The sequence below is a fragment of the Rattus norvegicus genome, chromosome 11, assembly GCF_021556685.1.
Source record: "Rattus norvegicus strain SHRSP/BbbUtx chromosome 11, alternate assembly SHRSP_T2T, whole genome shotgun sequence".
Classification (NCBI taxonomy): Eukaryota; Metazoa; Chordata; class Mammalia; order Rodentia; family Muridae; genus Rattus; species Rattus norvegicus.
This window is the reverse complement of record NC_141544.1, coordinates 50672397-50743904: the sequence shown is the minus strand read 5'-3', so window position 1 is coordinate 50743904 and position 71508 is coordinate 50672397. Positions and strand designations below refer to the sequence as shown.

The 71508-nt window shown below is 46.5% G+C and overlaps 1 long non-coding RNA gene, 1 other non-coding gene and 1 pseudogene across 4 annotated transcripts; 1 reads left to right on the top strand and 2 right to left on the bottom strand.

Moving 5' to 3' along the window:
* On the top strand, positions 10978-11987 carry Oaz1-ps1 (ornithine decarboxylase antizyme 1, pseudogene 1; annotated as a pseudogene).
* On the bottom strand, positions 42595-42741 carry LOC120095741 (small nucleolar RNA SNORA48). The gene has a single exon (XR_015633796.1). It is a non-coding gene; the product is annotated as a small nucleolar RNA SNORA48 (small nucleolar RNA).
* A 245-nt stretch (positions 42742-42986) lies between these two features.
* On the bottom strand, positions 42987-68334 carry LOC148002564 (uncharacterized). 3 transcript variants are annotated; one of them, XR_015633034.1, is made up of 4 exons: positions 68107-68310; positions 47475-47615; positions 44049-44162; positions 42987-43807 (listed from the first exon to the last, which is right to left on the bottom strand). It is a non-coding gene; the product is annotated as an uncharacterized LOC148002564 (long non-coding RNA). The 3 variants fall into 3 exon arrangements; XR_015633032.1 differs by lacking the exons at positions 42987-43807; positions 44049-44162 and adding an exon at positions 44678-46589 and having other exon boundaries at positions 68107-68334; XR_015633033.1 differs by lacking the exons at positions 42987-43807; positions 44049-44162 and adding an exon at positions 44678-46545 and having other exon boundaries at positions 68107-68312.
* Between the last annotated feature and the right edge of the window lie 3174 nt (positions 68335-71508).

Genomic DNA, 71508 nt, shown 5'->3' with positions numbered 1-71508 from the left:
CAATTTGCTCTTCCTTCATCTCACATACCTGCCCCCCATTACTCTGCCCCTTGCAAGAACAGAATAAGCTAAAATGACCTTGCCTGGACATCTACTCACCCTCCTTGTCTGCTGGTGAGTGTTCTTCCTAGAAGTACCTTTCTTTCTTCTTTCATTAGTATTTTGATGTGTGTGTGTGTGTGTGTGTGTGTGTGTGTGTGTATTCATGCATGTTCCTGTGTGCATATAAGTGTGCATACTGAGACCAGAGGGCAACCTTGAGGTAGTTCCCTGGGAATGGTTTACCTGTTTTTCACACAGGCCGTCTCACTGGCCTGGAGCTTGCAAAGTAGCTAGGCTGACTGACTAACGAGCTCCAAGGTTCTGCCTGTCTCTACCCTCCCAGCCTGGAGACTACAAGCATGTACCAGCACATCCTGCATGTTTTACATGCATCCTGGATATTGAACTCAGGTCCTCATGCTTATTCAGCAAGCACTTGGCCTTCTGAGTCAGTTCCACAGCCCCTTGAAGACTCATTTTCTAAACCCAAGGTGTTCCTTTCCTCTGTGGGAAGCCTGCCTCCACTCAGTTGCACACTTCCCCTTCCCTGCTGCATTCCGATTCCAGCTACCATTTTCCACGTGCTCCCCTCACACCGTGCACTATGCTCCGGACTCCAGAAATAAGGTTTCCAACTTCCCAGCCATCCCACCGAGTAGCTGGCATCATCCATATTTAAAGAGGAGAACACAGTGATGGGAACTTTGGAGGCTGGACTGAATCAATCCAGCCAGGACAGGCGCGAGGTTATCACAACCTGTGCACATGCACAGCTAGTCTACTCCACAAGACCACGGGCCTCTTTCCAGCCCCAGAGAGGGATCTCCTGTCAGGTGGGGAAGACCTGAGGCTGAACTCATTTTAATCCGGGACCCTGGATACAGGCTACTGATTTAGCCTCCAGCTTCCACTTCTGGGGTAAAAGAAGGTCACACTCTTTCCTGTCCCACAGGTGGAAGTGAGGAATGTGTCTTGTGTGGTGATTTCTTGTGGGGTTTTGAGTATTGCTGTGCACACGTGCACTTGTGCTTCTAGGCATCAGTATGCAGCCTGGGAACCAATCACTTTTAGTTTCTACTGCATGAACCCTAAAGCAAGAACATGCAAGGTGCTTCTTTGGATTGGCAGTGCATGTGTGCATGTGTGTCCATGTGTGTTTGTATTGTATATGTGTGAATGTACATCCGTACCTAGGTATATTTACATGTCTGTATGTTTGTATGCATTTTTTGCATGTAGATATGAGTAGGTATTTATGTGTATGTATTTGTGGTGTGTGTGCTGTGGTGTTTGTGTAGGTATGCGCACACACACATATATTATATATATATATATATATATATATATATAAACTTGTGTGGTAAGAATTTTGATTTCTTGAAAAAAAAAAGAACAGAAATATAATGGGAATATGTTCTTACTTTAATCCCTGGTGTGGGATATGGGGCTGTTTCAGATTGTCCACAGTAGCTAAGATTTGCCTCATGCTCTAGCAGAAGCATGGGTTTGCCCATAGCAGATAGTTTCTGCATTGTGTGATATTTGGAATTCTGGAAACTTTTCAGAGGTATATAAATGTTAGGACCACTGAGAGGTGGTGTGCTTTGTTGGTTGATAATTGGTTGCCGTTGGTTGTGGTTTGTTAGGTAGTCATGCACAAAGAAAAAACAACAAGCGGAAGGAATTAGATATCCTTACAGCAAAGATCAGATTTTCCCTAAGGAACTCAACACCTTCAATCAGCAGGAAGCAGTCTAATGATAACATCATCCCCTTTCCCATCTATACGTTTTTCTTCTTCTATCTAGTGTTAGGGGGTTGAAAGGAAAAAAGGGTAGAAAAAAAAAACGAACCCAAAATGTACTAAAAAGACCAGCTACACATCTGTGCATGTTTGTTTATGTGTACATATGTATACTTGTGTTTGTGTATGCATGTATTCCCCTATTGTGTGTGCAGATCCCAGAACAGTTCTCAGTGCTAACCAGGCCCAACATTACTCAGTTTCTGAGAGGAGATTGGACATGTTCAGGGTGGTGTAACCATAGACCCCAATGCAATTCCAGTCCTTAAGATAGACAGAAATCTTCTGTGACAGCTCAGGTCAGTGCCAGTTAAGGGTTTTAACTGAATGTCTCCAGGTTTTCATGTAGTGCATTTCCAAGTATCAGGTGGTTTTGGAAGGCAGTGCACAGCCTGAACATGTGATTATGTGGGAGCCTCCTAACCTATCCTTGGCTACCAAGAAGAGAAAGGAGAGTCAATTGCCCAGAGAATATGAAAGACGAATCCCATGAGGGTCCAAGTATACAGCAGCCTCTGTATAGCCTGGAAGCTCACCTTCAGCCTGTGCGGAAGTATGGCAATACCAGGTCTTGGGTATTGACTTAGCTATGTGAAGGGTGTCTGGTTGGGTGGGCAGATCTAGATAATTCCAGAAGAGAAGACAGGAGGTGGTGTCTGAGAAAAGATTCAAGGTTTGGCATAGGAATAGTCAAAATGCTTCTGCTCTGAACAGCAGGGCCTCTCTGGCCTTTAGGCATAGTGGGCTCATGGCTAAGGCCTCTTTTCAGACAATTTCTGTTCATAGGCATTGTGGCCCATGCCACTACCTGGGGTCCCTGGCAGTTGTGTTCATCATTCTATTGACAGACTTTCTGCTGATGGCCCATTGTCCATGGGTGTGTCCATGCCAGACAAAGCAGGCTCGAATGTGGATCCCCAGCAGATTCTGAGTCAGAGGTTGGATCCGTTCTGCAAGTAAGGAGGCAGACCATCAGTAAGAGAAACAGTCTGGCCAGCTTCTGTGGCTCTGGAGACCAGGGCCTGCCTTAAGCCTGAGTCCCTCAAGTTGTGATGAGTTGAACTTTGAGCTGCCTACACCAGGAATAAGAGCTGCACTTTGGAACCACCAGTCCTGTTGTAAGAGCTCTGGGTCCAGTAGGGCAACAGGTGTGAAAACTGGTGATTCCTTAACTCGATAAGAATTTTGATTGCATAGCCTAGACAGTGGCTGTGATGGAAGCTAAGAGGTTCTCTTAGATCTTCCACCAAAGCTTCCCCTGAGGCGAGCACTTGCCAATGGTCATGTGACAAGGATCTTACTGGCAGAGAAAACAGGTGATGCTAGGACTCCAAGGTGGAGGAGCCCTCTGAAGACTGACAGTCCCAGCAGTGGGAAGTGGAGAGAGTGGTGCTTGACGGTATGCTAGATGAAATCCAGCAGATGGGAAGCCCAAGAGCCACCTGTGAGCACAGGGGACTGCAGGGAACAGTCCATGCCCCAGAGAGTTCTTAAGCTATCCTGGTGGGGTTTTTTTGGGGGGAGGCAATGAAGGGGATGTATGGAGGTCTCATGCTGCAGATGGAGAGATATACCCCGGTTAGGAAAGACCTTGAGTCCCAAAGGGAGTAATACAAGTGTTTCTAGGGGATGATGGCCTCCCTACTCTGCCCTGTACTTCCAGGGGACTATCAGCAGAGAACCCAGATTCCTAGGAAAGACTTGTTTAACCCTTTCCTGGCTGTTTTTGGATTGAGCCCATGATGCAGAAAAGCACAGGAGTCAGGTGCTGGCCTCTTCTGGAAGCAGAGCACCCCCTAGATTTCTTTCCAAGGCCACTTTCTCCTCCCCTTTCTAACCTTTCAAGTGAGCCAAGGAACTGGCTCTTCAGGTTTTGTGAGTTCAGATACCTGAGCTGGGACAAGGAGTCTAAATTTGACTGCCCTCTGCTTGTGTTAGGAAAACAAGGTTTTAGTGCAGGGTCCAGGCCAAGCTGCACTTAGCCAGGTGGGGGGAGGGGAAGAAAGATGGGGAGCACAGGGAAATGAAAGAGGGTCATTCTGTTCTTCACTGGCACTTCCTAATGGTTTACATAAAACTGATCTAGGTGTAGTGGTTTATACCTATAATCCTAGTATTTTGAAGGTCGAGGTAGGAAGATTGTCTTAAGTTTGGGAGACCAACCTGGGCTACATTGCAAGTTTTAGTCTAGCCTAAGCTACAAAGTAAGATCTGTCTAAACAAAACAAAACAAAACAAAACAAAACAAAACAAAACACACCAGCAATATTAAATCTTGATGTGGCCTTTGCCACGAGCATTCTAGCTCATTCTGTTTTACATAAGAGGAAGTTGAGACACAAGCTACCAATGGTCTTATGCCCAGCATGTGGTCACACAAGGCCATTGGACACTGGACATAGACTCTCATCATTCAAGTTGTTGCTTCTCAAAAAGATTGCTACCTACCTGAGACTAGGTGACCCCTTAGAATTTGGGTGGACTCAGCTGTCTTAGTCGTAAGGAGCCCACCTTGGGATTCTGATCCAGGCCCAGGAGGGCCTTCAAATAGTTGTCACCTTTGCTAGGCCTCTCTCTCCTATGTAAGTCACTCTACAGGATGGTGCTAAAGACACAGGTGACCAGAAAAAAAGGCAATCAGGTCTCTACTTTCTTTGAGCTTGAAATGAGACTCTAGAAGTCTGGAGCCAAACCACCTTTGGTCTCTGGGCTGTTTGAGTCAAAGAAGAAACTCTAACCAAGATCCCTGATCAGGCTTCCCAGTCTAGTGCCAAGAACCTTAAGTAGCCCAAGGAGCCTGAGGAGCCCAAGGAGCCACGAAGAGCTACAAGGAGTTCCCAGAATCAGTGGTTAAAGGGAGTGAGCAAGATCCAGAGAGAGAGAGAGAGGCCATGATTCTAGTTGGGATCTTGTGGTTAACTGACCAATCCTGCAGATACTTCTGTTTATGTTTTCCAGTATCTTCCTCAGATTTGAAGACTGACAGGGAACTGATCTAGAGACACATGTCTGTAATGCCAGGCTCTCCTTTGGAGGCTGAGATAGGAGCATTGAGACTTGAGTTGGAGACGGCACATTACAGTGAGATCCAGCATCTAGAGGAAAAGCTCACTGGGGACTAACAGGGACGTTTCTGAAGACTGCATGACTTGGGCTTCTGTTTCAGGAGATTAACAGGGACAGTTTTGAAAACTTTGTGCCTTGTGCCTTTGTTTTAGCCTTCCGGCTACTAATAGATATTTTGAAGGGTGTCCTTGAACTCTGGGGACTGAAAACGCAGACAAATGGAGGAGGCTGGAAAGCAAAACTACCCTCCTGATGGCCAATGTGGTGCCACTAGTTAGGGCAAGGGCCGTTTTTAGGTTTGTTCCACTTTCTCTTTCCCGTCCTCACAGTTTAGACAAAGTGACACAAGCCCCAAATCAAAGTGTAAACTATCACCTACGAGACAAAATATAACACAAAGGTGGAGTGCCATTTCCAGGAAGGGCACGATGTAAGAATAATCTATGGAAAAATATACAAGCTTCCCAGATTCACAGAGCCATTCAGAAGAGATCAAGCCAAGTCTACCCTGCCTTATTCCACCTTACCTCTCACTGGGTATCTTGGGTACACCAGAGTTCTGGTATCCAGCAAACTGAGGTGGGAGCTCTCTTACAAAGCTAACATATGGTCATACTGAGTAACCCCAGAACAGTTATGAAGCAAGGTATCTCCCACTGCCGGGATTGGTGTACCCTGGCCCCATTCTAGAAACTCTCCTATCTGAAAAGGGCATGGGAGTCTTAGGCCAGAACCAGGCCTTTGAACTAAGCTCCCAAGTCTCCCTGGGAACAGTAGTCTGTTCCTCGGGCACTGTTCTTTTACCCTCTTCTAAAGGACACTCTCATTCTCAGAAGTGGAGTGATGCTATGTGCATAGCATCTTAATGGCCACTAAGACCATAGACCTGCCTAGACTTCAGATCTGCCTCAGACTCCAAAGGAGAGGGATGTAAGGGCATGTAGGAAAGGGGCATGGTGGGTCTCCTGCCATCTATCTCAAGGGGACTGTAGCACTTAATCCTCACAGCAGCACCACCAAGGTTAGAGTTGGAAACCTGGGCACAGAAAAGTGAAGATCTTTGTTCTCACCAAGGCCTAGACACCCAGGATGGGGACCCCAAGCCACAAGCCCAGTGCTCAACTCTCAGTAGTTCAGAGACTGAAAATGGTGGCAGATGGAAAAAGCTCTTGGCTTGTATCCAGTTTGGCTGCCTCAAAGGAAAAAAATGACTTTCCTTCTGTTTGACTTGGAAATGAAGTTAGAGTCCTCAACACAACCTCCTCCCTACCACTAAAGCCCCACACTTTTATTAGGGCTTCAGGTTACAGGCAGTTCCCTTAGTGGCCTTTGTGGGAACTCTACCAGCGTGTGCGTTAGGCTCATGAATAATTTACCTTGGCACGGATCAGGGGGGCAGCCTAGAATCAGAGCTCCCAGCCCAGCAGGCTGCAGCAAGGAGGTAAGTGATGCTGCAGGCAGAGGCAGGAGGCAGGAGGCAGGAGGCAGGAGGCAGGAGGCAGGAGGCAGGAGGCAGGGGGCAGGGGGCAGGAGGCAGGGGGCAGGAGGCAGGAGGCAGGAGGCAGGAGGCAGGAGGCAGGAGGCAGGAGGCAGGAGGCAGGAGGCAGGAGGCAGGAGGCAGGAGGCAGGAATTTGGAGAGGGTACCAGCTCTGCAGAAAACTCTCTCATCATTGTCGGTCACTGGAAATGAGCTCAGACCTCACCAGTCTTGCAGAAGCTGCAAGTTTGGCCCTCAGGGACTCAGCATGACAACCAGAGACCAACTCAGTCACTATCCCCGAATTTGCTTGTCTTGGCTACTACTGTCCAGAAGAGTGAGACGTTGTATAGATCTGTCCTGGTCTCCACTGCCGTAAGAGAATTGTCTTGGTTAAACCTCAGCAGTCACCCATGACCTGAGGAAATGAGCCAGGTCTTGTTGGGATGCTTGCTGGCTCTGATGACGTGAAACTGGGACTCATCCCCAAGCTTCTCATAAAGGGAAAATGATTCCTACTTGTCTGAGGTATGTCACCCCAGTCTTGTCTGCTCAAGAGACGACATTACCTGGCAGGGGTCTGACCTGTCATGTCTACTTACTTGAACAAAGCAAAATATGAGGCTAATGTACATTTAATGTACATTTGCTTTCCAGAACATCAGGAAACTGCCTTAGTGGGTTTCTGTTCACTTCATTTTCTAGGCTGCTAGAATCTTCCATCTGGAAGTAGAGCAAGCTCCTTGTCATTGACCCATTGACCCATTGACCCTTGAGAAAAGTTGAAAGAAGCCAAATCTGTGAAGTGCTGCATCTCCTTGGAGGCCACACCTACAGCTGTCACTGGTAGTTCTCACTGGCGTCTTTTGAGACAGGTCAAACTTTTGGTAGTAGTGGTCTTCAAAACCGATTTCCTCCAGCAGCTGCCTGGCTCTACTTTGCAGAGGCAGCAAGTTCTCCCAGCCTGAGTGTTTTGGTGGAAGAACTGTCTTACCGTGAGGAGCTCAGTGTGTGTGTGTGTGTGTGTGTGTGTGTGTGTGTTGTTGTTGTTGTTGTTGTTGTTGTTGTTGTTGTTGTTGTTGGGAGGATCCCGGAGCACATCCAGGCTGTCACTAAATGCTGGGAGAATGTCCTTTTAAAGTGGTCCAGCTTGCTTCTGTGTCATATTACAGGTCTGCTTTGATGTCAAGCTCACCAGTACTTGCTTTTCTGCTTGCTCAGCTCTCAGTGCTCAGGCACATGCTAGGAACACAGCTCTCTTTGGGCAGCCAAATCCTTTTTCCTTTCCTCCTCTCCTCTCCTCTCCTCTCCTCTCCTCTCCTCTCCTCTCCTCTCCTCTCCTCTCCTCTCCTCTCCTCTCCTCTCCTCTCCTCTCCTCTTCTCTTCTCTTCATTGTTCATCCCTTCATTTGTTCACTAGGAACCTGCCCTCACTGTAGACCCCTCTTCTCCAGGGGCTTTGGGACGATCCATCTTCTTTCTTGATGTTAACAGCAGCCTCAGTGCACAAACAGAGTTCACCTGGTGAGCATGACCCACTCAGATCCATCATACCATGGCCCCTCTGCTTCCGGTGATGTGGTTGTGTCCATAATAGGGCCCCTCTCATAGCCTGAGGACTCCAGAGTCATTTCCTCAGAAGAACATGTGACCTGGGCCCTGGGCCTTCTGTCCAAGGACATATGATGGGAAAGAGGGCAGACACAGAGGGTCAGCCCCCTCAAATTGCAGAAAACAATATAGGCTGCGTCACCTGTCAACTTTTATGACTCCAAAAGGGAAGACTCAGTGAGGAGTCACCCTGTGGGGTGTCCCACATGCTCAAGTGGGCAAGACTGGGTGGGACTCTGGGTCTCCATTCAGCTGCTGTGCTGCTCTTATTGGTGGCTGAACTCTCTGTTCAAGGTGGTGTCCCTGACACCTGCCTCCACAGCAGAACTATGCTTTTGAAATGATCTCATGACCAGGGTAGTGTCCACATCCTGACTCATGTCAGGGCCTTGTTGGCTTCTCCTGGCTGCTCAGCCCACTTCCTGAGAGGAATGGATTTATTCCCTCCTGAGCCTAAAGCTGCAGAGTGAGTCTCCTGTCAGTGGGCAAAGTAGCCAACAATCTCATCTGACACTGCTTGCTACTGTGGGGCAAGTGGGGAGTTCGTGGGGGCGGATAAGAGTAGTGAAAGGAGAGAGGAGGATACAGGGTGGGGTATGAAGGTAAGATATTTATTTATTTATGTGCATTGGTGTTTTGTCTGCATGTTTGTCTGTGTGAGAGCATAGGATCCCCTAGAACTGGAGCTACAAACAGGTGTGAACTGCCATGTGGATCCTGGGAATTGAACCCGGGTCTTCTGGAAATGCAGCTAGTGCTCTAAGCCTCTGAGCCTCTCTGCAACCTCATAGGCAAGGTTTTAAAAATAGACTTATACATACACACGTGCGTATAGACATACTGGATGGACACACATAGAAACTTCTTTCCTCCCATCACCTTCCATGGGCACCATCAATGCTGCTCTTGCCTGTGAGTCCTACTGGGCACAGGACAGAAAGACAGAATGCATAGAGCAGAATAAAGATTCAGGAACAAAGCAGAAAGTGCTTAGCTCTGGATTCCAAGCGGCGTGGACTTGAGACGGGTTGCATATATCAAAGCACAACCCATCAGGGAGGTGGGGCTGGAGAGATGGCTCGGTGGTTAAAAGCACTGGCTGTTCTTTTAGAGGACCCTTGTTCCATCCCTAGCACCTTCAAGGTGACTCACAGCTATCTGTAACTCTAGATTCTCAGGTGCAGCATTGAACGCATGACTTGTACACGGAGTGAAACCGGTGATGGTCACCATTGCAAAACTGAACAATCACCCCAGTCAGAAGGTCGTGTGCTGAAAGCTGATCCATTTTATTGGATACAAACCCTATTCCTCTGAGACAGAGGTGCTCACTAGACCTGGAGCTTATCTGACAGTCATCAACCCTCAGCAGCGTCTCTCTCTCCAGTGCCTCACAGCACTGTGGACATAAAGCTGGAGAAAACTCCATGTTCTTTAACAAGTCTTGGCATACATGGGTAAGGGGGATGTACTATGATATACAGCATGTTGTTCAGAAATGATTATTTAAATATTATTAAAATTTTTTTTTGAGACAGGGTTTCTCTGTGTAGTGTTGGCTGTCCTGGAACCCACTCTGTATATCAAGGCTGAGCTCAAACTCAGAGATCAGCCTGTCTCTGCCTCCTGAGTGCTGGGATGAAAGGTGTGTGCCACCACTACCCAGCTATTAAATTTTATGATTTTTATGCATATGTGTGTTTCATCTGCATGCAGGTCTATGTACCATGTGCATGCAATGCCCACAGAGGCCAATAGGTCCCCCTGAGATTGGAGTTACAGAAAGTTGTGAGCTGCCATAGTGGTGGGAATTGAACCTGAATCCTCTGAAAGAACAGTCAGTACTCTTAAACCACTGAGCCATCTGTCTATACAGCCCTTTAAATGAAGCGTGTGTGTGTGTGTGTGTGTGTGTGTGTGTGTGTTAAGCCGTTTGTTTTGTGATTGTGCAGTGGTTATATACCCTCCTGTGCTCCCTGAGGTCAGAGGAAAACTTCGGGTGTCCTGTTTTATTACCTTCTACCCTATTCCTTTGAGACAGGGTCTTTCACGAGACCAGGAGCTAATCTAGCAGCCAGCAGCCCTCAGCAGTGTTTCTTTCTCCAGTGCCCCATAGCACTGTGGTTATAGGCATACTCAACCATGCCCAGTTCTTTATGTGAATAAGAAGGATTTGAACTTGGGTCCTTATGCTTTTGTTAAGGAAGTCCTCTTGCCCACTGAGCTTCCACCCCACCTAAAATAAAATATATATTGACAGGAAGACAAAAATACTTTCTAAAGAAATAAAAAAATAGCATTTTCTGTCATTAAAACAAAACCCAAATATTGTCTTTGCATCGATCATCTGGACACTAAGAAGTGACTAAATAGCTAAATAGTAATTTGAATATTTACATTCTTTAATTAGGTTTTTAGTTTTTCTTCATTCTAGCAGCACGTAGGCAGTATTCCTCAGGACACATCGTATTGGGGTTTATCTTTTAATTCTTAAAAATGCTATATTTCTGAATGCTTGCCTGTATGTATGTATGTATGTATGTATGTATGTATGTATGTATGTATGTATACCATATCTGTGGAGTGCTCTCAGAGGTCAGAAGGGGGCATCTCACCTCCTGAGGCAGGAGTTATAGATGATATAACTCGTATCATGATATAGCTCAGATGTGAGCTCATATGTCGGTGCTAAGAACTGAATCTCTGTCCTCTACAAGAACAAGTGTCCTTAACCAATGAGACATCTCTCCAGCCCCTAATACAGTCCTTTTGAGAGCACTCATGGTTTTGACTTGTTTGTTTTCTTTTACTTGGAGATATATCTTGCTCTGTAGAACTGCTTGGCCTTCAACACATAATCCTCCTGCCTTTGCTTCTCAAGAGCTGGAAATACAGTGTGTACCACCCTACCCAACTTCTTTACTGCTTTTACATGATCCTGAATCTCCCTAGACTCTTCTTTAAGAAGTCATTTCTTGGCGAGCAGCGCTGGCGGCACGGGAAGTGCAGCGGAGGTTTTTGCTGGTTTCGGACCCCAGCGGCCTGATGGTGAAATCCTCCTAGCAGCGGATCCTCAACAGCCACTGCTTCGCTAGAGAGAAGGAAGGGGACAAACGCAGCGCCACTCTTCAAGCCAGCCGCACCATGTAGGCTTAGTCAGCACAGCTGCTGAAGCAGCGTGAGTTCTAGGGTTGCCCCTCATTGCTGTAGTAACCTGGGTCCAGGGCCTAGGTGGTGCTCCTGATGTCCCTCACCCAGCCCTGAAGAGCCCAGGTGGGCGAGGGAACAGTCAGCGGATCACAGTCTTTCAGCTAGCATCCTGTATTCCTACGAGCGGCTGAATGTGACAGAGGAGGCGCCGTCTAACGACAAGACCAGGGTCCTGAGCATCCAGTCCACGCTCAAGGAGGCCAAGCAGGTCACCTGGAGGGCGGTGTGGAATGGTGGTGGCCTCTACATCGAGCTCCCAGCTGGGCCTCTGCCCGAAGGCAGCAAGGACAGTTTTGCAGCTCTCCTAGAGTTCGTAGAGGAGTAGCTCCGGGCGACCACGTTTTCATCTGCTTCCCCAAGAACCGTGAGGACAGAGCCCGCGTATTCCGACAGCTTTCTTGGCTTTGAGATTGTGAGACCCGGGCATCCCCTCGTCCCCAAGAGACCCGACGCTTGCTTCATGGTCTACACGCTGGAGAGAGAGGACCCGGGTGAGGAGGACTACGTGCCAGCCCTGCCCAGTGTCCCTGCACCCTCTCCCGGGTTTGTCCACATGTCATGATTGTGCAGAATAAACGCTCACTCCATTAGCAGGGTGCTTCTTCAAGCTGAATGCTGTGCTTGTCACACTCAAGTGGTGGCTTTAATTCTAAATAAAGGTTTCTATTTTACTATTTTATTGCTGTTTAAGATGGTCAGGTGACCTGTTTTAGAGCAGCCTCCTTTGAAGTCTGGAAAAATGGTGTCACCTCCCCTGGCTCAAACCTAATAAATAAATAAATAATAATAATAATAAAAGTAATTTCTTGGCTGATGATTTGAATCTGCTGATGGCTGAATGGCATTTGTTCTAAAGACCGAGGCATATCAAGGAACAAAAGTGTGTCCAGTGGGTTTGATCCAGTCAGTTCTATAAAGATGAGGGAAGGCTTTGGTTGTCATTGTTAGGAAAGTGTTAATAATTCATCCAGATATTTTCGCAGGTTCTGTGTCCCAGAGGAGAGAGCTCCTCTAACGGTATCATGCTAAGGCAAATTATTAAATGAACTTTTCAATGCTTTGTCAAATTTAAGTTTAAAAACCATAAGCTTCTTAAATCTCATTGCATCCTATTACCTACTACACATGGAGTCAATTAAATACCAGCTCTGTGAAACACTTGGCCCACAGATCCAGCTCTTCCAAAAAGCAATTTGCATTCTGAAGTTCCTCCTACTCCGGGATGGAGTCACTTAAACTGCTGGGTTCTCCCCTTCTTTGGTATTGACAAATTTAAATAGTCTTCTTGTGCATAATTGTGTTTTCAATAATTGTGATAATTTGCTAAAGGCTTTAAAAGAAGAAGTTTTTCGGCTACCTGCTGATGGATGAAAAATTCCTAAGTGCTTGGGAACAAAATACAACTCAAATTTGGAGGACCGGATTGCAATATGTGTACATGCACATATACACATGCATACCCACACGCAAGCATGTGCATCCCCAAACACACACACACACACACACACACATATATACACACACACACACCCCTAGCATCACTGCAAGCTATTTAGAGTTAGCAAACTTCTGTATAGACCTGAACTCTGAGGTGGGCCAAAAAAGGAGAACACACCCTGCCCCATTAAGTCAGTGAATGGCTACCGGGGTGGAAGATGTAAAGCACCTTTGTAAATTCTAGTATCAGCAGGTTTTTACTTTAGTTGAAGTCACATTGGCCCACAGTCAACTCAATAATCGCACGTGTTCCCTTAATGCACTTTGGCTTCCCCATTTATTTTTGTGCTCTCACTTGAAAAACAAAAGATTGTATCTGCTGTGCTGGAAATTTAACTGAATTTACATTCACACCTTGCATTTTCAAAAACAACAAATGACATGAGCTTCATTGAATGAGTATTCAAAAGCTTTGCTGTTACTTAGTGATTTGAATTAAAAACTAAGCCATTGTTTAAATTACTTTAATTGGCTTTTCTGTTTGAAGCATCTGATAAAAGGCACATTAAACTGGGCTCACTTATAAACTGGTCTCACTTAACTGAGAGATTTGGCTTCTGGGAGGTGCATCCGAGAGTTATCTCATCATCACTCAAATTTACAAGAAAAAATGAAATTGAAAAGGCACATGTTGAATTAGAAGTGATTCTTCTTGTGTCTCATCCCAGAAACCCACACCCAGTGTGACGGTGTGGGTGTGGGTGTTTGGCCTCAAAATGGCTCCTTTGGAAGAAGATGCCCCAGGCTGCTTAGCAGATCTGTAACCTCTGTGATGTCATTGCACTTGTCTGCTATACTTTAGATGGGACTTGTTCCCGGTGTAGCCATGGTGGTGGAACCTTTAACGGTGAGGTGGGCTGAAAGACCATGGTGTAGGGGAGTCCTTGGGCAGGATTAATATAGCTCTTTGAGACCCTGACTTAGTTCTCAGAAGATCAGGTTATGAAAAAGCAAGAGTGACCTCCGCTCTCTTCCTGACCCATCACACCTCCTTTCAGACACTCTCACCATGATGCCATCACCTTGATATAACACAGCTATGCTGCTTTAATGTTCAGTCCACACAGTTGAGCAAAATACATCTCTTTTTTTTTTCTATAAACATCCGGCTTACTGTATTTTGTTACAGCAACAGAAAATAGACCTAAACTGTGGATGACTGAATGTTCACAAACATTCTGTGTGCGTTAGAATTTGAAGTCATTCCCTTTGTGTAGTGGTGAGCATTCTGAATTCCCAACTTTAATCACTTGTGGTTTTATTTTGAGAAACAGAAATTTAACTAATTTAAATTAAACTAAGTCCTTTGATCTAGCATACATTTTTATTTTATTAATTTGGCTGATAGTAGCCCAAACTAAGAGTTTGCTTCAAATATACACATGCATGGCCAAATGTGACAATAGTTACATTATAAAATATCTAGCCCAGGGACACCTTGTTCTGTGCACTGTGTTTCATGGCTCAGTCTCATGTCCTACACAAATCTCCCTAAAGCCACAAGCAGTTTCTGCTGGCTCCCCCTGACCTGGCTTGCTATCTCCTGGATTCTATGACTTTCTGCTCCCATTTCTGGCCACTGTACAGTTAGTTGACTTGCATACCAGCTGAGCTCTGGAAGTGGCCACCACACACTTCATATTGAGTGGATCTTGACCCATCTGCCAGTCTGGCTGTGTTGTTTTGTTAAGCAGCTTTTATTGCGCTGTCTTTAAAAATATTTTAACTACGTTTATTTCATGATTTTGTAGTGGCAGAGAGCAGGGCAGAGGACAGCTTTTCCGAGTCAGTTCTCTGCTTCCACCGCGTGCCCCATAGGATAGTTCTTAGATGAGAGATGGCTTGACAGCAGGTACCTTTACTTGCTATCTTGCTGGACTGTGGGACTGCACAGGGCAAAGCAGAGGTAGATATTTTAGCTGAAGCACTGGCTGGGTTCTTGGACCCCAGGGGACCCCTTGTCAGAATCTGTCAAAGGACCCCATGAAGACCTCATAGGCTTCATCAACGATAGGATGGACAGGACAGTGCAGCACTTAGGACTCTGAAGGGTGCTTCCTCTTTGAGGATGCCAGCTCTTCCATGATCTGCTTCTTGGTGCAAAATCAGATGGCAGCAACAGATCTCCACAGCCCTCCCTCTGAATGCCTGACTCTGGCCTGGAAACCATTTTTTCAGATCCCAGTGAGTGTCACTGCCACACTAGATGAAGGGCTCATGTGCTTGCAGCCAGGTGCTAATAAGGCTCTTAGGCAGTCAGGTCTGGATAATGCAGACGATTTGTGAAGCAGGAATCACAGAGACTCAAAAGCATTTGCTTGCACTGTCTCTAAAGGAAAGATTTAGTTGACACAAAGGAGCAGTGGCTCCTTGATGTTGATGTCCCAGCTCAGATGAACTAGCAATCAGGCGAGATATCTGTTCATTCTCTGCTTCTTTAGCAAGATAGACTACACAGGGGTTGGAGAGAAATCCAGGACTCTAAAGATGCTGGTGAACAGGTGGAGTCCTCTGGAGAGCCACTTTCTTACTTGTCACTCGGATCATGCTATGTTCCTATGATATCATTCGTGCCGTGAAATGGACTTTCAAAGTCTTCCATTCCTTGTACACTGACCAATGTGATGTCCTTGTAAGAATAGCCGACTCGGGGCTGGGGATTTAGCTCAGTGGTAGAGCGCTTACCTAGGAAGCGCAAGGCCCTGGGTTCGGTCCCCAGCTCCGAAAAAAAAAGAACCAAAAAAAAAAAAAAAAAAAAGAATAGCCGACTCACGTCAGCCATGATGGCAATGTGGGAAAACAGAAACACTGTCCATTAGTTTCTTTAGGTTGCTGGTTTTTATAAAAAGTTCTCATTGTGGCTGTGGAGGCTTGGGCTGTGGTGCAGGACTTTGAGGAGACTGGAGAATGTCTACAGGTCTATGCTGAGGTGGTAGCCAGGTTTAGAAGATGTTAGTCACATCTCTACCTTAGGAAGGAGTAGGGATACAACCACACAGTGGGGTGTGTGTGTGTGTGTGTGTGTGTGTGTGTATGTGTGTCTATGTGTATGTATGTGTGTATGTGTGTGTATGTGTGTGTATGTGTGTGTGTGCATATGTGTGTGTATATGTGTGTATGTGTATATGTGTATGTGTATGTATGTGTGTATGTGTATGTATGTGTGTATGTGTATGTATATGTGTACATGTGTGTATGTGTGTGTATGTGTGAATATGTATGTGTATGTGTATATGTGTATGTAGTGTGTATGTGTGTGTATAGGTGTGTGTATGGTAGCACTTGCAGCTCATTTTGCTCCTAGTTCACAATGCTGAGGCCTCTGTAACCTTTTGCACACTTTCTTCTGACCTTTGCATTTTGCACATATCCTCCTTTCTGCTGTTCTGGGCACGACTGTTCTGACTTTTCAGGTCATCTGGACCAAGTCTGTTTGCTTTGAAGCCTGTCCTCAGCATCCCCAACTATCAAGGACAATGCCCCACACTCTGCGTGCCCTGCAGGGTCATAGGGCCCTGGGTGAGTGAGCCACTTTCTTTCCAGCAGGGCCTCATACCCTCTGTGAGGACACCACAGTCAAGAAGGCACTACAGCAGAAAGTAGTCTTTGTTGCATAGCGAGGTTTTCATCTATGGCTCCTTGATGCTCCTCACCATTACTTTTCTGTCTTCATGGAGTCTGGCTCCAATGCATATTGTCATCTCCAATCTCTTACTGTGCTGTTGGCTGCCTTTCAGAACATATAATTAGACAATAGCAGGCTCCGTACAAGTTGAGGACTGACAGACAAGCCACCACATGACCTCACTCCTGGTAGGCAGGACTGGCCCAAGAGCTGCCAGACATCTCCAGAACATTGGGGTCCTGCTGTTTCTTGACTGCTGTGCATGGGACTTTCCATCCCTTGTCCTTTGTCCAAATTCTCCCCTATGAATTATACAGCCAGGGCCAGGATGCCATTCAGGAGAGGACCCTGAAATCCGAGATCCATTCTACTGCTTTAACTTCTTCATGCCCTAAGCAAGTCTCTTAATCTACCTGTGCCTCAGTTTCCTCAAGACCAATAGCCAATTAACCCTTGGCCTCCTCTGTAAACCTCAATAGGATTTGGCTTGAGAACTAAGCACTTCTGGGAGCTGAACACCCCATAAATCCAAGTTGTCATTACAATAAACCTAATTACAGGCCCATTGGAAGGCCAAGGAGGGTCCCCCACAAAAATGAGGGGATCCTTACCTGGCCCAAGTTGATGCTCCGTTCAGCTTTGGGCTTTGCATTGTTCTGCTGGGCTCTTTGTACGTGGGTTCCAGGCCTGGATGCCCAAATACCTGTGTTATCTCCTCTTTGTCTCCGAAGCTTTGAGGGTTGGTTTGATAATGTCTCACCCCAAAGAAAAGATGGCTTTGTTCTGGAAGGAAGTGGAATGAAGCCATCTACCCAGACTCTAGTCAGGGCTGATCTTTACCAAATCTTCCATGGACCACTCCACAATGCCTGAATCCAATCGAGGAGAACTGTAGTCTTGCTGCAGCGAGCAGCTCTAGCCTCTGAAGCTCTCATGTCACACACTTGAGTCAGGCACTCCACTGTGATAGATGTGTTTCCTTCATGGACACGTGTGAATGAACCACATGTTCTGGGAGCTGCCTATTTGCATGTCAAGGACAACTTGAATCTAGGACTTCATCTAAACTGAAAAGAAAGAAAAACAAGAAAAACCCACCCTATCTTCCCTCCCTCCCTCCCTCCTCACCTCCCTCCCTCCCTCCCTTCCTCCTCACCTCCCTTCTTCCTTACCTCCTTACCTCCTCACCCCGCTCCTCATCTCCCTCCCTCCCTCCTTACCTCCTCACCTCCCCCTCCCTACTCACCTCCCTCCCTTCCTTCTTTCCTCCCTCCCTCTTTACTTTCCTCCATCCCTCCCTCCCTCCTTCCCTCCTTCCCTCCCTCCCTCCTTGTCTCCTTCCTTCCCTCTTTACCTCCCTCCCTCTTTACTTTCCTCCCTCCCTCCTTCCCTCCCTCCTTCCTTTCCTCCTTTCCTCCCTCCCTCTTTACTTTCCTCCCTCCCTCCTTCCCTCCCTCCTTCCTTTCCTCCTTTCCTTCCTCCCTCTTTACTTTCCTCCCTCTTTCCCTCCCTTCCTCTCTCCTTACCTGCCTCCATCCCTCCCTCCCTCCCGTTCTTGATCTGAGGTATCCACATATCCCTTCTGATCTGAAAACCAGTTTTAGCCCCTGTGTCATAGGCTGCATCCAGCCTGGTGTGGGAGATTAACACCTCGGCTTACACCTTCTTGGTGCTGGCTAATACCTTGGTAATAACTTATCATCAGTCCAACATGTCCTCAATGTTGTTTGGTGTGTGTGTGTGTGTGTGTGTGTGTGTGTGTGTGTGTGTGTGTGTATGTGCGTGCGTGCGCGCGTGCTGGTTTTGAGACATATAAGACACAATCCAATCCTGGGCTCCCAAACTGTGGAGCAGAAGTGGAAAATCAAATGGATTACAACAGTTCATGATGGAGATGGTGTTCCTATAGCCTGAGGCCTCCGTCCTTCACCATGATGACATAGTTCCCAACGTAGGCCCGGCATTTTTAGAAGACTGGATTTGGAGACAGATCCTTATAGAGGTAATAAAAGTTAAATTGGGTCACTTGAGTAGCCCTGATTCCACATGAATGGTACCTTGTAAGAAAAGGAGATCATGGGGGCTGGGGATTTAGCTCAGTGGTAGAGCGCTTACCTAGGAAGCGCAAGGCCCTGGGTTCGGTCCCCAGCTCCGAAAAAAAGAACCAAAAAAAAAAAAAAAAAAAAAAAAAGAAAAGGAGATCATGATACAGACTTACATAGAGACCACTAGGTGAGGACAAAGGGAGAAGATGCCATTTGCACACCAATGGGACAAGCTTCAAGTCTGGCTATCTTGACTTTGGACTTCCAGCCTTCAAGACTGAGAGGAGCTGAATTTGTTTTAAGCTGCTGGCCTGTGGTGTTTTGCTCCAGGACACTTACATGGGGCTGGATCTTTTGTTCTGAAGGAGACTCAGGTCTTAGGAGAGAGTCAGGCTCAGAAGGGCAGGTAGGAGGAAGGATGTTTAGGGCCTCCAGGGAACTTGGACTCTCTCACAAGAGATTCATTTTCTTCTGAGAAATACTTGGAAGACACTTGGAAGTGCCACCTATGGCCTCAATAGGTTTCCAGACACTGGAGTCACAACAGTGCAGGCTGTGTGGTATGGCCACAAGCATCTTTCTCCTAGGATAGACTGCATTGTGGCCAAGGTGGGCTCAGGGGAATGTTCTCTGTGGAGCTAGAAAGGGCACCACACCAAGTCCCTAAAAGTCAGAACCGAAATTGAGCAGATTCCCAGGACAAGAACCTGTGTCAGGGCAGGCTAGGCCTGAGGTGAGGCTTGTGGCTTCAGTCCTTTGCTGAGTGATTCTAGGCCCACCAGCTTTTCAAAGACCCACCTCTGTGTGAGGCCATAATCCCCATACTTTCCTTGTGAGATAAATGCTTAATCATACCGGTGTGAGTTCTGCCACTCAGACCATAGGATCTTTGCTTAGATGAACCCAGAGAAGCAGGAAGAGGACTCCATAGCCTAAAATTTGAGGGATCTGCAGATATGATAAAAGGGTGGAGTAGGAACTCAGAGGCCCACTTCTTCACCCCCATGTTCCAATGATCCAACACAACTCTTTGTTATATTTTGGAGGCTCTTGGAGAAGAAGAGGTTATGAGGATATAGTTAGATGGGGGCACACAGTCCATAGCTGCACCTTTTGACTCTGCCTGGAAGTCAGCCAGTTTGGAAGCACTAGAAGGGTCTAACAGAGGATATGGTGCTCTCTAATGCTAGAATGAACTTTCTTAAAGCTAGGGGATGGTTCCTTCCACAGCTGCTACAAACAGCTTCTCTATCTGCCCCGTTCCTGTTGGCTAGAAATGTTCCTGTCTGGTGAATGGGCTTGTTTCTCAGAAGACATCTCCATCCAGGTCACCTCATGACTTCCCAAACTTTAAACCTTCTCAAAGGCTTACTGACTCCATCTTTCCATAAGATCATCTTGGGGGAAAACAGCAGCAGCAACAACAACAGCAACAACAACAACAACAACAACAACAACAACAACAACAACAACAAAACCAGGGCAAAGCAGCTGCAGCTTGTTTTTCTGACCTGTAGACAGGTAGACTAGACGTTTCTTCTGTTGGTAGATAGAACATGCACAGCAGCACTAGCAATCAATCCTATTCTCTACAGAAGTCACACACGTCTGAGTTGCTGAGTGACTGTTACCAGATCCCATGCCCGTATCACCACTAAAGGCTCTCATGAATAAGTATACACATATGTCACCTCCAACCTGCCTTTTAGCATTTGGAAACCTGAATCATCATCATCACCATCATCATCACCACCACCACCACCACCACCATCATCACCATCATCATCATCATCATCCATTAAAAAAACTATTGTGTGTGTGGCCATATGCCACATCACTCATGTGAAGGTCAAAACACCAGTTTGTGAAATCTCTTCTCTCTTTCTTTATTATATATGAGTACACTGTCACTGTCCTCAGACACCAGAAGAGGGCGTTGGATCCCATTACAGGATGGGTGGTTGTGAGCCACCGTGTGGTTGCTGGGATTTGAACTCAGGACCTCTGGAAGAGCAGTCAGTGCTCTTAACCGCTGAGCCATCTCTCCAGCCCTCTTCTCTCTTTCTACCCTTACATGAGCTCTGGGAATTGAACTCAGGCAAGGACTGTGTGACAAGCTCTTTTACTCACTGAGTCACCTGGCCAGCTTCTGCAATGTCTTATTCTGACCTTCCTTCAAAATCCATATTGTGTTACTTTCAAATGATCTGAGCAGCACATACTGTGGTACAAATTAAAGCCAGGAGCTGGATCTGTAACAAGACCACCTTAGTCCCCCCATCCCAGAGAATGCTCCTTAGTGTGGCTGCCTTTTGTCCTTTCTAGTTTCTCCTTTTTCAAGACTTAGAGAGTACACTGCTTCCTGATCTAGGCACATCACTGGCCAGAGGCATCCACAGAGCCCCATAGATCACAAAAGAACCCCCTAGCTCCCAGATCAAGGACCACTCTGAGCTCACAGATCTGGTGTGTGTCTTCCAGCAGTGTGTATCTGTAGAAGAGCCTATGAGTGCCATCAACAATGAACACAGCACAGGGTAAGCTTCCTGGAAGGGTGTGTGTCCTGGAGTTTCCTTCCTCAAAAATGTCCTTCTAGGAGACCAGGCCCTTGTTTTGTTGGCTTCCAGGTGGTGTCGAGGTGAGGTCATCCCTGGAGCTTCCAGGAGGGGCTCTCTTATCAGATCCTTTCTCCTAGGGTTTGGCCAGAGTCCACAGGCCCAACCCACACAGGAGCCCCACCTTAGGGCCAGCGGAGGGGACAGTGCTAGGATACCTCCCTCTGAGATCCAGGGCCAGAGGAGAGCTCCCCTAGAGGTGCCAATGTATCTGTGATGGGCAGGGAAGACCCCATGTGTCCTGTGTTCTGTTACTGCTCCTAGGAAGGTGGGCATGAGGTTCCGTCAGGAGAAGTTTTGGTGTTTGTGGATCTCCATTCTATAGCTCCAGAATGACTCGTTCTTGACATTTCAGATGTCATTTTCCCTACCTGTGACATGTGGCTGAGGCCTACTCTGTAGGTTAGGATTGCACTCTGCATCCTCATCCCCATCATGGATGTTTAGTTCTGAGTTTAGCCTGCACGAATCTCCATGGACTTGGCTGGAAGGTGGGGAGGAACATTACTATCCAGAGGCTCCAGGAGACAGAAGGCTGCACTCTCCCCTTCTAGCCTTCTGAGGTTTGGGTGTGAGGAAAGCTTTGGCTATGGCCACTGGTTATTAGGGTTCAGGGAGAGACTCCTAGAGTTGAGGGACAATTGACCATTTTGCGTCACTCCCTGTGTGTTCTGCCCTGAAGTAATTGGGGGTTTGCTCATGAACAGAACTCTTGCAGGGGCAACCATTCTACCTCAGCAACTGCCCTGGAGCTTTTGTCTGTGTGTCACCTTCCAACAGGATCTTGGCACTGGTGTTTCTCACACGATAGCCCTCAAATATAGAGGTAAGCATGTTGACTGGAAGCTCTGTGCAGTCCTGGAACCAAGGAACAATGGGCTGGGGCTCTCCATGGAGGGACAAGGAAGAGCTGGAGATGCGGGCTCCATCAGTGTGCTCACCCGGGGCAGAAGTCCTCATCCAAGCAGTGGCTGGAAGTCAGAATGTGAGGTTACAGAGGCCATCTATGGACAAGCATCTGCCAGCCTACAGTTAGTCGTTGTTTAACTGTTCCTAGCAGAACAGTTCTACCCTTTTCTTAGCATAATCTCTGAAGACGCTGAGCAGATTACAAGGTGATTCACTCCAGTGCCAGTTCCATGGCTTCCAGGCAAGTTCTTTATCACATCCTGCACTTTCACCAGGTTCCTGATGGAGTCTGCTTAATCCTGTTACCTCAGCTGATCGCTGCCCTTTTCTGCACATGGAGTCTTAGTGGCATTAGCCCACTTTCCCACCACAGTGGTGGAGTCCTAGCAATGCTACCCTCAGCTCAGAACTCTCAGGAGGTTCACTAGCAGCCCCCTTCGCACTGTTTCCTGACCCATACTCAAGAAGTCTGCATTCCACAGGGAGGATCCAAGCATCATCTATCTTCGTCTCCTCTTATTTCCCACACAGAGGTCGTAACCCAGAGGATTCTCTATACATCCCGTTGAGTATTGTGGTGGCCCAGATGTGAGCACCATGATAACTAGGCTCAAAAGCAGGAAGTGCCAGTATCATGGATGCCATGTGAGACCCAGGCTGTCTGAAACGAAGCAAAGACCCGGGGCTATTGTATGGTGAATTCTGTAGAGCCAGAACATTCTCCCACGGTGAAGGAGAGGCCATGATCCCTCTGTATTCCTCTTGCTGTGGTGAGCGTGCTTGGTAGCTTCAGTGGGCTGAGAGGTGCTCTGTTCTGTATCTTGGTTACCTCTCTAACCCACATCAGATGAAGTGGAGCCTGAGAGTCTTGAATGAGACCCAGAGCTGGGGTAGGAAGATGCTACAGTACAAACATTCATGTCCTTGATATTTTATATGCCAATTCCTGCGTGACTAGAGGTATATGAAGCAGTAGATGGCTGGCCTAAGCACAGTCTCTAGTTACATCCAACAGAGGGCTCTCAGGTCAAGAAAACCAGAAACTGAGACCGAGGCCATTCTAGACAGAATGAAGGACAGTGTGGAAGAGCTTCTGGAGCGTCCTGCTGGGGCTCAAAAAACAGACCCCCATCCATGGCCCACAGCTATGCCATAGAATATCTGTGCCATACAGTGACTCAGTCATTGCAAAGAAGGCCCCTAAATCAAGCTTCTGCAGATCAACCCAAGGGCATCACACATGCAAAGGACACAAGGTACCTGACACTGTGTGAAATATTTTGGACCAGGCCATCCACAGCAGAAGGACAGCCGCTGGTAACTAGGGAAAGAGGTTGGATGGCACAAGACCTCATCCTTAGCTGATGACAATATTCTGGGATGGACTGACAGTGACCCAAGACTATGTACCTTTTAAATGGATGAAGATTACTATTACTCTGATGAAACACCATGACCAGAGAAACTTGAGGAGGAAAGGGTTGAATTGACTTACAATTCTACATCACATCACAGATCACCATCAAAGGAAGCTAGGTCTGGAACACAAGCAGAGCAGAAACCTGGAGGCAGGAGCTGATGCAGAGGCCATGGAGGGGTGCTGCTTACTGGCTTACTCCTTATGGCTTGCTCGGCCTGCTTTCTTATAGAACCCAGGACGACCAGCCGAGGGCTGGCATCATCCACAATGGGCTAGGTCCTCCTGCATCAATCACTAATTAGAAAAATGCCTGCAGCTGGATTTTATGGATACATTTTCTCAATTGATGTGTCCTCCTTTCAGATAATGGCAACCCATGTAAAATTAACATAAAACTAGCCAACACAGTTGACCCTTTATCAACTTGACACTCAAGCACACTAAGCTATAACCCTTCTTTTATTTTCTTTTCCAAGATCAGACAATATAAACATACAAAAAATGTAAAAATCCTACAGTCTTCAATAAATCAGTCTTCTTTTAAAATCCAAAGCCTCTCAACTGTGGGCTCCTAGAAAATAAAAAATAAACCAAATAGTTTTTTTTTTTTTTTTTTTTTTTTTTTTACTTCAAGAGGAAAGAACTAGGGCACACTCAAAATCTTAACAAAGCAAAAACAAACTTTAAAGACATTAGTAACTAAATGTCTAATGATGTGGGGTTCACTCATGATCTTCTGGGAGCCTCCAGAGGTCTTTAGCTACTTCTTTAGCACTTCCCTCTGCAGCCCACACAGCTTGTCTTCTAGGTTCCAGCTGGCTTCACCCCACACCTGCTGCTAGTTGAGCTGCACAACAGTCTCTTCTAAGCTCTCCTCAGGGACGCCAACCCCGCCACACAATGTTAAGCTTCAGCTCTTCTCCATAATGCCTTCATGGAGAAAGTACCAGTAATGCCTCCGCAAGTGGAAAGGTCTGACATCACCAAGTGTAGCTGTCAGCATGAGGTACGACCTTCTCCACTTCTTCAACACATCTTCTGAGTGCTGACTCTGAGGAAACACTTCCTAGAAGACTCTGCCTCGAGGATGGTGGTCTCTTCTTAATTACAGCTGATTTGTCAGCCCCAGCTGAGCAATGTCCATGGTCCCCAGTCAATCACTAATTGAGAAATGCCAGGCAACTAGATCTTATGGAGACATTTCCTCAACTGAGGCTTCCTCCCGTTCAGATAACCCCAGCCTGTGTCAAGTTGACACAAAACCAATCAGCACAATGAGAACAATGATGTAGACAGTCTGTAAGTTTTACAATATGTTAATAAAACCCTTTTATTTTAATACATATGTATGTATGTATGAATGTATGTATGTATGTATGTACATCAGGGTGAGCATGGAAGTCAGAGGATAACTTTAGGGAGTCAGTTTTCTCTTTTTACCCTGTGTTTCCCAGGGATCAAACTCAGGTTATAAGGCTTGGCAACAGTCACGCTCACTCACTGAGCCATTTCAGTTTTTTAATTTAAAAAAGTGGAAAGGTCACCAAGGTGCTGGGGATGTGGCTTGGTGGGTGATAGAATCCGCACAAGGATCTGGAAGAACAAAGCATGCAAACCAACCTCTAAAGCAGGAATGGCTTACCCGCCTCACTGACTGGTAGTGAGTTTTAGTTCCAACCAGATGGCCTTCTATTTTTTTTTTTTTTTTTTTTTTTTTTTTTTTTTTTTTTTGGAGCTGGGGACCGAACCCAGGGCCTTGTGCTTGTTAGGCAAGTGCTCTACCACTGAGCTAAATCCCCAACCCCCGGCCTTCTATTCTTGACCTTTGTCGTTCTTCCTCCGATCAAGCTCTGTTGATAGTCCCATCCCTCCCCTATCACGCTGACCAGGACACAGCCTAGGGCTTGCCCTCATCGCCTCTGGGGGTGGTGGGACCTGGGACGCTGCAGGAGACCCAGTCCCAGTGAGTGCCAGGTTCCTGGGAGTTCTCAGAGGTGACCTCCTCATCACTGGCGAGATGAAGCTCGAAATCAGTGAGGCACAGATGAAACTGGAGCCTTTCCTGTAAGGTCTTCTAAGAGTGAGTGGGATTTAGTTTTAAAAATTTTTTTAAAATGTTTATTTATTTTGTTTAATGTGTATGCGTATTTAACATCATGAACATATGTGTGCCGCACGTGTGCCTGGTGCCTCCAGAAATCAGAAGAAGGTGTTAAATCCCCTGGAACCAGAATTATAGATGTTGGTGCTGGGAACCAAACCTGGGTCATTTGCAAGAGCAACGAGTGCTCTTAATTGGTGAACCAGCCCCCCAGCCTCTTACATTAATCTTCTAATAGTACATTTTTTCCTGCTTAAGTCTCAGCTTTTAACTACTCACAGGTAAATTTTATACAAATCCTCTCACATAATATATGAAACTGTGTCATTTCCTGTATGCCACAAGCATTTTCCCTTGTTCAATATTCTTTTCAATTATTTTTAGTAGCAGTGAAGTAGTCTATTTTATGGGCTTATGGTAATTTATTTAATCTGTGTCCAATTGTTGGTAGGTTTTAGTTGCTTATATTTATTCGTGTGTGTGTGTGTGTGTGTGTGTGTGCTCGCGCGCGCGAGTGCGTGCGCGCGTGCACGCATGTGCTCACGTGTGTGGTGTAGGCCTGTGCATGCAATGGTGTGGAAATGACAGAATAACTTTTAAGAGTTGGTTCTCTCCTTCCACCTTGTTTTGAGTCAGGATCCCTCTTCTTTGCTGATCTGCTGCACAGATGAGCTTCTAGTCGGTTCTGTCTCTGACTGCCATTTCCCCTCAGGAGAGGAAGCGTTCGTTACACATGTCACCACTGCATTCAACTTTTTATACAGGATTTGGGAGCCAACTCGGGTTGCTAGGCTTACACAGCTAGGGTTTTATTTGTTGAGCCATCTTGCCTGCCCAACATGCAGCTTAGGATGGCCTTAAACTCGTGGTCCTTCTGCCTGTGTCTCTTCAGCATTTCCTACTGGTGCACTACCACAACGTCCATACAGTTTTTCAAGTAGTGAAATCACTTACTTTTGCCATTCTTAAATGGCAAGGTTTTTAACTTGGAACTTTTTTTGGGGGGGGGGGACATTTTGGGAAAGAACGTTGTGTTTCATTGAACTGGAGATGTGATTAAATAATGCCCTAGTCCTCCATGTGACTAACTCTGATGCCTACAGGACAGGTTTGATCTTGTGCATTTTGTTTGCCGAGATCCCACTCACACCTGGGGACACTTGGTCACAGAATGGAAAGGAAGGCCTGGCACTGGGCACTTTACTCCTTGGTTCTGGGCCTCCTCTTTGAGTCCCTCTACCTTTCTGGGGTGATTTCAAATATATATATATATATATATATATATATATATATATATATATATATATATATATATATATATATATATATATATATCTGAGACAACAAGAACCTAGGGGAGCCTTAGCATATGGCCACTCTGAGCCCTAGAGTAACACACCTCAGCTGCCTGCATATCAGCGAGTGGAGCCTGGTATCCACTTTAAAAACATTCAGCTAGGGACCATCCCAGCAGGCCTCAGAGGAATGCCTCTTCTTACATTGGCCAGAGTCTTCTAATTCTGGAATAGCTGGGAATTAAATACGAAATTCTGGAGCAACTCTATTCACAAACATTAGCACAGTGGGATTAAGTTAGGATGGGAATATCAGGCCTGGGAGGTACTTGGAATTTGAAATACAGAAAGAACTGGGAGCACTGCAGGAAGTCAGTGTGGCTGCTGCTACCGAGACATTATTTTCTGACCTTGATTTCTAGTGTCAATGTGCAGGAGCAGGTTTCTGAGTACACAGGAAAGGGATAGCCAGGGACATGGGAGGTCACCTGGTTTATAATCTAGCACTTCATTTGCTAGATTTAATGTTCTGATTTCAGTATAGGAGAGGCATTGTTTTCTCAGAGCCCATAGAAGTCATTTTAAGGGGTAACAGGTTTGACTTGCAAAGGCAGTCTGGAGTGTTTGAGGGAACCTGATGTATCAGCCTTGTGAATTTAACTAAGTTACGGAATTCAGTAGTTCAAAGCCTTTAGTTCCAACAGTAAGCAAGTTACACTCCCCTGACAATGATATGAAAATTCCTAGCATTATAAACCAAATGACTTGATTCGTAGAACAAATTTCAGAACGACAGGGGAATGAAGTGTTATGTTGTGAAAATACACTTTGTGATACTCTAAAACAAAGACACTTAAACCATCTTTGTGTGATAAAGAATCTCACACTGACACTGCCCTGCCCTTCTGCCCCCATCCCACCCTAATTGTGCCCTCTCTGCTACTTCCCCTTTCTCTCACTCCCCTGCATCAGAGGTGCCCTGTGCAACAGGGATGCCTACCTATATTAAGAGAACTCTGTAGCTCTTAAAATACTTTTTCTTTTGGTGGAACTGATTCTGCTCAATCTGTTCCTTTCAGAAAGTCTAGGCAGTTACAGGAGCACCTGGCCGGTCTGTTGCATTTGTAGACCAGGTCATGAGAGTGGATCTTTGAGATTCCTCTGCAACTCCCAAAGGGATCTGTGGCTTCAGAGTCATTGTTGATGGTAATGCCCATGTAGTTCTCTGTAGGAAGGGAAGCCCTAAACCTTAGATACTTCTCATAGAACATGTCCTTCTTCTTATGTTTACTGTTTAGTACTTGAGACCAGTGTATGAATATGAAAAAAAAAAGTGGAGCAGACATGATTTCCATGCCAGACACAGGATGTCCCTGTGCAACACCTATGTCACCTATAGTCATGAAGCAATAGCTACTACCTGAGCGTCCCCAGGAAAACTGAACCAAAGGGCTCCTTGTTCTGGGATGATTAAACCCTAGCTCCCCCAGGAAACTGTGATAGGGTTGTATCTTCTTGTTCTTGGTGGTGTGTCTCTGACTCTGGCCCTACCCATTCTTATAGGACCTATGGGACACTTCATTTTCTTTCTGTGTCTTTATTACTTACATGAAAAGAAGATCCAAGAAAATCCTGCTTGGCCATTTCACCCCAACAGTAGCCTCTCTCTTATCAAGGGAATCCACAGAGGGACCTCCCCCCCTCCCCTTACTTTGCTTCTCTCCTCTCTGTGACCAAATAGTTGTCAGGAGTGACTTGAAGAAGGAGAGGTTTACTTTGGACCACAGCTTGTTTATATAGTCCAGCATGGTGGGAAGGGGTGGCCATAGGTAGATCAGGGAGCAGGGAGAGCAGGACTAGAACCTCACTCACCCGAACCCCCAATTACTCAACATCCTCTATCAAGGTTCCATCTCCGAAAACACTGGTTCTCAACCTGCCATAGTCCTCATGACATGGTTCCTAGCCCCTTTCATAGGGGTTACATATCAGATATCCTGCACAGCAGATATTTACATTTCAATTCATAGCAGTAGCAAAAATTACAGTTATTAAGTAGCAACAATGTCATTTATGGTTGGGGGTCACCACAGCATGAAGAACTGTTTTAATGGGTCACAGCGTTAGGAAGGTTGAGAATCACTGAGCTAAGGACCCCACAGTCTCCTAAATAACACTACCCGGGCCTATGGAGTAGAGGGTGACATGTGTGCATTTCATATTCAAAGAACAATGCCACCTTTGTCTCCTGGTTCAAGCCTTTGTCCTGACATTGGACAACTCTGCCAAGGAGTGTAAGAACTTGTAGAAAAACAGTGGCAATATGAAAGTTGCTGTGTGACAGTTATAAAACTACACTTTGTATAGAGAGATGTGAAGAGCCTACAGACTAGGCATTACCTCTAGGGGTCATGCTGCTAAGCCTTTTTTGTTGGACCAGCCCAGCAGCAACTTATAGCATCCATTTCTTGGTGTGGCGTTTCATCTGAACTTCCTGAACCAGCCTCACCACCCACAAACTTCCTCACTGAGGTCAGCGAGCCACTGGTAGAGGACCACTTTCTGCCTGTCATACTTTCGACTTTGTACAGTGTGACATCATCCCACCTCATCCTCTCAGGCTCTACTACCCATCTCCTCTGTTTCTTCTAAGGAAGAACTTGACTCTCTGAGAACCTTTTGCCCCTCCATGCTGACTCCAAACGCGCGTGTTTGAAGGGTGGAAACCTTCTCGTACATTTATCTCTGTTGGGAGCCCATATCCCACTTATCCAAACTGAACTCCTCATTAGCCTAGAGCCTGGAACATGCTTTTCCCCAGCACAGCCTATGGAAATGCCTCCCTTCTGTTTTCTCTAAGGGAAGTTGAGAGGAGGCAAGGGACAAAAAGTCATTCCCAACCCCGCGCCTGAAGGCTGCAGCCATCACACTGCTCTGTCACTTCAGTGTACAGGTTCTTTTCTGCCCTTACCTTCTAGGTCATCATGCGCATGATCCTACCTTGGACTCGCAACCTCAGTCACAGTTACATCCACAATGGTGGCACTATGGCCCACAGAGCACTTGCCCTCTAGGTGCCCTTGTCTTTGACCTACTACCTCTGATTGTGACTCCATGGAGGCCATTAACCAGTGGCTTCTCCCATTATGTGAGATGAAGATAAACTCCCCCAGTAGCCTGCAGCCTCTCCTTGTCCCCATAACAGCTTCTGTGTCCTCCATGATCTATGTCTGCTGTCCTTTGTGAGTTCCATTCCCAGTTTCATGCCCAGTTCTCTTTTGTCTGGCTGACTCTGAGACTCGCTTTCACTAGAAGAATGGGGCAGGAGCTCTGCTGTGCAGCTTAAGGGTTTAAGTATTAAGAGATGGTCAGTTTCTACTTTTGTACTCTTCTCTCTACTGAGGTACCTCACAGGACTAGCTTGCTCTAAGAGTGTCACAGACAGAACTCTAGAGATTTTGCTGTAGGAAGGAAAGTCCTAAGAGAGAACGACAGAGAGAACCAGGCCATACCAAGTCACTATGTTACCTACATGTAACACGAAAGACTCCAGGATAGCCTGAGGGACCAGAGTGGCCTGACTGAGCCCAGCCTAGCCCACAACTCATGAGGAACTTTGTATAATGGCTGTTTTCCCTGTGAGGTTTTGGGGGTGACTGTCACCTGTACTTCCTCTCTGATCTAGTGTCAGATGCTGTTTCCTGTAGTCCCTCATTCTACTGTGCTGGTCCCATTGCTGATGAGATAATGTGTGCTTCACAGATGCGCTAAGTGTCTGGAGCATGGGTGGAATACTGTAGGCACTAGGTTAAAAAGTCTTATGGAGGAAGGATACCAGGGGAAGAAGAAAGAAGACAAAGAGAGATAAGGGGAAGCATCTGAAAAGGACTGGGCTGGAGCTCGGTGCAGAGCACTTGTTTGGCATGCAGGGGCTCTAGTTCCATCTCTAGCTCCACAGACAACAACCAACCAAACAGCTGGCAGGCTGCCCAACATACCATAGAGGACCCATAAAATAAATTTCACATTCCATAAATGCCCTTTGCGGTGAGCAGGGCTGGTGCGTGAGAATGGAGGTAAGGGGGCAGATGGCTCTACCCACTTGGCCTTGCTTGGGCTGGCCTGAGGTGTTCTGCATAAGAGAAAGGGCAGCTGTCCTTTTGACATTCCTGTCTTTCCCTGGTTCAGGATGAGAATAAGAAGGAAAACCTCATGTCTCCTCATATTAACAAGAGTATCTAGTGGGACAGATCTCAAGCACAGCAATGCTCTGCCACTTTTGGGTTCAGGAGTAGGGAACATACTAGCTCACCCAACTCTGGTTTTTTTTTTTTTTTTTTTTTTTTTTGAGCCGCAGTTCTCACACATGGTGCTGGTCCTGGAGAACACTGGAAATTAGCTCATGCACAGATTCTTGCCCAGTCTTAAGCAGATTCAAAACACCCGGTGGGAACGTGCATGTGTCAGCTGGCCCTTTAGAGTCTGATGCTGGTGGTTCCAGGACCACCCTGCGTAAGCTGCTCTCTGGGAACATGTCCTTTTTCAGAGTTCTATGCTTGTCAAAGATGATGGGAGGGAATGCCCTGGGAGCCAGCCAGTGGGTTCGTTTTCAGGAAGCTGCCCACCTTGGGCTCCTTTCCCAGGGCTCACATGTAGCTGCTTGTACCATGATTTCCCTAGAAGACAACTCCTAGGAATCATGAGTTCAGAGGGAGTGACAGAGGCTTTAGTGTCTCTTCTACATAGGAGCACAGTGTATGGGCTGGGGTAAGAGAATGAAGAAGGGGTCCCAGAGTTGCACAGGGCAGGACAAGGGATCTCTGTGAAGAGTCTGGGTGCATCTCACATTTGTCCTACCATGTGAATCCTGCCTTCTGCATCCCGGCTGGAAATGATGGCAGAGGTGGGCTTTGTTTCTAGATGTCTTTCAAGCTAACAGAGGCATGGCAGAGCCAACCCTGCCTAGGTTGTCAGATGGACGAATGAGTGAATAGGTGGATGGGGATTTAATAGAAGGTAGAGAGGTAAATAGATGGAGTCGTGTGGGTAGATACATGTACAGATACTAATTAAATGGATGAATAGTTGGTAGATGCATGGGTGATGGAAGGATTGAAGGGTGAATAGCCGGATGAAAAATGGGGAGTATGTTATGGATGGGTGAGTGGGTGGATGTTGGGTGACTGAATGAGCAGCCTTCACCTCTGGGGTCTGCAGCTTGGATTCAATGCTCACACCCTGCTAGTCTATGACTATGGAGGTACAATGCCTGCTGAATGGTGCTACCTGGGGGGATTAAGTATGAAAGAGGATGTGAGGGGTAGGAGAAGGATGATGATGATGTGATGGGTGGGAAGAAGTAGCAACAACACGGTGGAGGGAGACAGAGAGGGGAGAAGGAAAGCGGCTAAAATAAACTGAGTCTACTCACTTTGAAGTTTCCCCCGTTGCAAGCCCAATTATGTCTAATAACAGCTTGCAGCAACTTGGCGCCTTTCCCCTGGAGCTCAAAGCCTTCACTGACATTCCTCAGGAGGTGTGTTATTACTGTCACCAGTTAATAGCGAATAAATGAGATCCAGGTTCCTGGATCAGAGGAGGGACTAAGCAGAAGAAACACATTTCCCTGCACCTTGAACATTGCCAGACCTTCTGAATTGCATACCTGCCTTGCCTGACCTTTCCCAGGGTCAATGAGGGAATCAGAATTTGTAAGTCACAGATTGCCATGACAGGCCATGAGTCTCCAGCTATGACAAGCTCTTTCACAGAGTCTATCGTGACAGAGCAACACAAGTGACTCCTCCTAAGTCACTGGTTGCATCAAAGCTGGGACCATCTGAAGGTGGATTTGGATTGCAGGGGCAAGGGTTACTTTTTGGGATATGACACAGGGTCCATGAGGCATGATACAGCCCCTGGAAGCCTGTAGGCTTTTCTTCCTTTCTTGCACAGGTACACATGGCTTCAAGAAGCTTGGCTCCTCTGATCTTACTTTCTCATCTGGTCCCTCCCTTTGATAAGTGGGCTCCACTATTCCATGGGACCCACTCCTTCCCAGCTGCTTTTCTAAATCTCTCTTCCCTGTGAGCACTTAACCACAGCCCTGTCTGTCACCAGGTCAGGGGCTGTGGGTTCTACAGGAGGACAGAGGTAGGTGGTTGGCATTCCTGGCACCTGAGTCATAGGTAAACTGTCAAGGACGCTCCACCCAGCTGCCCTGCTCCCCCTCCCTGTGAAAAACAACCAGAGCAAGGCAGGCAAGAATGTCCCTGAAGGGCCAACTTAAGGGTGTTGTTTTTTGGCTTCCTCTCCAGAAGCACTCTTTGTATCTTTATTGAAATGAGAAAAAATGTCGTGTTATTGATCTTCAGTGGCTGCAGGGAAGTCTTGTGCAGACTGGCACAGGGCTGCTGATCATCTGTGCCTGGGGCAGGGAGTCACTGAGGACTCTTTCTTGAGTGTTCATTCCCAGGCTCCGTCGCTGAGCATGTGGTAAACACAGGCTACTGGAGTTCGAGCTGTGAGCAGAAGGTGAAGGTGGTTCATGGATCGATGTGCATGGACCCCATGAAGCACATGGCACTCTCTGTTTCAGCAGTGGTCTGGGGCCTCATGGAAAGACCCCATACTCTAGAGATGAGCACTGTAGTGCTTGGTACTTGTCTCTGAGACCTACAGGTAGTAGGCAAAAGATTGACCCATGGAACATACATGGGTGGGAGGTGATACATGAATGGCGGGTGATGGGTGACTGGTGGATAGGTGGGGAAATGGATGAAGAAATGGATGGACAGGGTGATAAGATAGGGGTTAAAGGAGGAGATGTGGGATTCTGACAAATTCCCATTTGTAGCAGGATGTTCCATGAAATGTTTGCAAAGGCCAGGCTTCAGTATGAAACGTACAGGGAACAGCCTGATCTTCTTTCTGCTCAGCAGCCGCCCCAAGACCGGGGCATGGAAGGGTAGGCAACAGAGCAGGTGACATTGGTGCACAGGAGAAAGGGTACTCAAAAGGATGGGCAGGCCAAGAGCAGGGTAGAGTGGCCTTTGGCTTCCTGGCTCTCTGCCTGCTTCTCTTGCCAGCTGCACCAGCCAGGCTGGCATTCCTGAGAGTCTAACCTGGGGCTAAGCCCTTTTATGTTGACAGGGGCTTCAGATGGCCCAATTATATCTGTCCTTTCACTGGGTGCCTTTCATCCAGTGCCGAGAGTGATGAACATACTGCCCTCTTACAACTGGCACAATCCAAGGTCTCTAGAATGGGGCCTTTCAAATTGCTCTGACATCATGAGCTGCCAGTGAAGGTTTTGGACTATCATGGAAGGAGGGGCTGGAAGGAGCCCTGTCTCTGGTCACTGGTTCTCTGGAATGGGCAGCTAGTAAAGACCAAAAAGAAGGTGCTCAGTGCAGCCTGCCAGCCAGGCCTCCAAGCCTGCTATGCAGCCTCTGACTCCCACACAGGCCTATGGTGGCACCCCATGTCAGAGATGGAAAGGCCTCTATCTACTGGAGAATGAGCAGGAGCATGGAGCGCCTCACTGGCCTGGCAACTGGAAGTGCTCAGAGCTTCTGGAAGCTATAGAATATGGAGAGGGCATCAATATTTTGTCAGAGTTAAAATGAGACTAATGTTGAGGTCAGATTGCCATCCGCAGCACAGAGGGTGAACCTGAATTCCCAAACTCTGATCACCTTTGGTGCTTTGTCCATATTCTAAGTGGGAACTGACCTCTGGGTCTAATCATTTTTCTTCTTTTAAAAAGGCCTGCTGGTGTGTTTACATCTGAGGGCAGCAAACACAAACTCAGGGAAGACCCAGCCAAGTGCTGGGACCTGTGCATTCCTAACTGGAGTTCCTCAGGGTCAGGTTTTCTACCTTGGGCTTTGACTTGTAGCTGCTTGTATTCTAATGCTAATTATGTTCCCCCAAAATACTCTTTGCAATAGACAGCCAGGGCGTAGCTTCTGGGAACCTGTCTCTGGCTGGTTTTGATTGGTAAATAAAGATGCCAACAGCCAATAGTTGGAGAGGACAGAGAGAGAAGGGATTTTAGGATTCCTGGGCTTGGGACTGGGAGGGGGAGGGAAAGATCCACCAAGCTGGGAGAGTATGGAGGAGAGGAGAGGCGCTATGCCTGAGAGAGGAGAACAGGGAGGAATAGCTGTGAAGGAGCCAGGAAGAGTGTGGCTCAGAGGGATGCTCACCTGGGTCCAGGGCAGCCAAGATAGAACATAGAATTAATAGGTAATAACTCAGAATTATTGGCAGGAGGTAGATTAACAGCATGGAAGTTAGGCAGGGGCCCAGCTATTTTGTTGTTTAAGGCATATAAAACATAAAGGCTGTTCGTGTGTCTTTCATTCAGAAATAGGAGCCACTGAGGCAGATAGCAAACCCACCAATAGGATTTATTAATTAAAAAAAAATATTTCAACACTGACTGGGCAGGCTGCTGCCTCCTCATGGCTCTCTAAGTGGGCTGCTGACCTAGGTGGCCCCAGTGGGCCTCTACCTGGGTCAGCTCTAGACATCACAGCCTCCTCAGCCCATCTATCATGGAAGACACTGAAAAGTCACTTGTGGCTGGGAAGGCTACCAGCTAAGTGGCTCATGACGGACCTTTCCATGGGCCACACTGAGAATGATGCCTTTTCTTCTGTTCACAGAATCGTGTCCCACTGAAGCAAATTCCTGCCCCAAGCCTCAGTGGGGGTGGCCCTGTGCCCTGGTCCAGAAGCCTGATGAGCTCAGTGGAATACACCACACATCTGCTTTCTAGTCAGGCCTGCTTAGGAGCATTGCACCCCATCGTGTGGGTCCTGGGCCACACAGGAGGATCTGGAGAGGATCCGATTTGCTACACATCTTCCACATTTCCTGTCACCAGAAGTTGGGAGCAAGGAGAGGAACAGAATCCTCCCGGGAGTCCCCAATTCTGTTATTAGAATCCACGAAGTGAAATTTGGTCAGATGAAGCCACCTGGTTTGAGGTCCGTTGTGACAGGAGCTCTGACAAGCTAAACCAAGGATATGTCCAGATTGACAAGGACAGACGTTTTTACCTGCTAATGGTAGCCAAGCCTCCTCTCTCTCTCCTCTCTCTCTCTCTCCTTTCCCTCCCCAACATCTCATTTACTACCTCACAAGCCAACTTTTTTGGGGATAGAGTTACAACCTGGAACAAGAGGATGGGAAGGGAAAGTCATTTGGGGCGTGTCACCTGCCAAAGGAAGGAGATGTCCCAAGGGCATTCACCATCTGAAGGGGAGACACACCACAGCTGCAGCACAAGAAATAGAGAGACTGAGACAAAGAGAGAGAAAACAGAGACAGGGAAAGACAGAAACAAAGACGAAGATGGGGAGAGACAAAGACAGAAGGTATATCCATGTAGCTTTAGGGACAATTATTTCTACCTTCAACAATGCACTTGTAGGAACTGACTCTAACTGTGGTCTGAAAGGGTAACTTCTGGCCTGTGACTGGATGATGATCTGAATCTCTAGAAAGGGGTTAGTAGAGCCCATGAGGAGGCAGCCTCTTGTCCTGTGGCTGCTCTGGCCCTGTGAATGGAGCTCTGCTTTCCCCTTTAACCACAGCCTGAGTTGCTCAAAACTGCTTCTACAGACTGCAGAAGGCAAATGTCTTGCCTCATCAGCTCCCTTGTGTACAGCCTAGTGAGTCACCCTAGGGCTTTTAAAGATGAATGGATGGTGAGCCGGCTTCTCAGGGAGATTAGCGATAAGTCACGGCCACACTTGCCAGGCCTGGCTTGAGCTGACTCAGCCGGGCCAGGGTGTGGTGGCAAGACACACAGGATGACACAGGAGTGCAGATGTGACAATTCTACCTCCTCCACGGGGACATGGCCACACATGTTGGGCCATTTCTCCACTTTGTTATTTCTTTATGTTGTGTGCAGATGCTATACAAACAGGTATATCTGATACATTCCTGTTATGGGCTGACTGTCAAATGCCTCCTACTGACTCCTTGTTTGAGCACTGATTCCCAGCTGATCATGATCTTCAGGAGGCTGTGGAACTAGGCTAGCAAATCCCGGAAAATGAATGCTGGGGGAGAGGCAGACAGTGGACGCTAGGTTTGTGAGGTTTCAGAGGGGAACACATTTGTACTAATGACTCTTCCCTGACTAAGTATCCAGTAAGAAGCAGCCTGAGGAAGTTTTTATCTTAGCTGAAGTGTGAGGACTCAGTCCTCACAGTGGTAGTCACAATGGCAGAGGCCACAGCTGGCTACATTGCAACTACAGAGGGGAAGGAGAGAAGATGAGGGTTGATGCCCAGCTCGCTTTTTATTCAGCCATGAATGGTGTCACCCACAGTTAAGGTGGCTCTTTTCACTTCGGTCATCCTATTCTAGAAACTCCCTCACAGACATGTCCAGAGAGTTATCTCCTAGCTGATGCTAGCTCTGTCAGATTGTCAGTCAATATTAATTTTCACAGACTCTTCTGGGGATTGGGTGACAAGCCATCTATGTGACATGCTGGCAAAGAACTTGGCTGTGTGTTGTCCATGCCTTGCAAACAGAAGAATAAGGCTGAATGTAAAAGCAATGGGCTTATTTATTTGCTGAAAGACATTTCAAGATAGCACAACCTCCAGGCTGTGGCATGGTTACTGCCAGTTATTTGTAGCCAAGTTTACAGTGAAGATCCTGATAAAAAAAGAATGGAACAGAAAGAAAGAATGTACAGTTTAGTAAAGAAAGGCGCAGAAGAGTGTTAAAAGTTGCATACAGGGTAGATGAAGACAAAGTGACTGCAGTTGTAAAAGAGATAAATGCCACCAAAGAGAAGCCATTAATCCACACTAGGCCTTTAGAGACTGAAGACTTTTACACCCTGAAGACTCCAGGGTATAAAAACACAAGATAATATAAAAGGAGAGTTACTAAGAAAATAGAGCCCAAGCAGCACCTGACTGTGGCTGGACATTGCCTAGGGAAATGTTTTTCATGGTTCATGTGCCCAGGCACCAGGCAGCCAGAGGCTGCTGTACTTTGGCCCAGGTGGTGTCAGGCTGTATCTTGAGTTGACAGCAGAACCTAGTGTTATCCGCATGGTGCTGGCTTTCCGGGAAAGTGAAATGCAGGAAGTATGAGGTATGATGGGAACCAGTCATGCTTCAGTCTTCCAGCTCCAAACACCGGAACCTTCAGCAGTGGTGTCTTCCAAGCCATGCAACAGTCACCCAAAATAACCCTTTCTCCTTTTAGTTTTCTAAAACCAGGGCCTCATGTAGCTCAGGTTGGTCTCACACTCACTATGTACCTTGAAGTCAAAGCTTCCTGTCCCTGCTTTCTAAGTACTTGGAGTCACAGAGATGCGCCCCATTGTCCATCTAAGGCAACATTTTTAAGACCTCTAAAGGTGAAAGGCCTTCTATATTGTGAACTGGAAAGGCTTGGAAGAGAACACACAAAATGAGCCAGGCACTGAACAATCACAAAGGGGCCTCCTGAATCCTCAGAGACACTCCTTGGAGAGCTCCTTCCATATATCCTAATGAGTCAGTAGTCTGTGAGAGGAAAACTTAGCCTCTATTGAGGAAGACGCTTTGTTGGCAGCACTAAAGGAATAGAAGGAAGTAATTTCTTTGAAAAACATCAACAAAGGTAGGGGTGGATGTTAGCATTTCCTCTAGGCTCTGCCCAACTGTTACCTAGCAACAGCCAGGCATGAGCCTGGCTCACCTATAAAAGGTCTCTCTCTCTCTCTCTCTCTCTCTCTCTCTCTCTCTCTCTCCTCCCTCCCTCCCCCTTCCCCTTCCCCTTCTCCTTCCCCCTCCCCCTCCCCTTCTCCCTCCTCCTCGTCTTCTTCCTCCTCCTCCTCTTCCTCCTCCTCCTCTCCCCCCTCCTCCTCCTCCTCTTCCTCCTCCTCCTCTTCCTCTTCCTCCTCCTTCCTTCTTCTCTCCCCAGGTGTTCGTGAGGCCTCTTCCCTTCTCCTCTTTCTTTCTGTCCTTCTCTGTCCCCTTTCTTTCTCTTCCTCTACTCCCTTCCCTAGACCCCACTTCCCATATCCCAAAAGCTCCCTTTTATACTAGAACACTCATATGGCTGATATCTCAGGGTGAGGAGCTCTCTCAGCATGGGCCTGCTAAGGCATCCCCTCCTGAATCATCATACCACATGTTATAAAACATTTCAGTGGAGTCACCTGGAACCTTGCTGACCCCAGATCTCCCCTAGTGCTCTATAAATGCCTGGAGTCTGTGCACCAGGCCTGTGTGGTCCCCATGGTATGAATATATCCATCTCTGATCAATTGCTAATATGCTCCGAGGTCATTTGCAGGTTTGGGTGGTCCGTCGTGAATTGCTATGAACATTCTACCTTTATCTGACTGGATTGTCTGAGAGCTAACTCATCCCTGCTTTTCTCCCTCTCCAGGGTCTCTGTGTGGTGACTCACATTGCTGTGGTTGTACAGAACTACGCTGAATGGCAAGCAAACAAGTTTAAATAAAAATAAAATCATAAAAAAAGAGGCAGTAGGGCCAGAGCTTGCTAGTCCCTGTGTGAAAGGTTGGAAGACTTTGGAGCCAGCTAGAGGGGAAAGAGAGCAGTGCTCTGGCACCTGGGACAGGCAAGGGAGCATGGGAAATAGAGTTCTTTTCCTTGCTGCCTGTGGTTTGGTATCCAGCTTCTCACAGGATTAATGGCAACCCTATACATGAAGATCAAGTATGCCTGTTTTACAAAGAGCATGGTGTTTCTGAAAAATTATACCTTTAAGATTGTACAACTCAGCCACTGACCATTATGCCAAACCCACCACCTTGTAGAGCAAAGGTCTGTAAGACTGTGTTTTGTTATTGATATGCCGTCCTAGTTTGAGTTCTGTGGCTGTGATACATCACTGATCAAACCAACTTGATGGGGTGGGGGAAGTATATTTGGCTTGTACTTTCACAGCACAGTCTACTGAAGAAAGTCAGAAGAGGAACTCAACACGGGAACCTGGAGGAAGGGACCATGGGGAATGCTGCTTCCCTCTGGCTTGCTCAGCTTCTTTTCTTGTATAGCCCAGGTTCACCTGTCTAGGGATGGCACTGCCTACAATGGGCTGGGTCCTCCTAGATGAATTAGCAATTAAGAAAGTGCCCCAGAGGATATGCTCATTGGCCAATCTAATGGAGGCAAGACCTTGATTGAGATTCTCTCTTTTTCCCCTCCTCTAGCTTTTGCCAAGTTGACAAAAACTACCCAGTGCCATTCACCATGGTCAGGAACAATAAATAATATGGGTCATTCATGTGTCAGGTGATGTTCTAGCTGGGAGCTTTGTCAGGGTTGCTGAAGCAATATGAGGGGAATGTGGGGGTCTCTCCTTGGTTTTAAAGGTGTCGAATGCCTGTGTCTTTGTGTACGACCCACTGGTGGGAATGCACATGAGCGTCTTCTAACTCAGCCCCACAGAGAGACACCCTGGACTGAACTTCACACAGATTTCAGAGGGAGTTTCCCTAATCCTGAGTCAGCGAAGACGGTAGCAATGGACTGTGGGAAGAGAACTTCATACCTCAGACAGGCTCGGTGTCTAAGCAATGCTGTATCCACACATTAAGCACCCTGGAGGCACCACTGATCCCACCAACCCATGATGGGCAGGAGGCCCCCTTAGAACCTCTTACACAATGAGGACTCACACACATTGATAAATGAGACAAATGTATCTGGGACATGTGTCTCCTGTCTCTACTCCCATCGGCTCGATGTCTCCCCAAATTCAGGGCTACCTGGAATTTAACTGAAAGTGAAGTCTTTACAGATACAATTGGTTAAATAAAGTGAGATCATGGTACATTAGGATGACATGCCCAAATCTAATAAGTCTGCTTCTTTACATAGAGAGACATGATGCGCGCGTGCGCACACACACACACACACACACACACAGACATACACACAGACATACATACACACAGACATAAATACACACAGAGACACACACAGATACACACACAGACATACATACACACAGACATACATACACACAGACATACATACACGAGAGAGAGAAAGAGAGAGTAAGCTATACAACTAGAGCCAAAGGACACCTTCTAGAAGACTGAGGAGAGACCCTTCAGAGGGAGTGTGTCCTTGTTGACACCTTGATTTTGAGGTCTGGTTCCAAGAGTTGTGGAGACTCCATCTTTGTTGACTTAAACCACACAGTTTGTGGCCATGAGCTGCATAGCCATGTTATATGACACAGCATTAAACCTAGGCTTTCCCAGGGCCTGAAGCTTCAGGAGGTGACCAGGGTGTGGGGTTGGGGGTGGGGATGGGGATGGGGGATGGTGGTGATAGGAAACCTGGTGACCTTATCTGCCAGAGGCTCCCTGGTCTGTCTTGAATCCACAGGCTACAAAGACTAAGGAAGTTGAAGGACTCCAGTGTGCAAAACTAGTAGCCACAGCTGAGCCACCACACTGAAAAGTCTTCCTTAGGAGGGAATCTCTGCCTTGGCTACTCCTAGATATCTGTATATGTGGTGAGGAATGAACCAGAATGTATGGATTTGTGAAATGTGTGGTATGTGGTATGTAGTGTATGTGGTGTGAGATATGAAATGTGCAGTGTGTATGATATGTAGCATGTGTGCTTCATTTGCAAGGTATATATGTTTATATATATGATATATTATATACATTATATATGGTATATATATGTGATATATATGTGGTACATATATTGTGTGATGTGTGCAGTGTGTGCGTGTAGTGCCATCTTATGTACGACATGTGAGATGAGTAGTGTGTGTGTAGTCTGTGTGGTATGAGAGGTGTGTGGCGCTTATGATACGTGAGATATGAGGTGTGTATGTGGCATGAGATGTGTGTGGCATAAACTGTGAGGTATATGAGGTTGGGGTGTGTGAGTTGTGTGAGGTGTGAATTGTATGAGATGTGAAGTGTGTATGAGGTATATGGTGTATACATATACATCTGGTGTGGAGTACAGAATATGTGTGATGTGTGTAGTATATACACACACAGACACACACAGATACACACGCAGACATACATACACACAGACATACATACATGAGAGAGAGAAAGAGAGAGGTATATGGTATATCAAGCATCTGGTGTGGAGTACAGAGTATGTGTGATGTGTGTAGTATGTGGCATATAGCTCTATAACATGTGAATTGTGATGCATGTAGTGTGTATGTGGTATGAAGAATGTTGGGTGTGTGTTGTGTAAGGTATGTGAAGTGTGTGTGCTATGAAGTGTATAAAGTATGTGTGGCATGTATAGTGAGTGGCATACAGCTCCATAACATGTTTGAATTGTGAGATGTGTAGTGTATATGCGGTATGAGGTATGTTAGGTGTGTGTAGTATGTGTCACATAGCTCCATAACATGTAAGGATTGTGAGATATGTAGTGTTTGTGTGGTATATAGCATATGTGGTTTGTATGGTGTGTGAGGTATGTGTAGTGTTTGGTGTGTGACCTTGGTCCTCAGTGGCTTCCATCCATCCATCCTCCCAGGTATCACCTGAGCTCTCAGCTGGAGTTCTCTCCTTCTGTAGTCATGTTCTCCCTCCTCTTTCTACTCTTCCTTCTGTGCAAATGTCCCTCTGAGCTGATGCTGAAGAGCTTGCGCACACCTGGGAATCCAAGCACATGCTCACACATCCCCCTGCAGGCTGGCCATGTGGGTAGCAGGTCCCTAGGTGACATCCTCCTCCTAGGCTACATGGTCTAGCAGCAAGCGGGCATCTATATAGCCTGCCTGTGCCAAGTGCTGGAGGGCAGGTCTGATGATGGCATGACTGCCTGCCGGTCTCTGTCTTCCTCTTCCTGTGCTGCGCTGCTTGGATTTGATTTGATCTTTATGAGTCCTAGTCATAAGATAGTTAGGCCAGCAAGCCCGGCATCAATCTAGGATGAACAAGGGCCTGCCATCTGCTGTGCCCCTTAGCTGATGTAAGAACACCACCACCACCAACATGGTGTCTCTTTGCCCATTGCTATGGGGATATAAATGGAGGAGGGTGACATGGACTGGGAGATGCTTCAGTGGGTGAGGCTCTTTCTGCTAAAGAAGACCCAAGATCAGATCTCCAGACCCATAGAAAGCCATCATGGCAGTGTGTGTCTGTAAACGCCATTGCTACTGAGGAGAGATGGGAGGTGGAGATGGGAGGCTAGAAGCCAGCCTGGTGTACACAAAGGCCAAAACAACAAGACAGAAGGTGAGGACCAACACTCAAATGTATCCTCTGACTGCCACAGGCATGTTAGGGCACACACGTGCTCCTTGCTTATGTATTTAAAGATTTCTGTATTTATTTAATGCGTGTGACGATTGCCTGCATGCATGCATGTATATGCACCAAGTGTGTGCAGGAGCCCACAGAGACCAGAAAAAAGCATTAGAACCTGAACTACAGGTGGTTGTGAGCCACGTTAAGTAGGTACTGGGAACTCTGCAAGAGCAGCAAGTTCTCTCAACTCTGAGCCTTTTCTCTACCCCCAAAGATAGTTTTTTAAAAAGTCTCCACAGTTTGTTCCCTTGAGTTAGTAGCAGTTATTTGGTGCGCAAATGGCTTCTTATGACATTTGCTGAGGTGCCTGGAGCCAAAGGCCCTGCCTTCCCTCTGCCCCATGGAGGGGCGGGGAGGAATGAGCCAGACCTTTCTACCCAGGGTCTCTTCACATGTTTGCTAGAAGACTACTTCCTGCTGCTGTCTGAGGGCTCAGTACCTGACAAGAGCAGGTGGGTTCTACTGTGGCTCCTTCTTAGCTTAGACTCAATTCGCAAGGCTGCTAACTTCATGCGTGTCTCCTGAACCAATACCGAGTCCAGGAGGCAGTGACTGGACCTGTCTGTGCCCAGTATAGACATCTATTTGTTTGGCTCTCCATAGTCTACTTGTTCGTTGGGATTGCTGGCAGTCTTCGTTGAATCAAGGTTTTAAGTTTTCTTTTTTTCTTTTTCCATGAGAAAAAGTCTTCTGTAGCTTAGGCTGTCCTTGAGGTCTCTGTGTAGCTGAGTAGCAATAACCTTGAACTCCTGATCTTCTTGCCCTTATCTCTTGAGTCCTGAGATTACAGGTGTGAACCAGTTTATGTTGTGCTGTGGACTGAACCCAGGGCTTTGCAAATGCTAAGCAAAGACATTATTAATTAAGCTACATCCCCCAGCCCTGCATGCTACACTTCCCTGGCACACTTTAGCTCCTGCAGTATACGGAATCAAGTGACATGCTTGATTACAGAGACTGGGGGTACCTTTCACATTTACCACATAATGTGTGTGGTGGCTATGCCTCTGGACATGCACCTTTTCCTATCCGTGGTTTATCTTGTCACATGAGCAGGATTTCAAGTGTTATCAATACATGCCGGGGTCCAGCCTCGACACATGGTTGGAGTTCTCAACTGGAAGCAGGGATATCTGGAAGGCACATAATAAACATACACAGACAGGCAATTTCAAGGCTTAAAGACCCTCCCTCCCTCCCTCCCTCCCTCCCTCCCTTCCTCCCTCTCTCTCTCTCTCTCTCTCTCTCTCTCTCTCTCTCCCTCCCTCCCTCCCTCCCTCCCTCCCTCCCTCCCCCCCTCTCTCTCTCAGCTTGAGGCTGCACACACTCTGCATTCTCTTGCGCACTCTGCTTTTTGCTATTTGTCTTTTCTCGAACTCCCACACTCATGCACACCTCTGTTCATTACCCTTTCATTCTCACACACATTCTCACGTACACACCTCACATTCTCTCACACACACCGCCTGCACTCTCCTTTCACTCACACACACAATCTTCATACACACCTCACATTCTCTCTCCACTCACTCTTCACACGCTCTTCTCATGCTCTCTCACTCGCTCTCTCATTCGCTCTCACATTCGCTCTTCATGTTCGCTCCCTTATGCACTCTTTTAGTCGCTCTTCACTTGCTCTCTAGCCTTTCTCCTGCCCCAGTCTTTTATTGATAATCCAAATGCAGGTAGAAAAAAAGACATTGTATAATCATTGCCAAATCAAATTCAAAAGAATAACCACATCCCACAAAGAATTAAGAATTACAGTTGTTCCCCCCAAGTTTCAAGCTTCCCCTATTTCCAGGCCTGTGGCCAAAAAATAATTGTAAACTTATCATTATTTAAACTTTAACTTTTGACTTATTATACTTCAGAGCTCAAAGCTCTGAGGTCAGCTACTTGCACTTTCCTGTGAAGCTCTATGATAAATGACATGGGCAAAGCTGCCAGGCAGTGGCCAGAGAGAATCAAGTTAACCCTTAACTCAGCAGTAGTTCTGCTAGCTTTCTGTTCCTTGCACACAATGACTCTCGTAAGAGTCCCAGTTTTTTGACTTAGTTTTACTAGTATATAATATTATATATTCTATACTTCCTTATCCAGGGACCACTCTCAAATGTTATGTAAAACTTATTTCCTAACGTCAATAACTTTTTCCTTTCTTAACATCCCAATGTTGGCTCTAATTAATATTCTAATAACTTCTTTAAAGTTTCTTTGCAAGTCAAGCATTAACCTGGAGCTACTATTGTGCAGTTATTACATTGTTTCCAAGATGAGAACACACAGCATGCACCTGGGCCCTTAGGGCTGTGCTGTGCTGTGTCCCTATGCCTCAGTTTCCAATTGTTTAAGAATCATAACATCAAGGAACATCTAGTTTCACAGAATTCACCAGAGCAGAAGGAGAAAGAAGTAGGAAAGTCAGATATAATAGAATAATTGTGCACACCAAGGCCACCTGAAAGGCAGTCATGCACAAATGAAATCTATGCAGCCGTTGTCCAGGGCTAAGGTTAGGAGAAATGGGAACAACCAGGTTTTACAAAGAGCTGCTGTGGGCTACTGAGATGTCTCCATCCCGGCCTACTGCAGGCAGCCTCTTATTTCAGATGGCAGGTTCCCTGGAGGGATGTGTCTCCTGCTTCTCAGGGTCCCAGAAGCCACCTTTCTTTACAAGGAGCTGCTGTGGGCTTCTAAGATGTCTCCATTCCAGCCTACTGCTGGCAGTCCCTGTCATTGTATGCTGTTCCCAGCAAATACAGAATCTAATAGTCCATCTATCTCCATGGGAATCCAGTCCTGAGCTAGGCATGGGGATGGATCCAAGATGTGTTGATTAATTGGATGGATGGATGGATGGATGGATGGATGGATGGATGGATGGATGGATGGAAGACACTGGCTGATTCATGATAAGTGAAAGGAAAGCCAAGGAAGTGTCCATTCCACAGTGTCATGGGCACACATAAAGTCCTCCAACGTGTCCATGCCAGATAGCATGTAAGCAATGGAGGAGGCCTGCCACTTCCTTTTCTAGAACTCGTGTCTCACCAGGCCTCCTGCTTCTTATCCCAGCAAGTCAGGCAGAGGGAGGCCTTGAGCTGGGATGCCTGGGCTTGTTCCCAGGCCAGGCAACAAGCTTCCCACACTGGCTCCAGGATCCCATCCTGGCGGCTGCATCAAAGCTCTGTCTAGCCCCGGAGGCTGAAGTTGCTGGAGGTGGCCACACATTCCTGTGGTTCTTGGCAGCATGTTGTTCTACGGAGTGCAGGTGAGGAGTCTGAAGGCTGCAAGATGCATTCTGAACCAAGACAGTCCATGAGCTTGAGGCAAGACCTGACGGGCCAGCCCAGGGAGGTAGGGCTGTGGGTACTGTTAGCATTGGTGGTCAGTGTCTGTTGGCACCACTTCTGAGCAATGAGGTCTATACTTCCCACCTCCTTTCCCCAGCCCATCTGTAGAGAAAGTCTTCAATGTATGCTTGGCTGAAGATCTGTCACTGTTTAGTAAGTTCTGGAAGGCAGAGATTTGAGCAGAACAACTCAAAGTTGCCTTTGCTGAGAACGAAAGAAAATGCCCTGTTTTGTTGCCAAATCCACTATGAAGAATGCTGATGACACCTTCCTGAATGGCCATGGATATGGCGTATATGTTTACGCCAGAGGTGAGCTTCAGAAATAGCTCGCTCATCCCACTATACTTGTGGTCATGACTGTCTTCCCGGCATCTGGGAGTTCCAGATGTTTAAGGTGTGGTTAGGTGACTAAGATGAGGCTAGGGCTCCCTCCTCTGGAGGCTGTGGGTCTGTACCCAGGTGGCTGTTCCCTGCTCAGGCTTAGCGAGGCTGCACCCAGCAACAGAACCTTGTCCTTCCACTTAGCTGTGGTATTGCTGCTGCATCTTTCTGACCAATAACGTGTATATAATGAACCCGGTTGCTAGGCTACATCTGGTTGTCTCCAGAGTCAGCACTTGCTGCCAAATCTGAGGAAGTGAAAAGCTCTCTGGGAGGGCCTGTGTCTCATGTGTAGTCTGTCCCCCTCCTGCCTAGTATTAAGGTTCACAGGCCCATGACAAGCACAGAATCCAGTCTTATCTCTACCATCCAGTATCTACCCTCCCATAGCCAGCAGTTTATTGCAAGGTTCTGCCGTCTCTGACTGTGCCCAGGCTCTTGTAATTCCAAGTGTTTTATTGCACTTCCCTTATGTCTAACAAAAACTGGAAGCCATTTAAAAATTAAGGTACTATAAACATAATGTAATAAAAACCAAAGTCCACAAGCTTAACCCATATGGGACGAATGTGGCCATCCCTGGGAAGAAGAAGCCATCTGGCATCCTCACCAGACGGCTCAACGCCGGGCTCCAGCACCAGGGCTACTACTTGGGAGAAACAGCCATAGATGGAAAGATAAGAGGCTTCTGTGGAGAGATTCATACCTAAGGATGAGTAAATTAGGAGCTGCATTTTTCAAGCCGTCTGGAACTGATGTGTATTTCTTGCTTTGGAATAATCTATTTGGGAAGTGGGAGTTGTCCACATCTACAGGCGACTGGCTGAGCCCCAGGCTATTTCACACCCTGCAAAAAGACAGATGGGAAGGGAAGGGAGACATTACTTTTTAAGGCACACTTGCAGTACTGACGAGAATCATTAAAAATAACCATGCAGATAAAAATACAAGTCAGACATAGCTCTTTGATGCTCCTATTCAAACTCACCTGTGTGCAGAGTGTAAATTACCCAAATGGCAGCTTTTGTGACTGTTTATTCAAAGACTGCTGACATGTAAGCAGGAGCTGGGCTTTAATACCACTTCCGCCAGGATTAAGAGAGTAAAGAAGTAGGTGCCTGAGGGCAGGGAAAGGTGACTGGATGTAATGTCTCTGGTGTTTCAAGTCACTTTCCTCATAGTTCCTCATCTGACTCATACTCAAAATATGGCGGTGGCAGTGTGATCTGAGTAGGGGGCAGTGCATGGAAAAACATCAGCTCTTGATATCATAGTTCACCCATTAGACACCTGCCAGGTGCAAGTGAACGGTCGGTGGTTTAAAAAAAAAATGTCCTTCAACAGCTGAAAAGTAGCCAGGCAATCATTTTATTGCCTTCGTCCATAGAACACAGATGTCCCCATCTGTGGACACTGTGGGAGGCTAGTGACCGGCTTCTAGCTGTATCACCTCCAGAATTATGATTTTGAAAGTTAAGCAAAAGCAAAATGACCCAGGCTGGAGTGGTCGTGGGTGGTAGAGCATTTGCCTAGCGTGTGAGAAGCTATGGGTTCAATCCCAAGGATCATGAAAGCAAGTGACTAAAAACCAGTGTAAGGACGAGAGAGAGAGTAGTGGTAAAGAGCACAGAGGACCCAGATTCAGTTCCCAGCACCCATGCCAGCTGGCTCACAATTGCCTGCAACTGCAGCTCCAGGGGTTCAACACCTCTGGCCTCCACAGGCACCTGCATGCACATATACACACTTGACACAGAAACAACTAAAAGTAAACATAAATCTTAAGAAGTAGAAGCTAGGGTGACCCACATGGACTCTTCATAGCCTCCCCACAGCTAGATGGTTTATTGAGTTGATTGTTGGACTTCAGAGAAGTTTCCAGAAGTCTCCACTAAAATCCTTTCCAGCACAAGAAGTATGAGCAGTTCCTTCCCCATAGGCTGGTGCTGAGCACCAGGGCCATATTTAGGGCCCTTTTCTTTTTTTTAATTAATGATATTTTTATTTTTTTCCCCTCCCAACCCTCCCCCCATTGCCGCCCTCCCCCCAACAGTCTAGTTCACTGGGGGTTCAGTCTTAGCAGGACCCAGGGCTTCCCCTTCCACTGGTGCTCTTACTAGGATATTCATTGCTACCTATGAGGTCAGAGTTCAGGGTCAGTCCATGTATAGTCTTTAGGTAGTGGCTTAGTCCCTGGAAGCTCTGGTTGCTTGGCATTGTTTTACATATGGGGTCTCGAGCCCCTTCAAACTCTTCCAGTTCTTTCTCTGATTCACGGGGGTCCTATTCTCAGTTCAGTGGTTTGCTGCTGGCATTCGCCTCTGTATTTGCTGTATTCTGGCTGTGTCTCTCAGGAGCAATCTACATCCGGCTCCTGTCGGTCTGCACTTCTTTGCTTCATCCATCTTGTCTAATTGGGTGGCTGTATATGTATGGGCCACATGTGGGGCAGGCTCTGAATGGGTGTTCCTTCAGTCTCTGTTTTAATCTTTGCCTCTCCCTTCCCTGCCAAGGGTATTCTTGTTCCCCTTTTACAGAAGGAGTGAAGCATTCACATTTTGATCATCCGTCTTGAGTTTCATTTGTTCTAGGCATCTAGGGTAATTCAAGCATTTGGGCTAAAAGCCACTTATCAGTGAGTGAATACCATGTATGTCTTTCTGTGATTGTGTTAGCTCACTCAGGATGATATTTTCCAGTTCCAACCATTTGCCTACGAATTTCATAAAGCCGTTGTTTTTGATAGCTGAGTAATATTCCATTGTGTAGATGTTCCACATTTTCTGTATCCATTCCTCTGTTGAAGGGCATCTGGGTTCTTTCCAGCTTCTGGCTATTACAAATAAGGCTGCGATGAACATAGTGGAGCACGTGTCTTTTTTATATGTTGGGGCATCTTTTGGGTATATGCCCAAGAGAGGTATAGCTGGATCCTCAGGCAGTTCAATATCCAATTTTCTGAGGAACCTCCAGACTGGTTTCCAGAATGGTTGTACCAGTCTGCAATCCCACCAACAATGGAGGAGTGTTCCTCTTTCTCCGCATCCTCGCCAGCATCTGCTGTCACCTGAGTTTTTGATCTTAGCCATTCTCACTGGTGTGAGGTGAAATCTCAGGGTTGTTTTGATTTGCATTTCCCTTATGACTAAAGATGTTGAACATTTCTTTAGGTGTTTCTCAGCCATTCGGCATTCCTCAGCTGTGAATTCTTTGTTTAGCTCTGAACCCCATTTTTTAATAGGGTTATTTGTCTCCCTGCGGTCTAACTTCTTGAGTTCTTTGTATATTTTGGATATAAGGCCTCTATCTGTTGTAGGATTGGTAAAGATCTTTTCCCAATCTGTTGGTTGCCGATTTGTCCTAACCACAGTGTCCTTTGCCTTACAGAAGCTTTGCAGTTTTATGAGATCCCATTTGTCGATTCTTGATCTTAGAGCATAAGCCATTGGTGTTTTGTTCAGGAAATTTTTTCCAGTGCCCATGTGTTCCAGATGCTTCCCTAGTTTTTCTTGTATTAGTTTGAGTGTATCAGGTTTGATGTGGAGGTCCTTGATCCACTTGGACTTAAGCTTTGTACAGGGTGATAAGCATGGATCGATCTGCATTCTTCTACATGTTGACCTCCAGTTGAACCAGCACCATTTGTTGAAAATGCTATCTTTTTTCCATTGGATGGTTTTGGCTCCTTTGTCAAAAATCAAGTGACCATAGGTGTGTGGGTTCATTTCTGGGTCTTCAATTCTATTCCATTGGTCTATCTGTCTGTCTCTGTACCAATACCATGCAGTTTTTATCACTATTGCTCTGTAATACTGCTTGAGTTCAGGGATAGTGATTCCCCCTGAAGTCCTTTTATTGTTGAGGATAGTTTTAGCTATCCTGGGTTTTTTGTTATTCCAGATAAATTTGCAAATTGTTCTGTCGAACTCTTTGAAGAATTGGATTGGTATTTTGATGGGGATTGCATTGAATCTGTAGATCGCTTTTGGTAAAATGGCCATTTTTACTATATTAATCCTGCCAATCCATGAGCATGGGAGATCTTTCCATCTTCTGAGGTCTTCTTCAATTTCTTTCTTCAGTGTCTTGAAGTTCTTATTGTACAGATCTTTTACTTGCTTGGTTAAAGTCACACCGAGGTACTTTATATTATTTGGGTCTATTATGAAGGGTGTCGTTTCCCTAATTTCTTTCTCGACTTGTTTCTCTTTTGTGTAGAGGAAGGCAACTGATTTATTTGAGTTAATTTTATACCCAGCCACTTTGCTGAAGTTGTTTATCAGCTTTAGTAGTTCTCTGGTGGAACTTTTGGGATCACTTAAATAAACTATCATATCATCTGCAAATAGTGATATTTTGACTTCTTCTTTTCCGATCTGTATCCCCTTGACCTCCTTTTGTTGTCTGATTGCTCTGGCTAGAACTTCAAGAACTATATTGAATAAGTAGGGAGAGAGTGGGCAGCCTTGTCTAGTCCCTGATTTTAGTGGGATTGCTTCAAGTTTCTCTCCATTTAGTTTAATGTTAGCAACTGGTTTGCTGTATATGGCTTTTACTATGTTTAGGTATGGGCCTTGAATTCCTGTTCTTTCCAGGACTTTTATCATGAAGGGGTGTTGAATTTTGTCAAATGCTTTCTCAGCATCTAATGAAATGATCATGTGGTTTTGTTCTTTCAGTTTGTTTATATAATGGATCACGTTGATGCTTTTCCGTATATTAAACCATCCCTGCATGCCTGGGATGAAGCCTACTTGATCATGGTGGATGATTGTTTTGATGTGCTCTTGGATTCGGTTTGCCAGAATTTTATTGAGTATTTTTGCATCGATATTCATAAGGGAAATTGGTCTGAAGTTCTCTTACTTTGTTGGGTCTTTGTGTGGTTTAGGTATAAGAGTAATTGTGGCTTCATAGAAGGAATTCGGGAGTGCTCCATCTGTTTCAATTCTGTGGAATAGTTTGGAGAATATTGGTATGAGGTCTTCTATGAAGGTCTGATAGAATTCTGCACTAAACCCGTCTGGACCTGGGCTCTTTTTGGTTGGGAGACCTTTAATGACTGCTTCTATTTCCTTAGGAGTTATGGGGTTGTTTAACTGGTTTATCTGTTCCTGATTTAACTTCGGTACCTGGTTTTGTCTAGGAAATTGTCCATTTCCTGTAGATTTTCAAGTTTTGTTGAATATAGGCTTTTATAGTAAGATCTGATGATTTTTTGAATTTCCTCTGAATCTGTAGTTATCTCTCCCTTTTCATTTCTGATTTTGTTAATTTGGACACACTCTCTGGGTCCTCTCGTTAGTCTGGCTAAGGGTTTATCTATCTTGTTGATTTTCTTAAAGAACCAACTTTTGGTTCTGTTGATTCTTTCTATGGTCCTTTTTGTTTCTACTTGGTTGATTTCAGCTCTGAGTTTGATTATTTCCTGCCTTCTACTCCTCCTGGGTGTATTTGCTTCTTTTTGCTCTAGAGCTTTTAGGTGTGCTGTCAAGCTGCTGACATATGCTCTTTCCTGTTTCTTTCTGCAGGCACTCAGCGCTATGAGTTTTCCTCTTAGCACAGCTTTCATTGTGTCCCATAAGTTTGGGTATGTTGTACCTTCATTTTCATTAAATTCTAAAAAGTTTTTAATTTCTTTCTTTATTTCTTCCTTGACTAGGTTATCATTGAGTAGAGCATTGTTCAATTTCCACGTATATGTGGGCATTCTTCCCTTATTGTTATTGAAGACCAGTTTTAGGCTATGGTGGTCTGATAGCATGCATGGGATTATTTCTATCTTTCTGTACCTGTTGAGGCCCGTTTTTTGACCAACTATATGGTCAATTTTGGAGAAAGTACCATGAGGAGCTGAGAAGAAGGTATATCCTTTTGCTTTAGGATAGAATGTTCTATAAATATCCATTAAGTCCATTTGGCTCATGACTTCTCTTAGTCTGTCTACGTCTCTGTTTAATTTCTGTTTCCATGATCTGTCCATTGATGAGAGTGGGGTGTTGAAATCTCCCACTATTATTGTGTGAGGTGCAATGTGTGTTTTGAGCTTTAGTAAGGTTTCTTTTACGTATGTAGGTGCCCTTGTATTTGGGGCATAGATATTTAGGATTGAGAGTTCATCTTGGTGGATTTTTCCTTTGATGAATATGAAGTGTCCTTCCTTATCTTTTTTGATGACTTTTAAGTGAAAATTGATTTTATTTGATATTAGAATGGCTACTCCAGCTTGCTTCTTCTGACCATTTGCTTGGAAAGTTGTTTTCCAGCCTTTCACTTTGAGGTAGTGTCTGTCTTTGTCTCTGAGGTGTGTTTCCTGTAGGCAGCAGAATGCAGGGTCCTTGTTGCATATCCAGTTTGTTAATCTATGTCTTTTTATTGGGGAGTTGAGGCCATTGATGTTGAGAGATATTAAGGAATAGTGATTATTGCTTCCTGTTATATTCATATTTGGATGTGAGGTTATGTTTGTGTCCTTTTCTTCTCTTTGTTTTGTTGCCAAGACGATTAGTTTCTTGCTTCTTCTAGGGTATAGCTTGCCTCCTTATGTTGGGCTTTACCCTTTATTATCCTTTGTAGTGCTGGATTTGTAGAAAGATGTTGTGTAAATTTGGTTTTGTCATGGAATATCTTGGTTTCTCCATCTATGTTAATTGAGAGTTTTGCAGGATACAGTAACCTGGGCTGGCATTTGTGTTCTCTTAGGGTCTGTATGACATCTGTCCAGGATCCTCTGGCCTTCATAGTTTCTGGCGAAAAGTCTGGTGTGATTCTGATAGGTCTGCCTTTATATGTTACTTGACCTTTTTCCCTTACTGCTTTTAATATTCTTTCTTTATTTTGTGCGTTTGGTGTTTTGACTATTATGTGACGGGAGGTGTTTCTTTTCTGGTCCAATCTATTTGGAGTTGTGTAGGCTTCTTGTATGCCTATGGGTATCTCTCTTTTTAGGTTAGGGAAGTTTTCTTCTATGATTTTGTTGAAGATATTTACTGGTCCTTTGAGCTGGGAGTCTTCACTCTCTTCTATACCTATTATCCTTAGGTTTGATCTTCTCATTGAGTCCTGGATTTCCTGTATGTTTTGGACCAGTAGCTTTTTCTGCTTTACATTATCTTTGACAGTTGAGTCAATGATTTCTATGGAATCTTCTGCTCCCGAGATTCTCTCTTCCATCTCTTGTATTCCTTTGGTGAAGCTTGTATCTACAGCTCCTTGTCTCTTCTTTTGGTTTTCTATATCCAGGGTTGTTTCCATGTGTTCTTTCTTGATTGCTTCTATTTCCATTTTTAATTCCTTCAACTGTTTGATTGTGTTTTCCTGGAATTCTTTCAGGGATTTTTGCAATTCCTCTCTGTAGGCTTCTACTTGTTTATTAATATTTTCCTGTGTTTCTCTAAGGGAGTTCTTCACGTCTTTCTTGAAGTCCTCCAGCATCATGATCAAATATGATTTTGAAACTAGATCTTGCTTTTCTGGTGTGTTTGGATATTCCATGTTTATTTTGGTGGGAGAATTGGGCTCCGATGATGCCATGTAGTCTTGGTTTCTGTTGCTTGGGTTCCTGCGCTTGCCTCTCGCCATCAGATTATCTCTAGTGTTACTTTGTTTTGCTATTTCTGACAGTGGCTAGACTGTCCTATAAGCCTGTGTGTCAGGAGTGCTGTAGACCTGTTTTCCTGTTTTCTTTCAGCCAGTTATGGGGACAGAGTGTTCTGCTTTCGGGCATGTAGTTTTTCCTCTCTACAGGTCTTCAGCTGTTCCTGTGGGCCTGTGTCTTGAGTTCACCAGGCAGGTCACTTGCAGCAGAAAAGTTGGTCTTACCTGTGGTCCCGAGGCTCAAGTTTGCTCTCGGGGTGCTGCCCACGAGCTCTCTGCGGCGGCAGCAACCAGGAAGATCTGCGCCGCCCTTTCCGGGAGCTTCCGTGCACTAGGGTTCCAGATGGCGTTTGGTGTTTTCCTCTGGCGTCCGAGATGTGTGTGCAGAGTGCAGTCTCTTCTGGTTTCCCAGGCGTGTCTGCCTCTCTGAAGGTTTAGCTCTCCCTCCCACAGGATTTGGGTGCAGAGAACTGTTTATCCGGTCTGTTTCCTTCAGGTTCCGGCGGTGTCTCAGGCGCAGGGGTCCTGCCGCTCCTGGGCCCTCCCCTATGGGAACCCAGAGGCCTTATACAGTTTCCTCTTGGGCCAGGGATGTGGGCAGGGGTGGGCAGTGTTGGTGGTCTCCTCCGCTCTGCAGCCTCAGGAGTGTCCACCTGACCAGGTGGTGAGGTCTCTCTCCCACGGGGTTTGGGAGCAGAGAGCTGCTGCGGGCCAGGATCCGAGGGTAGGGCCCTTTTCAAGAAGGACTTAGAGTCAGCACATTGTCACTGTGTGGTTTACTGTGGATTCCTTGTCTAAGCATGAGACACTTGGTTTTTTTTTTGTTTTTGTTTGTTTTTTTTTTTTTTTTTTTTTTAGCATACCCATGTCTCTTTTTGCCAGCTATAATCCCACTATTCATGCTGGTCTTCCCATCCAGGAGCACTCCAGACCTATCATGGGAGCACAGCTCTGTTCATCTTCTAAAGGTCATCCAATCCCTTTAGGAAACAGATGGGATTTGAATTATCTTGCATCCCTCCTACCATCTAAGATAGTCTCAAAAAAAAAAAAAAAGAAAGAAAAGAAAAAGAAAAAAGAAAAGAAAAAGTCCACAACCCCCTCTCTCCAGCGTTCCTCAATGCTCTGAGAAGCCTTTAGTCTTGCCCCATGACTAATGGAAGCTGTCAGTATCTCCTTACTCAAGCCACAACCCCAGGAGAGGAGACAAGTGCATGCTCCCTACTGGCCAGAAGGTGTCAGCTTCTCATTTCTGCTCTGCAGCTAGCTCTGCCACTGATCCACACTCCCAACCCTCCCTTTACTTTCTATTGGTGAGATAGCATCTCACCAAATCGCCAGATCCAACCTTGAATTGGCCCTGTAGCTCCCAGAACCTGAACCGCCACTCCTGTCCTGAGTAGTTGAGATGTCAGGCCAGCACCACAAGATGCTGCTCAGCTGCACTCTGCCATGGAAAGCCAAGGTCCCCCTCCGGTCCCTGCCCTCAAAGATCTCCTTCTGCATATGGAGACATCTTTAGTGTGCAGGTGAGAGCTGACCTACTCAGTCTACTTCAGTGTCTGAACACATGTTCACCTCACCCTGTGTCATTACAGTGCACAAAGACCTGAGCACCATCAGGGGAAGAAATCGGTGAGGGATACAAGAAGTCATTGCCCTGCCAAGTTCTGCCTTTCCTGGTCCCTGTTTACTGGCTTTCTTGGTTCCTATTCCAAGGCCACCCCCAGACCATCCATAAGCTTGGATAAGCACAGCTGCTGTCCTTGCCTGTGTGGAACACAAGCTCAATGGCAGACAACACACGCAAAGACAATCCATGAGCGGTGTGAGGAAACGCCTGCAGAGGGATACCTCTCACTCTCCACAGGCTTCAGGAAGTGTCTTGAAGCAGGTCATAGTGACAGAGGAGAGAATGTAGGTCAGAGGGAGAAAGTGCATAAGGTTTGTTGGCTAGAGACATCCTGGCTGGACAGGTATCCCAGAGAGCATCAGGAAGTGGATAAAGAGTGACTGAGTGTGGCCAGAATGGACCCTCACTGTGGATTTGTCTGGAGAACAGTGGGATCCGAAGTGGGTGCAGTTGAGCTACTAGATAAATGTGAATTTTCCCCATAGTCGTTGTCAGGGCATGTGGGCAGCTGGGGAGCAGCCTCAAGTGATGACAGGGAAGGCCTGCTTTGTTGGACTGTGGAGATGAAGGAGGCAGCATTTGAGAACTTGCAAAGCTCCCCTCTATCTGGCCATGGACAGGACCTGGGAATGAAACCTTAGATGAGCAGGTGCTAGGCCTGCTTCAAGAGCCGTATGGTCACCTGCAGCAAGAAGGCAAGGGGTCTCTCTCTCTCTCTCTCTCTCTCTCTCCCTCTCCCTCTCCCTCTCCCTCCCCCCCCCCTCTCCCCCTCTCTTCCTCTCCTGGCTTGACACGGAAAAAAAAAGGCAAGGGGCAACCACAGGGGGCAGGGCTCAGCTCCTGCTATGCAATGTGAGGCGCTGTCTGGACCCTTACAGGAAATGTTCAGTAGACACAGAGTTCAGGAATGAGGCCTGGGCAAGACAGAAGCTTCAAGTTCCTTCTAGGTGGCTGAATATGGCCTCTGCTTCCAGCCTCTACCTTCTTGATGACAGCTCTGGCTGATTACGCCATCAAGTTCACTTGAAGTTCACTTCTCTTCCTTTCTCTGCTCCTGCAGAGGCTTGCAATGCCAGAGCTAGCCAAACAAAGGCTGCAGACACGCACCTTCCACTGTAAAGATGGGTTTTCTTGCTGTTGTGGAAGTGGGAAGCCTGAGACCAAGGTGGCTTTGGCTCTTGTCCCTTTCCCACCGCTATATTGCTGTACTGACCTTGGCTTGGAGCAGTATCATCCAAATGGGGTCACCTCCATAGGCACAGGGGGTTAAGACTTGAACATAAGCCTGGGGGCTGGAGAGATGGCTCAGTGGTTAAGAGCACTGACTGCTCTTCAGAGGTCCTGAGTTCAAATCCCAGCAGCTACCTGGTGGCTTTCAACCACCTGTAATGAGATCTGATGCCCTCTTCTGGTGTGTCTGAAGACAGCTACAGTGTAGCCATATACATTAAATAAATAAATAAATCTTAAAAAAAATAAAAAGGATGGTAGGACAAGAGGAGTACCTACCTGTCTGCACCTGTGTAGCCATTTACTGAATCAAGAAAGTTTCCTCAGGGAAAGGTAAGCCGTTCCTGGGAACCCAGCCTTGAACTACTCACATGGAGAGCCATGAAATCTCAGTCTCTGTCTTTCTTAACCCAAGACAGCAAGAAACCCACGTCTCTCTACACGTACACTTGTGGGACCCAGGCTGCTGCCTCTAGCTGCACACTGCTAGCTCTCCAAGGAGTCTGCTGCTGTCTGGCCTGGGGCCACCATTCCACGCTGGGGAGGGACTGAGCTGGGTACATCAGGATTGGGTGAGATGGGGTGTGGTGTGGTACGGTAGGTCTCTGCAGGGGTCATGAGTCCAACTCAACCTCTCAGTTGTGGACCTTATAATAGCCCTGCAGCCTCAACTGTAAGAAGGGGCCATTTGACACCCTTCTCAAAGGCCGTAGAGGGTTAAGAGACACTGGTCTGGTTCTTGAGAAGAAACATGTAGCTTTCTGTTGTTCTTGGCTTGGCTTCGCTTTGCTTCTCATTTGCTACTTTAGTAGCGTCACCTTTGGGATTCTTTCCAGGTCTTTGCAGCTACTTGTCAACTGCCAAAACAGTTATTCAGTCTCCCTGAACCAAGAAACACAGTTTACCTTGTACTCCCGGGTAGTACCGCAGTCCCTAAGACACAGGGCACACTGGGGTCATCCCAATCAGTGCCTGGACACAGTGCCTGGATATCCCAATCAGTGGTACGATGTCCCCCTCTGGGTTCAGTAGATGAGCATTGCTGTCAATACTTTTGATTCTGAAACTAGCATGTCATTGTATCACCACCAAAAGATTCTAGAATTTTCCTTTCGGGTATCAGGATCATGGTAGGAAGAGAGGAAGAAGAAAGATGGCTTAAGCTATCCGGTTAGGTAACTTAGGTAGGGAAGGTGGAAGCTGTGGGATTGGAAAGCCTGAGCTACCTTGCCAGATTCTGCATGGGAGATGTGAGAAGAGGCCATATTTAAACCCACAGCCTGGGGTGGGTGCTTGGAAGGAGATTGGATTAGACATGGCAAGACTCAGGCTAGAGTTAGAAAGGTCCTTGTAGGGGTGCCTGCTTCAGCCTCAGTGCTGAGACCTTAAAGGAACAGTCTCTCCCTCTGATTCTGTCACCCCAGGAGTCCTACCCATTGTGGTTTGGATTAAGATCAGTAGTCAGGAGGCAGAGGCAGGAGGATTACAAATTTGAGGCTAGCCAGGACTATGCAGAAAGTGACACTATCCCCAAACAAACAACCCATCCCGGGTTCTTCTGCACGGGGTCTGTTGAAGCAAAAGAGCCCTTGATCCAAGGGAACAAGAGTCATATGTGATGACCAGATCCAGAAAGCCTGGGTTCAGACCCCGAATGACATAGATAAATGAACTTTTATTGTCACAGAGCAAAAGATAGTCGTAAGTCAACATACTCACCAAACACATTAGTGGAAACATTAAGTAATGGGTTAAAGAAAGGAGGGAAATCGCTGCTGTGGATCTCAGATATTATCTGATGACATTCTTAATATCTCCCAAAGGTTTAACTGATAAGTCAAACACAGACACAGAGGTGATAAGTGACCGTGATGGGGACCAGAGAAGCCCAAGATAATTTTGATTCTTTATCTACAACATTCAAACTTTCCATAAGCAGTCATCAGTAATGCATCAGTAATGCAATTGGAACTTTTTCAGAGAACTTCATTTTACAGTCCTCCATGTTGACAGAACACATTTTATGCATGCAGAAACTAGACATTTCCCTGTCCCATCGCATAGAGTAGTAGTCAATAGTGCAGTCTTCAGGGGAGAGAAACACGGTCGAAAGCCGTTAAGGATGGGCGAGAGAGGTGGCTCAGTGCTTGCTGCTCTTTCAGAGTCTGGTTCCCAGAACCCGTGTGAGGGGCCTCAACCACCGACAACCGGACTCAGAGGATCTGATACCTTCTTTTGTGCCAACACGAGAGCCTGGGTTCAAATACCCAGAACCCATGAAAGTTAGAGTGACACATGTCTATGATCTTGATATTCCTACAGCAAAATGGGGGGTGGATACAGAGCCTCCAGAAGCTCACAAAAGCTACCCTGGTACACAAGGTGGCCAGTAACAAGGAACTACTACCGCAAAGAAGATGGGAGGCATCAGTACTGTGAAGGTAAAGGGAAGGGCCATCAGCCAAGTTCTGCATCCACGCACGGGGAACTAAAGTCTGCCAACAACCTGAACAGATGCCTCCAGAAGCCTTCTGAAAGCTGCTACTTTAGATTTAGCCCAGTGCTGTTTCCTGACCCACATTACTGTTAGATAATAAAGCTGTACTCTCTTCAAAAGAAGATGGAAGGCCAAAGACTGAAACCCAAGTGTCTCTACACACTTCCACATATGTACCATGGCACACACACACACATACACGCACGCACACAATTGTGTGTGTACGCACATAACAAGAGTAACAGATGAGAGAAGCAGGCATCTAAACAGGCCCCCAAGTGCACCTGTGCACCATTAAACCCTTAAGCAGACTGACTATGTGTTTTCCTTGCTGTGTTTAGATCGAAAAAAGTACGCTGTTGTTCTTTTTTAACCAGTCAAAATAATTTATTTTAACTCTAGTTTTCACTGGCCGGTTCAATCCTATAATTATAACCTCACATAGAGGTGTGTACATTGCAATATTAGAGAAGTGGGTTTTAACGTCTAAATTATTGTGCCTCTTTTACCTAATATTTTCATCCGTTCTAAGATTTTGGTAGATGCCACATTTGCAGTTCAGGAGAGGAAATGGACAGTCACAATACAGAAGAAGTCAGATTTACCCGTTATTTTTTTTTTAAATTTCTAACATTTTTTTAATTTCTTCATGTAGCAAATATTTCTAGTAACAGACGTAATGATAAAGGCTAGACTCTTGAGAAATAAGGCTATTACAGTTTTTTTTACAAGAAGGGAGCAGAGATCCAATAGAATTAATTCTGCAACACTGCCCATAGACCTCTTATTGGCAAAATATGAATATTTTGACAGCTTTCAGACCCCACCTAACTGTGCTATGTGCACCTTGAAGATTCGTTGACTGGGAAGTGTGAGCTACTGAGGTCACCACCGTGTTGCCCATGTCCTGTAGGAGGACTTCATGGGTCCTGGGCTTTGATCAAAGTATATATGCATTTATGCCAACATTTCCCAGAGTGCAAGGGAAGGACACTCATCCCATGTGCAGTCTCTCCTTTTAGAGACAGCTGCTTCTTCTAGCAGCTCCTCTCTTGTGAGTGCTGGGCCAGGTTTTCACCCCCTCCACCACTCCAGGCCCCAGATAAGGTCTGAAAGCTCCATGCCAGGGGCTGGGATCCCAGTGGCTGCTTTCAGGAAGGGCAGATGCTCCCATCTCCAGACCACTGTCAGTGCTGTTGGTCATGGCGTTTCATCCCAACAATCATAACCCTAACTACCAGAAGTCTTCTTACATGGATTCATTTCATGGGCAGCAGGGTTCTATTTTAAAGCAAACGTGTAACACATTTCCACATCCCACGGCCTTCAAGGATGAGAGAGAAGTCTTTGAAGACATTTTAAACCTTGAGGAGGCAGCAGAGGACCACAGACGCTGGGTGTGTGACCTGCTTCAGGCAGGGGCCGCTCCAATAGCAGAGCACTGCAGGTAAGACGGCTTGGGATAGTGGTCAGCGCTCTGCTCAGGTCCAGAGACGCCCAGTGAATGACTAAGGCAGAGCTGAGGTATAAACCAGGAAACGCTCCTTATGCTTACTTCCTGTTTATTTGTCAGATATTCAGATGGTTACTAAAAACCATGCCTCAGAGGCTTAGAGGCTTGCCTGGTCTAATACCAGCTGGGCAAGATGAAATGCCAAACACACAACCTAACTGCCAGCACCTCATGTGGTCGCCCATGCAGGGAGGCCACAGCTCTGTCTTTGCCCAGCTTCTCTTCTTGCCCCAGACCCTGTCTATGATGTCAGACTGAACACGTCCTATGTAGCTGTCTTTTTATGGGTGGAACAAGGAGACAAGTCATACAGAAGTAGTGCAGCCTGACTCAATTAACTGGAGTGCAATTCATAGAAACTGACCACTGTAGGCTCCAGGTATTAGCCACCCAGAGGGACCTGGTCCATACATCAAGGAGCTCTTCAGACTCTGTTCCTGGATCTAGATCTCTAGGTGCTGAGTGTGGGGAGGTCCCATGGGACCTAGCTCTTCAGGTGAGGTTGGATGGTCCTATGGAGAGCTCTTTGGGTGAACAGGACACCTCAGAGATGTTGCTCTCTGCAGACTGGTTCAATTTGATGTTTTAGGGACAAATGCCCAGCCCTGCCATGTGTCCAGCTCACCTTCATCCCCAGCTTTGTGTGGCCAGGTCACACAGTAGGCACCAGGCACCCAGGGACGGCCCTGTACCCCTGGCACTATGACCCAGTGGATCACATGCCTCTGGAGAGGACCAGATCCTGACTTTGCTTCAGAGGCCACATATGTTTTACCTCCACCCATGACCAAAAATAGCTAGATAACATTTGTGTTCAGGAAATGTATTTCTGTGGCAACAACAACAACAACAACAACAACAACAACAACAAAAAAAAAAAAAAAAAAAAAAAGAATAACTCAGTCAGCCTAGAGATCCAGAGGGCCTATGATAGGATAGGGTCTGTATGTGTTAACTATGACTGTGTAACAGATTACCTCAGTCAAGTGTCTCTAACCATCAGTTACCTCCATTTCTGTGAGTCTATAATCTCTTCAGATAGCCTAGGTTCTTCAGGGTAGCACAGTCACCTGGGCCAGTTCTCTGCAAGTCCCCTTGATGATGGATTTTATAGTGCTGGCCTCAGTTGCCTATTGTCTTCTGTCCAGAGTTCTTCCCCACCCAGGCCTCTCTTCCTCTACTGTTCTACGAAGTATGAACAGAGTGAGACCCACAATAGAAGGTGGCAGAGGTGATCCTCCCCTCTTCCCTGATTCTTGCTGCCTTTGCCAGGTCCAGCTCACGGAAGGACATGAACACAGGGAGCTAGCAGGACAGGAGAGTGTATGTGAGTTTCCCTCTGGCTGCTGTGACAGTGACCACAGACCAGACAGCCTGTGCTATTCTGTTACTACAACAAATACCAGCTACAGTCAGCTTACAAAGAAGAAAGTCTTATTAGGGCTCAAGGTTCTCAAGTTTCAGTTCCTGGTCACTGGGTCCTCAATCTTTGGGCCTGAAGTGAGGTAGGAGATCATGGAGGAAGAAAGTGGTAGGGAAGGAACTGCTTACATTATAGCCAGATTACAAAATGAAAGAGCAGAGTTCCACAATTCCCTGCAGGTCACCTTGAATGATTTAATCCCTCACTCTAGGCCCCACCTCCTGAAGGTTCTACCACCTCCTGACTGCTCCAGGGTGAAGCCTAACCCTCAGCACAGGCCTGTGGGGCACAGTTCAGAGCCTAACCACAGCAGGACTTAAAACACCAGAAATGTTTGCTCACAGCTTTTGAGACCAGAGTGTGAAATCCAGTGTACCGAGGCTGCTCTCCAATGAGATCCACAGGGGGTTGGGGGAGGGGGAAGTTCTTCTAGGGCAACTAGTCCTTCTAGTTGTCCCCTTCCCAACTCAGGGAGGAACTTAATTAGCATCACAAAAATACTAAAAGTGAGAATTTACAGAGATTTCATGCATTAATGAAACCCACCATCATAGGACAGGGTTAGTATCATGGGAGTGGGTTGGTAATCATGGAAGTGAGTTAGTTTAAAAGATAAGACTCATGGATTAATGCCACCACCTTGGTACTGTGTTAGTTATCATAAGAATGGATTGTTAATCATGGGGGTGGGTTGGTTATAATGGGAGTGGACCAGTTGTTAAGGGTTAGGGTTGATTATAATGGGAATGGATCAATTATTATGGGAATAGATTAGTTATAATGGGAGTGAGGTGGTTATCCGGGGAGAGGGTTGGTAATCAAGGGAATGGGTTTAGTTTTCACAGAAGTAAGCTGGTTATCATGAGAATGAGTTGGTTATCATGGGGATGGGTTGGTTATAGTGGGAATAGGTAGTGTTTGGGTGACTGGACCTATACGGTCTAAGCTCATATCCCTCTGATACTCACAGGAGTGTTCAACCTGTGGCTTATGGACCACAGCATACCAAGGTACATGTGTCACTCAACACAAAATCGCAAACTTACTTACTTAAAGTATTATGAACATGTTTTCGTGATTTATGGGGGGCAGGGGAGGGCAGGTATAATTCTCAAGGGTGATCTTTATGGACAGCATATGTCGCAATGTCAAAAGGTTGGACATGCCTGCCAGGGTGTAGGCTATCTCAGAAACAATCAAAACAGGAGTCTGGGAGAGTGTGAGTGGCTACGAACTGCAAAAATGGCTCACATTCGCAGGGCTGGGATGAAGGATGCTGAGATTTCGCCCCACCACAGTCTTTACTTAGTTTTTGTGCTGTTGCCCTTGTTGTGTGGACCAAGCTTGAAGTAAATTTTCGACTATTCTCCTGCCTCTGCCCCCCATGTGCTGCCAGGTCTCCAGATTGAGGGCGTAAAGACCCCCCCAGGCTCAGGTGATTTTTCTCTCCTTCAAGTTGTTCCTCACTACCTAACAGAAAATTATTTTATTTTTTAATATTTATTTTAGCCTGGGTATGGTGGCACACACCTTTAATCCCAGGAGAGGCAGAGTGATCGCACCTCACATCACATTTGCCTATGGCTTAATTTGAAGAAAGGACATTTGTAGATATAGTCAAGGGAAGAGAGATCAGGCTGGAAAGTGTAGGAGCTAACACAGTATGACATGTGTCCCTAAAAAGAAAACATCAGGACTGGGACACATCAAGAGATGGCCACACTGAAGAAGAAGCTAACATCAGAATGTGCAGCAGAGGCAGAGGCAGAGGAGGCAGAGGAGGCAGAGGAGGCAGAGGAGGAGTCAGAGGAGGCAGAGGAGTCAGAGGAGGCAGAGGCAGAGGCAGAGGCAGAGGCAGAGGCAGAGGCAGAGGCAGAGGCAGAGGCAGAGGCAGAGGCAGAGGCAGAGAGGCAGAGGCAGAGGCAGAGGCAGAGGCAGAGGCAGAGGCAGAGGCAGAGGCAGAGGCAGAGGCAGAGGCAGAGGCAGAGGCAGAGGCAGAGGCAGAGGCAGAGGCAGAGGCAGAGGCAGAGGCAGAGGCAGAGGCAGAGGCAGAGGCATGCTGATTTCTGAGTTTCAGGCCAGCCTTGTCTACAAGGCAAGTTTTAGGACAGTCAGCTACATAGAGAATCTCAATCTCTCTCTCTCTCTCTCTTTCTCTCTCTCTCTCTCTTTGTGTGTGTGTGTGTGTGTGTGTGTGTGTGTGTGTGTGTGTGTGTGTGTATGAATGAGTGTTTTTGTGTGTTTGCGTGTGTAATTGCCTTCTCTGTTATTCTTTCTCTCTGGAATTAAAGGCACTTTGACATTTCTTTGTGTGATAGTGTTTTTATTTGTTTTATTTTTGGCTGGTTGGGGCTAGAAGGAGAGAAGGCTCACTGAGATACTCAAGTCCCAGGACCTGTTGAGCTTATCTGAGAGTCTTTACCTGGCGGCAGAAACCTGCTCTTTGAAAAGCCTCTCTGTTCCAGTGTCAACAGCAACTCTTAGTCACAGCGTAAACCATTAACCAATTCTATAGAAAAGGGCACAGAGCACACACCGCATACCTAGGAACTTCAGTGGTAGTTTACTATGCTTACAAAGCGCAAAGGCTGTGAGTGCTGGGCTGGGGGGCAGTGTTCAAGCAATACAATTTACAACCTAGAAAATCTGCTCAGATTTCAAAGCAGGTTCTTAACACCTATTGTCCCCTTGACCAAGAAATCTTGCAGTTCAGGAAAGGCCCTTCCTGAGGATGGAAAAATCCAGTACCAGCCAGTTCCTTCTGTCCCCGGTGGCTTTGTTTTCCTTTAAGGTGGCTGCCTTCTCCTGTCTTTGTGCTAATTATCAACCAGCATTAGGTATCACCTGGCAGGATAGAAATGGTCCAAGCACGTCACTGCCCTCCTCCTGTTGCTAGGTAATTCTCCCTTACCTGAGATGGACAAAATGGGTCAGGAGAGATTCCAGAAAGAAGCCTCCATTTGAGGTCAGTGTGGTGGCCCCTGGGAAGGAGACAGGACAGGAGAGCCTCTCTTGGGACCACCCACTCAAGTGACTTCATTGTTCTTTCTTCTCCCTAGTCCTCAGTTCAATGTGCTTGACAGTGACAACCCTAGGTGTGGCTCAGTGTGTGTTACCTAGCACTGTCCCCTGAGAGAAATCCTGTCCCGTCTACTGGCTCTTCATTCAGCCTTCACCTCATTATGACAGGTGGCTGTTCAGTTCTATGCTCCCAGCCTCAGTGACAATAGCTTTCCGGTGTTTGTATTCAAGCTCAGGTGCTTCTTCTGAGGCCCAGAGACCAACACTTTGCACCATTCAAGAGACTCAGAGCCGGTGGAGGAAAGGACATGGAAAATACAGTCAGCCTTCTGTTATACAAGCCTCTTCGAATGCCAGTCCTGCTGTTTACTGACCGTGTCACAGTGGGCACTTAAATCTTGTTAGAGTCTTTGTTTTCTTTTGTTTAAAAAGGTAGGCACCTTCTCGTAGGAAACAGCCCAACAGAAATATGAGCTGCACAACCAGGGTGCTTATATGGCCCGTAACTAAAGCAACAAAAAGAAACAATAAAAAAATGTGAATATTGTGATAGGAGAATGGGAACCTGCAAGATGTTTCAGCAAATAAGGGTGCTCGCTGTGCAAGCCTGATAACCAGAGATTGACCTCAGACTCAGCATGTGCATACACAGAAAATAAAGGTAATGGATTTTTAGAAAAGATGAATGGTGTTATTTTGTCACATGTACAGTGAAATGCCACGCAGGCATTAAAAACAAGACAGGGCTGGAGAGATGGCTCAGTGGTTAAGAGTGTGTATGGTTCTTCAAGAAGACCTGCATTAGATTCCCAGCTCCCACATGAAGCAACTCATAACCACTCCAGGGAATCTGATATCTCTGGCCTCCTTGAGTTTTTGAAGGTGTACACACACACACACACACACACACACACACACACACACACACACCCCATTATTTAAACTATGAAGAAGAAGAAGGAGGAGGAGGAGGAGGAGGAGAAGGAGGAGAAGGAGAGGCAGAAGGAGAAGAAGAAGAAGAAGAAGAAGAAGAAGAAGAAGAAGAAGAAGAAGAAAGAAAGAGAGAAAGAAAGAAAGAAAGAAAGAAAGAAAGAAAGAAAGAAAGAAAAGGAGATGGCGGCAGAGCCTGTGTGTGGACACAGGAAGAAAGCAAGTCTTTTCTGAGATGGGTGGATTGGCCCAGTAGTAGCATGGGGCTCCACATTCTGTGTGACTAGACATCTGTGGATGCTGCTCAGGGGACATGTAGACTGCCAGTGTCTGAACACACTTGAAGCAGTCACAGTGAAACTGACCAGGGCTCAGGAGTTACCTAGTCCATGCTTGATGAATTCTGATAGGATCTGAAAGATGATGCCAAGAGCTTGGGCACCATTCATGAAAAGCATGTGGGTGACACATTCTTACTTATTATTTTGTTTGGAGTCTGGGGGTGTAGCTAGGTTGGTAGAATGTTTGACTAGCATGTGCAAAGCCCTAGGTTTGATGCTTAGTACCACATAAAACTGGGTGTAGTGATTCACACACCCGTACTCCCAGGACTTAGGAAGGTGGGGGAAGGAAGATCTGTGTTTGGGGTTATGCATAGGAAATTCAAAACCAGGCTAGGTTGCACGAAGTTCTGTCTTAACAGAACTTATTTTGATTTTTCTCTCTTGAGACAGTGTCTCCTACAGCCTAGCTTGGCTTCCAACTCATCATATAGTTAAAAACCTTGAATTCCTAATCCTCCTTCAGCACCTCCCAAGTGCTGGATGTACAGGCCATGTATTACCCACAAATCCCTTAAAGTTTAACCAATTTCTCCTTGAACGTCCCTTATTTGTTGCAGAAAAGTAGCCATTGTCCTGTAGAGCTTCTCACATGCTGGATTTGCTATTTGTATTGTGTTGGGCATTCCTCTATTTTAATTTTCTGTCCAAGATGAGACCTAGATACTGGCTTAATGCAGCCCCAGTTCTGAGGAATGATGCTGCCCAGCAGGCAGTGTGGCACTTCTGGCTGGCAGTCTCTGAATGTTCCCACCCTCCTCCTCCCAAGCCCTGGACTCCTGAACAAGTGATTAGCCTCACATGTAAACACCTTTAACTTATGGTAGCATCCTCTAGCCTGATGTGTGGAGCAAAGCTTTATCTTTTTTTATCATGTTCTAGTGACGGAGATGCTACTCTGAAGGGGAGGCTTTGGGTTAGAGCTGTTTCTCTAACACCCTGCTATATTTCTGACCTTGAGAAGGTCTGGGATGGGCACGATTCCTGCATGATCTCATGGTATCCTATGCTCAGGACTCAGATCTATGCTTGTAACACCACACGTGTCTCCCTCTGGTACTTTTCTGAATGGGAGCACTTGATAACCCTCTTCTGTGAAGGTGCTAACAGGACACACTTACGGAGCTCTCAGTTGCCCACCATGTCCCACGTACCTGGTCTAGTGTGCTGTCTCCTGCCGTAGAGTTGGGTCTCCTCTTGGCTGTCTTGGCAGAATACTTTAGGTTGCATCTGGGTCTTGTGGAGGTCAGATTAGAGCATTAAAATGGGGCTCTGCAAAGGCTTCATTTACATCTTTTAGGTTGTCAGAGTGGCATAGGTTTCTGCCCTCTCCCCAGGGTGCGTGGCAAACGTCCTAGGAAATGGGAAACACTCTTGTGTTTGTAGAAAGCAGGTTTGCCTGCGGGTTACTTTTTAACAGAAGAACTTGAGCCAGGGCTGGGGATACAGATCAGTTGGTATGGTGTTGCTTGACTGGCATGCATGAAGTCCAGCACCATGCATAAACCAGGCATAGCAGGGCACGCTTGCAATCTGAGAACTCAGGGGTTGGAGGCAGGAGGACCAGAAATTCAAAGTCATCCTTGGCTGCATAGCCAGTTTAAGGCCAGCCTGGTCTACATGAGACCTTGTTTTGTTTTGTTTTGTTTTTTTGTTTTGCATTTTTAAAAAAGAATTTGAGCAACAAACAAGAAAGAACAAAGCAGAAAGAAAAAGTACAAAGGAAATAAGTCCTAGGTTACTAAGTGAGTAACTAAGGGCTGTTGTCCCCAACAAATGATGGCCGTCACTCTCATAGGACCTGGAAGGTAGTAGGGCTTAGGTAGGATATCACCCATCCCTTAACTAGCTTCCAAAATTCCTGAGAATTTCATAATCCCTTCTTGCTAACAGACAAGGCAACTCCCACTGGCTGGCACTGCCCGGACAGAACCTGCCAGCTGTGGTCACTTTGCCCTGGGGAGTCTGTGTCCTAAGAGTTGTTTGCAATTACCCTTCTGAGCCTCACACAGAGAGCTGGCTCCAGCCCAGACCCCATACCACCTGTTTCCTTATCTCCCAGAGCTCTGTGTGTGTGTGTGTGTGTGTGTGTGTGTGTGTGTGTGTGTGTGTATCTGTGTGTATCTGTGTGTATCTGTGTGTCTGTGTGTGTGTGTGTCTGTATGTGTCTGTGTATGTATGTCTGTATGTGTCTGTGTCTGTGTCTGTGTCTGTGTCTGTGTGTGTGTCTGTGTGTGTCTATGTGTCTGCATGTGTATGTCTGTGTGTGTGTGTATGTCTGTGTGTGTGTCTGTGTATGCTTGTGTGTATCTGTGTGTGTCTGTGTGTCTGTATGTGTCTGTGTTTAATCTGTGTGTGTCTGTGTGTCTGTATGTGTGTATAATGTGTGGACGTCAGAGGACAACTTTGTGGAGGAATCAAACACAGATCACTGGGCTTTCTCCTACCTCAGCCTCTAGCCTGTCCTTCATTTTCCATTGTGTCCTGGAGATGGCTCTGTAGTGCATTGCAGGAGAGCTGTCCCTGGGTTCTGCCTGGGCTCATAGCCTAGTGCTGTAGTACCTGCCTATCACGTGCAAGGAAACAGGGTCCATCCCTAGCACCGCAAAACACAAGAGAGAAAGAAACAAAGCCCCCCTGTAGCCATGAAGCCAGTCTGCTGAAGACCAGCTGTTTCTGTTCCCCACAGTGAGCAGATTTGCTAGATGGTGTGAACATGTCTTTGGGAGAAATAGCAGGGCTTCCTTGCTGATTTGCTCTTTGCCTGGGGGTTCAGATGGATGGTGGGTGTGTGATTTCAGTAGACTTCATCTGGCCCCCCAGTGCTAGTGAGGTTCCAGGTACAGGAGAGCGCCTGACTCCGACTATTCCACAGCTGCAGTGATTACTCAGAGGAGCGCTCTCGGTGAGCGGTGAGCGGGAAGGGGTCCCTGCTAAGCTTCTGGGGAGTCTGCCTCACAGCAAGAATGACAGGCCTAGTTTTGAACTAGCGGGTTAAGCCAGGGTGAACCTGCTCAAGCTAATGCTGGGTGTACCCTTGTGCTTCCTGTAAAACAGGAAATGTGATAGTTGATAGTGACTGTCAACATGACAGGATCTAGAGCCACCGAGGACACCTCTGGGCATGCCTGTAAGGGATTGTTTCAGTTAGGCTGCCTGAGGTTGGAAGACACACTCTAAATGTGGGCAGCACCATGCCATGGGCTGGTCTCTCAGACTGAGTGAAAGGAGTAAAGGACGGCCAGCATCCATCTCTGTCTGCTTCCTGACTGTGGGAACGAAGTGAGCAACAGGCTCAAACTCTGCCTTCTCTAACTTAACCTGTGAGACGGATTACACTCTTTCTTAATCAGATATTTTGTCCTAGTTACAGGACAATAATCAAGGTAGGAAGGAAATCAAAGCACTTCCTTCATAGGAACAGAACGCAACCAGCAGCCCATGCTGAAGTCACAGTTACCTGGACCTTCCCTCCCTTCCCCAACCATGAATGGCAGGTGCTCTCACTAGGGTGGGTCTGTAGCCCCAGAACAGCAGGATTCCCATGATAACAGAGAAACCCAATTAAGGAGGGATAGGTGAGCCCTCTTCATTCCACCTGTGCTGCCTAGCTCCTTGACCCACTCCTAACTACCCTACTCCTTGGTACACTCCACAGAACTCAAGGCTGCCCCAGGAATGCGCCATTCACTGGCAACTTAGAGAAATCCCGACTAGCCTGGATGTCACAACAACAAACACAATTGACTCACAAAATGACAAGTTGCTTTGTGGACCTCCTGGGGTTGTGAGAAGAGCCAATTTCATCAGGGATTCTTGGTCTTTTTCTCTGCTTTGTCACAGCTAAGCCTAAGTCAAGGTTGCCTGGAAATAGTGGATAGCTGCAAAACTGGTTTGTTATCCCAGGCAGATGACTGTATGGGGCCTTCTCTGGACCACTCATTGCTCTGGACACAGGCTCAGACTCCCTGCCTCCTTCTTGGATTCCCTCCCTCCCTTCTGTCCTCCCTCCTTCCCTTCCCTTCCCTTCCCTTCCCTTCCCTTCCCTTCCCCTCCCTTTCTTGAAGAAATCTGTGAGCCTCAGACCCTGTAGCACAAGGTCACAGATGCACAAACCCGTGGTCACTCGTGTGTGTGTGTGGAGGGGGCTTTTCCCAAAATGCCTACTGCTGAGGAAGCCATAGGCAGACACAACATTACTGTCTCTTTGCACAGAAAGTACACACTGGATGCTGGCTATGGTGGACCAGCTAGGAACCTGGTTGTTGCTGTTGTTATTTGACTCTTGGATTGATCCTTCAGTGTGGGTCACCATTTAAACAGGATAAGGAAGGAGGTGGGCAGAGAAGGAGAAGAGGGAAAGAGAAGTGATGGGAAGACAGAAAAATAGAGAGAAGGTGAGATCTCTTCTTCCTGGTAAGCGAGTACTGGCCCAGTCCTGTTGACTCTCCTGTCTCTGTGACCTCTCCCAGGCAGCCAGCCCCTGCAGTTTCAGCATCCCTTACTGTGATGATTTGTATATGCTCTGCCCATGGAGTGGCACTATTAGAAGATAT